Source organism: Bidens hawaiensis, unplaced genomic scaffold (genome assembly GCF_021521415.1).
Source record: "Bidens hawaiensis isolate Kalapana, Puna unplaced genomic scaffold, B.hawaiensis_p1.1 tig00004003_1, whole genome shotgun sequence".
Taxonomy (NCBI): domain Eukaryota; kingdom Viridiplantae; phylum Streptophyta; class Magnoliopsida; order Asterales; family Asteraceae; genus Bidens; species Bidens hawaiensis.
In genome coordinates this window covers 1,349,965-1,422,053 of record NW_027491234.1, presented here as the reverse complement: position 1 = coordinate 1,422,053, position 72,089 = coordinate 1,349,965, and the positions used below count along the sequence as shown (strand labels likewise).

Here is a 72,089-nt window from a genome sequence, read left to right as displayed (position 1 = left end):
GGTAAATGGAAGCCAATTTGCACTTTGAATTATAGTAAGTGTTGGGTTAAAATTTCCAATTACAATCCGTTACCACAACCCTCTTTTATTTTCTGATTGTGTTTCAAAATCATGTTCAAAGTGTGAACATAGTAGGAATGGGAAATTGATCCAGTGTTCTTGTGTAGGGTAGCGGAGGATCAAAAAGGAAACCCATCGTTCTTATGTTGAAAAAAAGAGGGTAGAGAATGTGGCAAGATTGTCTTTGGAGTCTAATTCAAAGAAAAATTGGAAGAAGAATTATGGCAATGATCAATTGGCTACTGATGATATGGGTAAGACCAAATTCTTTGATGATTATGATGTTGAACGTGATTGTCCAACAAGTGCAAATATGGAATCATCAAAAGCTTCAAAATATATGAAGATCAAATGTTACAAATGCCATATTCGTGGACATCGTGCAACGAATTGTCCAAGTAAATGCAAAAATTCCCTAAAGTTTTGTCATGAATATGGAAATTTCACAAACAAATTTGCACCCAAAGACTATATGGTTATGGATACAAATTATGGAAATTGGAATGATATTTGGGTTATTGATCTGGCATATGAAAAGCATATGACGAGTAATAAGAATTTGTTTCTTAACTATAAAGATGGAATTACCCTAAAACCCAAACAAGTGATATCAAAATTTGGTTTTCACGAGGTGTTGGTGAAATCAAATTATTTTTAATTAATCAATATAGAATTATAACAAGTGTGTTATATGTGCCTAACTTGGATAAAAATATATTGAGTTTGACTCAACTAATAGACCAAGGTTATGAAGTCACATTTGATGGTGACACTTGCTTTGTCAAAGGCATGTTTGACAAAGAAGACAACCCGAATTTAAAAGACGAAACGGGTTGTAACTTTGATAATGATTTTATTGAAAATCTTTACGTGAAAGATTTTCATGATGGTAGTTCACACCATCTTACTATTCTAATAAATAAGTACTATTATATGCCACTTGTAAATATCTCCTTAACTCTCATAATTTTTAACCTATTTTCATAAAATGGTATCTCTTTCGGGTTAACACGCCCCGATAATACTATCTAGATCCATTTTTGTTATTCTTTCATTATTTTCATTCAACACCAAAGATGCAAACCCTAATTCCTGGAACCGTTGTTCATTCTTTTCATTCAACACCAAAGACTACAACCCTAATTCCCGGAACCGCCGTTCATCTCTTCCATCGCCATCGATACATGTCGTTTCCAATTCGCCGCCGCCATCGCCACCTACGATACCGCGTCTCCTACCGTCATCGCCACCGCTGTCGCCTCCGTCATCGCCACCACCGGCACGTTTGTATTTGGTATTGGAGTCTCGATTGGAATGTTGATGGGATATTATTTCTTCATCTACTTCCAGCGTACTCCTGTTTAGGTAATCGCAATCGTTGTTGTTGTTATTATTATTATTATTATTATTCGAGTTTTTTTTCTGCTTGCATTTTAATTCAGATTTCAGACATATATAACCCGTGTAGCGGGATTATGTAAACATGTTGGAAGATTGAAACTGTTTGTTCACAACCTAAACATGATGCATTTATAAAACAGTTATTCTGTGTCATCCTTGGTCCCTTTTTTTTCCAAAATACTAATATAGAACAGAACTTATTTCGGCTTGTGCTGTGTGTAGTATTAGTGCCACCAAAGAGGCAAATACCACAGTGATTATAAATTAATTGCTCTATTTATTGGAAATATGGGACCATTATTTTAATTTATTATATTATTTTTTTTAAAGAAATATGCAATAATGTTTGGATTTTTAGTCTCGATTGGAATGGTGATGGTTACGTGCTCGATTATTCTTTTACAAGTAGTGTACTTCAATTGTGTTTTTAATCTCACTTGTATGGTTTTATGTGTGTAGTTTATGATGGCAGAGGGACTCTAGAAGAAGGAGAAACAGCCGTGGCTCGGTTTATTAAAATTCAAGCAGCTTATGAATTGTTGATCGATTGTGACGAAAGGAGGAAATACGATATGGAAAACCGAGTCAATCCAATTAAGGTATTATTTAATGATTTAATTGAAACTTTTTTTTTTAAGATGAATATTATTTTATGATTGTTGCTTGTCTGTATTGGCAGGCATCTCAAGCATGGATGGAGTGGTTAACTTCAAACTGGTAAGTTAATTTTCCTTACTCGTAAAATGTTACTTGTAATGCTATCAAGAATTTATAAATTCTAAAGTAATACACTTAACTTACAGTTTTTATTTTTATTATTTGTTACAGGTTCCTTCTCAAGATCAGCAGTTAATCATGAAAGTGGGGCGAAAACTGGTTTATCTGGAATAATCATGGGCGTTATAATGGCTTGTGCTCTACAATTTATGACCCATTATTTGAAGTTATACCTCAGGTATACTCCTTAACTATGACGTCATTGTCAAATTATTGTTATTATTATTATTATTATTATTTTAAGTATTTTCTTAATCTCTGTAGTGTGCTCTTGCAGCTATTGTCATTTCTGCTGTCATTTGATTGGTCAGTATTCTTATTATAATCTGATTTCTATTTTGCCTTCTCGTCTTCTTTTTTATTTGAATATGTATTCCAATTTGTTTACTCAAATAATCCTAATTTTTAATTACGTGTTTGTAAAGATGGATTATGATGAGGCCATATTTCTATGGAAAGTAGACAAGAAAGATTTCGTTCTTTGGGCAGTTACTGGTGCAACCACTTTGTTCCTCGGTATTGAAATCGATGTCCTTGTTGGGGTAAGCTACACCCAACCAATACGCACGCACACACACATATTCTAAAAGTTACCTAATCCAATTGACTGTCTGGTGTTTTAATATGCAGGTTGGTTTTTCTCTGGCTTTTGTGATCCATGAATCATCAAACCCGCATATTGGTATGGCTATCATTTACATATTTATTTCTAAGAAAATATGTTTCTGAATGATTAATGATTATAAATTTGTATTATTGCAGCTGTGTTGAGACGACTTCCGGGGACCACCGTTTACAGGAACATCCAACAATATCCGGAAGCATACACATACAATGGCATTGTGATTGTTAGAATTGATTCACCTATATATTTTGACAATACAAGTTATATTAAAGACAGGTGAGAATTATAAATTCAGCTTAAATGTGATTATTATTTTTTTGTGCTTAAAAGACTTTTAAATATTTTTTGTGAAATACTAGGCTTCGGGAGTATGAAATTGTGGTTGATCAGTCTAGCAAACATGGGCCAGAACTTGAGAGAATATATTTTGTAATCTTGGAGATGGCCCGTAAGTTTATTTTCCGGTTAATAGTTAGCAAAATGATTTATTAATTATATATTTATACGTTTATATTTATGTCTTTTTCAGCTGTAATTGTATTAACAATATATGATACTTGTGTTATTGATTGTTTTTTGTTTAACGTTTAAATATTGTAATTTTCATTAATTCCCCGTGTAATACACGGGTCTCAAACTATTTGGATTATAAAGAAGATGAAAACACTCGTTTGAGTGCATGGGTGACTTTTCTTGACACATTACACTTGCCAAAATATGTCATGCCAATCAAAGAATATTTATGGGGTCAATTTGTAAAATTTGTGAAATGGTTCTATGAAGATCATTTCCAACAGTTTAATAAAGAATACCCCCCGAAATTACCTTTTCTTGACACATTACACTTGCCAAAATATGTCATGTCAATCAAAGAATATCTAAGGGGTCAATTTGTAAAATTTGTGAAATGGTTCTATGAAGATCATTTCCAACAGTTTAATAAATAATACCCCCCGAAATTACCTAATGGTGTTGAGATTGATTTGTTCGATCTTTATATGCTTGTTGAAAATTTAGGTGGAAATAAGGAAGTCTCGAATGAAGGAAAGTGGCCCGAGATAGCAAGAAGGCTTGGTTTAAACGAAAACTATGGTGTAAATCTCAATATGATATACCATGGTTATTTGGAATTGATGGCATGGCGATACGGGATAGAGAAAGATAAGATAAGATGCGTGGTGACACAAGCATGATAATGAATGGAAACAAGACAATGGTTTCCCGACAATGCTGGAAAAGACGAAGAAGTTAAGGATGATGACGGTCCAAGTGCAATTCAAAAAGTTAAAGAAGAAGGAGATATTCCTATTAATGAAGATGATCAAATACTACAAGGTTTAATAGATGCAAGCTATAAAGACGAGTTCGATTTCGATTTACTCGAAGGAATTGAAGACTTAGAAGAAGATGCAGCACCGAAATCCAGAAAATGAAGAACATGTTGAACAAGGATTAAGGGGGAGTATTGGATAATAATCCTTGTTCAACATGGCTGCTATGTTGTTTATTTAAATTAAAGTTTGTATTTAAAATAGTTATTTGTATTAGTATTGGGCCATACAGACTTTAGGAAAAATAAGGCCCATGTATCAGTATGTAAACATTCAGATTAGGGCAGAAGTTTGGGAACTAAACAACAGCATTAGACGGTTGTTTAACAACCACTGAAACTGAGTAACGCAACGTTTGGAAGCGCCTCTTCATCCCCTATATAAACCATCGAATGTTTCAGTTTGTTCTTTGTAGAACAAGAAACGATTTGTAAGTGATATATCAAATCTGTGTTTATGTTATCTTGTTCATATCTCAATCTCTTTTCAGTTTATTAATTAATTGCATCTGTTGCAATTCAGTTTGTTTTGTGATTGTGTGTAAATCATGACTCCACCTTTCAAGAAAAAGTCGATTCCTGGAAATCAATTTACTAACACATATCCCGTCATCTTCATAGTGTGCAGATATTTTAACCAAATATCTACCATGCCATCTTCACCGGGCTTTTCGATCCAGTTTGCGTGTTCATCCTACTATCGTTAGAATTGAGGGGCAATATTAGTTTATATTATTAATGTCATTTATTGTAATTATGTTTGTATGATTAGCTCTAACCATATTTAGAGACCATCTCTCTCTGTATCGTGTTTACATTTAATATAGGGCCAGTTTTTGTTGCAGGTTTAACATCATAAATCTCAAGATTCATAATGTTCCTGTCTTAATACATAGATCTCAAAAGGCCCATGTTTATGATTTTTTTTATCAGATATATTTAGAGTTCTACATTTACTTGAAATATTGGTTCTTCAAACTTTGCTCAAAAGGTTCTAGATTTCGAGGGTTGCCAGTGAAATTTAGGTGCCGGAACCCGCTCTCTCGTGACCACCATTCATGTCGTGAATGGTGTGGGCCGTCCCTTACAATGTCTATTTCACTATTATTAATTCATCACACTTCAACTCTTGTATTAAATATTGTCATGAATATAACTATTTATAAAAGACAGCTATAACTTTATTTTCTTCATATGTACTGATTATATTGTTTTTCCTCTTTCACACACTTCTTGTATCTATAGAGTCTTCTTTTTCCTAGCTTTAAACATGAAATTATTAGCTAGAAGTATTCAACTAAAATGATGAATATCATTTACTAAGCACAATTCAACTCTTATTTTAAATATTGTTATGAATATGATCATTTATGAATATGTAATTAATATTATATATCAAACGCTATTTTCTTTTCATATCACAACTACAGATTATTACTTTTCTTAACGATATAGGTTTTTAAAGACTTTATCTTGTTACTTAAAACATAAAGTAAAAAGACAAAAAAAACATCATTTTCTTTCATATCATAGCTGCAAAAAAAAAAGGCTTTGTGTTTTTTCAAACTTTTTCGAAATTACAAAGAGTTTTATTTAAAAAAGATATTGTATTGTAGGGAGAGACATTGACATATCATATGAGCCTGCATTAATAACCAAAAGTATAAATAACTACTCTCGCACACACTATGCATGTATTACAAGTTACAACAGCTTACTACTTTTGTTCTTGATCTTCTCCCCACTGCCCTCTTCCTAAGAACCAAAATAATATATTCCCAAATGTAAAAACTTTAAATCAATTCAAAAAGATTCAATTTTACATCATGGGTACTTGTGGCAGTTACTTCTTCTTTCTAATAATAACATTTTCAGTAGCTCTGATCACATACAACATCATCACTTCCGTCAATGCTTCATTCACGCAAGAACTCTCGGGTTCATCACAAGGGGTTCTTGGTTTTGACCCGGTTATCAAGATGCCCGACGATAGGAAGTCAGCTTTGACTAACAAGAAGAGGTTGTTTCATACTGCAGTTACGGCAGCTGATTCGGTTTATAATACATGGCAGACAAGAGTTATATACTATTGGTTTAAGAAGATGAAGAAACAATGTGGGGCTGATTGTGAAATGGGTGGGTTCACGCGGATCCTGCATTTGGGTAAACCCGATAAGTTTATGGATGAGATTCCTACTTTTGTTGCTCAGCCGCTTCCAGAGGGTACAGATAAGGTATGATTCTTGGAATCTATCATATTGGTGCCCTTAGTAGTGGCCAAGAGAATGTTTTTCATGTGTGGGACATTTTTAGGGCTAATTATCTCTTAAGTATTAATTTTTTGGATTGGTCGGGTTGGGTTGGGTCACATAGCGAAAATATAAATTAAAATTATCGGTTCAATTATTCTTCTGAGAAATCATTCTATCACATTTATACTTCCTAAATTTACAAATTTAAACTCAAATCAACCAATAATTTTAATAAAACTAACGGGTACGTGTTAGGGTATAGAGTTTTGGCAAAATTGTTGGTTTGATATTACAAATTTAAATATGTATTTCCAAACGGAATTTATAAACCCAAAACCAAATTTTAGATTTTGGTTTTTTTTAGTCTAAGATCGACACATGCACACCCCAACAACCAGCCATCTTGACAGAGTCATCGATTGGAGTTGTAGTTTTAAAAGTCAACTTCTGGTGAGGTGGTTGATAAAAAATGTGCTTTAAGGTTATTTATTAGGTAATTATTTTCTTAAGTACTAATTATTTTCATGTATTTTTTAGGGTTACATAGTCCTAAATAGACCTTGGGCATTTGTGCAATGGCTTCAACAAGCAGATATTCATGTCCGAGCCCGATCACCTTATTGTAAAACCAATACCAAATTTGTCCCATGACGGCCTTGGAGCCGCATTCCCGTTCTTTTACATCGAACCTAAAGAAAACGAGCAACTTCTTAGAAAGTTTTTCCCGGAAAATAAGGGACCAATTACCAATATTGACCCTATTGGAAATTCACCCGTTATTATTGAAAAGGTGCATATAATTATATAATTATGTATTGACTACACAGATGGGCACATGGCCCCTGTGCTTTGGGCTAAATAGCATCTTTGGAGTCAAAACGTTTAAAATCAGTTGGATTTAAGGTTTCGATTTTGAAACAAGTTTGGGGTCTAAGGCTTATGAAGGTAACAAAAATGTTATAAGGTTATTTAGTCCATTTTCCCTAAACTTAATAAAAAGTTAACCGAAGTTAGCCTTAAACCTCAAACATGTTACAAATTGAAACCTCAAACTCCAAACTTGTTACTTTAAACGTTAGACTCCAGAGAATTGTTACTTTGCCCAAACCCAGAGACCATATTTGTAATTAACTCTACTTACGCTTATGAAAACAGTTTTATAAAGGTATGATTTTTTCATATATATTTTTTTATTTTTGGATTTAGGAATCTCTTAAAAAAATAGCTCCCACATGGATGAACGTATCGTTGTCAATGAAAACAGACCCGGAAGTTGATAAGGCTTTCGGTTGGGTCCTTGAAATGTTAGATTTTCGACTTTTGAAGAATAAAGGTTTAATTATTGTTGTTGTTCTTAAAGTAAGATATATTGGAGTCGTATATGTAGGTATGCTTATGCTGTTGCATCTGCTTTGCATGACGTTGGTAACATTTTATACAAGGATTTTATGCTTCAGGTTTGATAATATTTAATTTTGGTTTTACATGAGTAATAACTTTACTAAATAATAATATTTCTTGTTATATTTAATAGCCTCCATGGGACACAGAAATTGACGATAAATTCATACTTCACTACACGTATGGATGTGATTATGATATGCAGGTACCTATTAAGCAACTCTTCGTTTTGTAAAAATAATATATAAAACATAATATTAAAAAAATATGTTGAACTATTACAGGGAAATTTTATGCCTGGAAAAATTGGCGAGTGGAGATTTGACAAAAGATCGTATGGTGACGTCTACCCTCCAAGAAACCTTTCGCTTCCTCCACCTGGTGTTCCTGAAAGTGTGGTAGGCTTTAGTTTCATCACTTGCATCATTATTTGACTTTGACTTTCAAGGTCAAACTAATTTACAAAACTTGGCAGGTTACACTTGTGAAAATGGTGAATGAAGCCTCAGAGAACATCCCGAACTGGGGACCTTAAACCCTTTGGTCATACACAAGAAGTTTGCCAATGTTCAAAATATTTGCAGGGCGTCCCCAAAAAAATATTGTATTTCATATGTCTCGATACAACGTTGATTGGTTACAGAATACAGAATTCGATTGTTAAGTTATTTGAAATGTACGTGAGTTTAAGAGGCGGCTCCAAATGCAATCATTGCAATCTCTTGTCTCATAAACGTATTGATAATCAGAAACATACAACTAAGACGCAATACATGATAAACTTTTATATTATTATAATTAAGAAACTAACTCAAAACTCGGTTATAATAATCCATCATCCTATAACCTTAATCGTGGCTATGTGATGGTGATCCACTTGGCCAAAAGTAATAGCAAATGTAATAAAACCCAAAAACCAATACTGCCATGCTCCAAGTAAAAGGGCGCCAAAGTGGAAGGCAACGGGCTATATAATGTTGGAGGTGGGGCCCTTTTTCAAAAACTAATCTAGTGGACCATTTTTAAACCTATTTTATGCACTACGTATGACGCGACACTATTTTAACATGCACATACCACACCATTCTATCTCCATCTTCAAATTTCTAGCTTTCACCATGAACCCGAACATGAATGCGTTGAATTTGAGGCACCCATTGTGGGCTAACCGTCAACTGGTCTATCCAAGTAACCCCTATTTTTAGAGCACACAAACAAACGAGTGGTGTATCAACCAATAATGGCAACCCCATAAACCCCACAACCATCACCGACATCCAATTCTCATCCCAAATGTCACAAGTCATCCCCGAAACCCAAACATTACCCGAGATGTTTACTCAAACACAACCGACCACCACCAAATGAAAACACGAAAAAAAAAACAAAAAAAAAAACGAGTGGGTTTGTTTTTGAAATAAAAAAAAATCATGAATAAAATGTCGGATCAAAAGAACATCGAGAGGTACATTGACAAGTGAGGAGTTTGTGTTGGCACGTGCGTGGCTTAACGTGTTAGAACATGTCACACCCCGTTAAGCGATTTGCGGAAGCGTAAAACGGTAATGTAGCAGACACAACTGGAATCAAATACATTGTTTATAAAGAAACAATATTAACTAATTTACAATATATTACGTTGTTCTGACTTCTTCTACAACTAGATGATACAAATCCAAGCCAGTCCTCTAACTGCTTTACTCCTTACTAGTTCACTTGCATCAACTTACATAATCTCGACAACATTCCAAACACGTAACACATAAGCAATATACTTGAAGTAACTATACACCTGAAAAGCATGTTCTAAATAGGTCAGCTAAGAATAGTTAGTGAGTCTCATAAGTTTCAACGAAATCAGTTCTGTGTACCACACAATCATAGTTTGTATGTTCGTGCGTATGTAAATATGTATTTACGTTTGTATGTATGTACATATGTATGTTTGTATGTTTATGATATAAATATGAAAAAAACTATGATGTGATCGTGACAGTTCGTTCATGCTATGTGCATCCGTTTTCCACGTAAAATCAACCGTCGTTGCCCCCCTCCGCCCACAATAGGTTTCAAGTAACTAAATCAAGTACTACACAGTATGTGTGTGTGTGTGTCTATATATATATATAATATATATATATATTATTTCCCACGCACACCTACATAGTATGTATATAGATATGTGTGTATATATATACTAGATTTTATCCCCCGTATTACGGGGGTTGTTTTACATTATTCGTTTTAATATTTATATATGTATATTTGGATTTTAATTTAATTTATTGTAAGAAAGTTAATAATTAATATACTTGAGGTTTGATGATATAATGGTTTCACAAATAAATGATATGTTATAATTCGGTTTAAAAACTATCTGGGTTTGGTGATACTCATTACCCGTTTATTTTCTTTATTATAAAATTGTTTCTTAATTATAAATAATATATTCTTTTAAATAAATGGGATATTAACTTTTAGTATATCCTAATTTTATAAGATTTTCATATCAAATAATTGGTAAGATTAATTTTTAATTTAATGAGATGTTATAACCCGTTTAAGAGCTATCTGGGTTTGGTAAGACTCATACCCATGAATTTGGGTTAAATCAATGAGAGACCTCCATTTAAAAATTAAGCAATCTGGTGGCTTCCATAAAAGGGGGAGCGACCACATCGCGACACGTAGGATTTTAGGGTTTTCGTTTATATATATTATTGATATATATATATATATATAGTATTTCCCACGCACAATCAATCACTGTGGCCCCCCTTCCGTCCTCAGTATGTATAATCACAGTATTTTCCTGGCACTCATGCCATAATTAAGTTAGTTTGTTAAGTTGCAGCAGAATTTGGCTCATAGGACATACTCAACCTTGTTTATTAAATTGCAGGAGAACTTGGCACATAGGCCATACTCAACTTTGTTTATTAAGTTGCAGCAGAACTTGGCACATAAACCATACTCAACTTTAGTTTATTAAGTTGCAGCAGAACTTGGCATGCAGCAGAACTTGGCACATAGGTCATACTTAACTTTAGTTTGTTACTACTGTGGCCCCGCTTCCGCCCACAATAACCTCGTGGCCTCCACTGCCCACGTTATCCCCATGGCCATTATAGACCGCGCTATCCCTTTGGCCTTCACATATCACGTTATACCCATGGCCGTCACAGAAAAATTTATTCCTCAATTTGTTGTGCTCAACATTACATAGCGTGTTTGTATAAACATGTAGTCACGCGTAATTTCATAATGTTTTGGCATTCGTAATATCTCCATCTAGTTTATCAATCAACAATACTATTCACCTTTCATCAGCACGTAGTTAATCATTAAGTTTATGGGGACTTTTCGTATATAAACATTTAGATAATTCATATCTTGAACCGTTTCCAGATAGATAAACGTATATAAACATGTTTTTCACCCCAAAAGTTCGTAAACAGTTTGAAAAGAGAGGTAATGAATGTAACATCCTAGAAAATCCCATAATTATTTTGGACTAAAAATATCAACTTTGAAAGTTGAAGGATTAAAAATATTCACAAGAAAAGTAATGGAAAAAATGAGATAAGAAAAATAGAATATTAAGGAAGTAAGAAAATCCATTCCACATGGAAATATGGAAGAAAATGGAAGCATTCTACATGGGTATAAATAGGAAAGATAACATTCATCCCACATAGAAAGAAGAAAAGAAATTGAAGCTCTTTATAAGGAAGAGAGTTTCCATAGTAATGTTCTTATGTGGCTAATCACTATTCGTCCTAGCGGAGGGTGCGAAGCACCCGACGTGCACATGCAAGGACACGGACTCGGGCGATGGGAGTAATGGGGCGTTTTCATGGCGCACATTGCACTTCGCACGATGCGAAGGTTTAGGCTTCAAGTCTTCGCGCTACGCGAAAGACAAAATGCATTAACCGACATAGTACGGCTTCACGCTACGCGAAGTATTCCTTCGCGCGACGCGAAGTAACAGATCTGCATGCGTGACACGTGGCAACCCTACCGATGACTCAGCAAACCTAAGGGCGGTTCGCGCGACGCGAACGGACCTTCTCGCGACGCGAAGAAGTCCAAAATCAAGTATAAATAGGGAGGTCCACGACACTTTCATTCTCACACCAATCACCTCAGGTTCACACGTTTAGTATCGTTTTGCATACCGGTTCTCGTAGTACGTGCCAAGCCCCAAGGTTTCGACGGTTTCAGCCTTAATACGCGATAGGGAGTAGAAGTATTGCCCATACAAGCTTAGGCGTATAAATTCCGAATACCCGTGTAAGGTAGGGGTTCTGCCTAAGTATTATTTTATTATTATTAGAGCAAAATGCCAAAATCGTCCTTGAGGTTTGGTAAATTATGTGAATTTCGTCCAAAAAAATTAATTTTTGCAATCAGACCATTAAGGTTTCTCATTTATTACCAATTACGTCCAAATCGTTAACTCCGTTTAATTCCATCGTTAAGTTAGAGGCATATTTGTCTTTTTACATTATTAATTGTTTTATTTTATTTTTTAATCCTTAAAATCCCTTTACCTTCTCTCTTTGGGGAAGAAGCAGTCAAACAGAGATGAACCACCTGCAACCATCCGATCTAATATGAAAATTATATTAATATTATGAAATACTATTTACCCCATAGCTTTATGACTGAGTATTTGCAGGTATACAACACCATTACTCTTAATCGATTAACAATTCAACATCAATAAAAAATTTTGATTGATTCAGATTTCGAAAGGCAACGATCTAAGCGGGTGACGCTGATGTTGTTGTCGTTCCTTCGAGCCTTGTTACTAAGCTGTCGAACAAAGTTTAGGGAGAATCAGAGACGACACATCGTACGATCAATTGGGAGAGAAGCGTGCAGCGGCTGGGCGAGGTATGGCGCCTAAGGAATTGAGATTTGAGATCGGAAAGGAAGGGAAACCCTAGAATCGGAAGTGGAGATGGTCATTTTGGAGGAAAAGTATACAATTTTTCTGGATGCGGAGGGAGAGTTCTTGGAAGGAGATTGAGAATGATAAGGAGAGGAAACCATGGACGGATGGACTAGTGGATATGGGCGGCGGTGGTGGCGGACCAGGTTGATGGCTGCGTTCTCTGGTATTAGCAAGAAGAGCCAACCACGCAAACATATGGTGTCTGGTGGTGATGATTTGGTAAAGTGAAATTAGGGTTACAATATGAAGAAGATGAGGATGATAAAAGTCCAAAATACCCTTTCATACCTTAATAAAAAGTCAGTTTTATCCTTGACTTAACGATAAAATTAAACGGAGTTAACGATTTTGACGTAATTGGCAATAAATGAGAAACCTCAATGGTCTGATTGCAAAAATTAAATTTTTTGGACGAAATTCGCATAATTGACCAAACCTCAAGGACAATTTTGGCACTTTACTCTTATTATTTTATGGCTTAGACCAAAGTCAGGGGTATAGCCCAAACCTTGATCATAAATATGTTTACAAAAGATTTATGCATACAAAGGTTATAGCTAAAATAATGTTTCTTTATGATTAAGAAACATAAGCTTTTAAATACAATATGAGATAGACAAATATAGTTTCATCACAATTAAGAAATATTACATGCAAGGGATATAGTTTCTTCGTGATTAAGAAACATAAGATTTTACATACAAAGATTATAGTCATTTAATGTTTCTTCTTGAAGAAGAAATCTGTCAATAAATGTTTCTTCATGAACAAGAAACTCAGCACATGATTTGTAAATAAATGAAAACACTATAGGTCTAAATATTTTATTTAAACAAATGATCATCAAGGTTTAAAGCTATCAAAACCAGACTAAAGGTCTGTAGCTGGATCAAAAGACGATCCGGGTATTTATACAAACCTATTTTATTATTGGTCAATCATCATTCATTCACAAAGTTTCTCAAACGAAATCACCACATCATTCAAAAATGACAATCACATGTGAATACGTTAAACCTTTTACAGTAAATCATAAGATAAACTGGTTGTTTATCTTAACAAGTCAGTCAAATGTTTATATGAGATTTACCTGATCTCTAAATTTACGGGATTGCGTGATCATTAAGTCACAAGGCAGAAAATAAAAGCAACTCAGACCTAGTTCACATGTGTATGGATCCAAACATATCTATTTAGCCTATCAATCAAGGCTACGTGGCCGCAGGCTAGCAGTCATAATGAAAGTTCTCCAATGGGCATCAGTTCCCGGAGAACCATAATTGTGTGTGTATGGAAAGTGGCACAAGTTCCCAAAAATAAGAGACGTTTCTGCTGAGTTTGTTTAAGAAAACTATCTTGTCAGTCAAAGATTTATAAATGTTTTTCAAAGTCAACGATTCATCAGCATATTGCTGACGTATTTTCCCCATATTACAAGAAATCAAGTACAGCTCAGATTGCAAGGAATTAGAGTCATTCATGGAGTTAGATGCTCGCTTATGGAGATGGCCCAATTTTTAATTATTAAAATATTGCAAATAAGATCAAATAAGGTTTGTAGACCAATCACTTGGATATTACTATCCGAGAAGTTTTCAAAATAAATAAATATTCTATATACAAAGACTTCCGCTAATAACCCGCAACTTTGATACATTTTCAAAGCAGGTACCAACTACGGGTGTCACGCCTAGGCTACGTGGCCGCAGGCTAGCAGTCATAACGAAAGTTCTCCAATGGGAATCAGTTCCCAGAGAACCATAATTGTGTGTGTATGGAAAGTGGCACAAGTTCCCAGAAATTAAAGACGTTTCTCCTGAGTTTGTTAAAGAAAAGTATCTTGTCAGTCAAAGATTTATAAAAGTTTTTCAAAGTCAACGATTCACCAGCATATCGCTGACGTATTTTCCCCCACATTACAGGAAAGCAAGCATAGCTCAGATTGCAAGGAATTAGAGTCATTCATGGAGTTAGATGCTTGCTTATTGTCACACCCCAACCTAAGGCGAAAATGCTGGGGTATGATCCGGTTGCTCACAGCTTGAAACCACTATCATGAGTATAAATGACAATATATAATTAATTATTTTATCAAAGAATACACATAGTTTACAAATATGACAAAAACAATTCAATTAAGTGAATATAAACATAAGTAACGATTTTCTTCATTAAAACCTAAGGTCTTGTCTAAGTGTCCTTTTCATGTCAAACTTCAATTCAAAGCAACCTGCATATGCATAGAAAATAAAAGAGTTTGTCAACAACACATGTTGAGTGAGATGATCACCAGATTTTGACACAACAATAATATATATGATAAATTAATGATAAATGATAAATGTTAAATACGTAAAAAAACATATGTGGTAATAATCAATCAAACCATAATAAACCAATTACAAACCAAAGACTTGCTACTGTGCTACTGGATCGTTGCCAAGCGAATCGGGCATTGATTACAGTGACTGAGATTGTCGGTTTACCTTCGCAAAGCGAATCGGGCTCGGGTTACTAAAACGGTCGTATAATATTACTAATATGAGAATATGTAGGACCTCTCCAAATGCGATAAAGTAAACAATTAAATAAGTAACAATTAGCAATTAGCAAATAGCATTTAATTGATATTCACACAATGATTATGTTTACGAGTTTATATATAATATATGATAGAAAATATGAATAAATACGCATATGTCCCCAAAACATTTGAAAACATTAGTTAAAAAGGGGAATGATCAAACTCACCTTAGATTGAAGGCAAGTGATTAATATATATATGATAAACGAACTAAGATTTAAACGAATCGTCCACTACGTGTCAAACGAGATAAGCAATCAAAACTTGAAACTTTGAGATATGATAATATAAGTAAAAACAAACTCGTTGCTGCTGGAATCAATCCAAACGGACGTTTAGAACTCAAGTTATGTTAAATTAAACGTTTAAGCGAGTTGGTACTGACCAGAATCCGAGCAGCGAGTCGAAAGTCGAGTTTTGTTCAGTAGCCTTAAAATTTTGTTACAAGAATAAAAGTCTTCTGGACCGAACGTTAAGAGAAAACATAAAGTCAAACTTGTTGACTACTTTGCCCTTTAACGAGTTTTAAACGAATTGACCAATCAAAACCCTTCAACCACCGAAATTGATTGAAGGTTATTGACTAGGGAATATATATGAACGATTTCTTAGTTTACAACTTACCCAGAAAGTGAGAGGATTGATCAATAAGATTAGTCAAAGGTCTAATTATAAGCAAAGTCGAACGAACAAACTTGTATCTTCAACAAATAAGCAAAAAAACCAAAGAGTTTATAATGAGCAGAGGCAAGTGACGGCTAGGGATATTTATTTGGGGTTTAGAGAAGTTTGTAGCAGAAGAATATGATGTTGTTTATATAATATATGCAAAAACGAACTATATTAAGCTAGTTTACTCATTTAGGAAACCGAATGGAGTTTTAATGATCAACTTTGTAACATTTTGGATTTTTCAAACCCGTATTCATGTACATTTAATGTAAGGCCCCTCGGGGCGTCGCCGATCGATACGAGATCCGCACAAGGTCTAGGAGTGCGGAATCCTCCTAGACTCGTTTATGGTGTAGAATACGAAGAACACGATTACACACAAACACACGAACAAACACACGAATGGGATAAACACATCTGCAGATCTTTTATATAATAACCGAAACACATTACATACCAAACACGAAAACAAATAACGGCCGACCCGAGGTGAGCTCTACCTCGGGCCGTCCCACACGACTCTGCCTCTCTGTTTCTCTCTAGCTACTTGAACTGATCACAAAACACTCTAACTTTCTGGATCACCAAACCTAAACAAGACACACATATATATATATAAACAAAACAACTTCTCGGGCAGGGCTTGGGCCAGTAGGCGAAGTTGTTCTAACTTCGCCTATAGCAGAAGTTGTTACAACTTCGCCTATGGCGAAGTTGTTCTAACTTCGTACTTTGTTTCCGCTGAACAGAATTGCATAGCGACGGTCACAAAATGCACCAACATTTAACCCGACCAAAATTTTTTTAGATCTTTATCATAATTGAAAAATCAAATAATCATAAGTATTTAGTTTTCCTAATGTTCATTTAAAGTCTTTCATGTTTCACACTATGTTTATTTACGATTTATATAAGTAATAGTTGAATAAATGATCAAAAATCAAAACACAGGGACGAATAGTGACAAATTATGAAACCTGCCTATCCTCACCACTGGAGCGCCGCACGACGGCGTTGTGGCTGGCCGCGCAGCGCGGTGAACCACTTGCACATTTTGTTCGTGAAAATCTTGTTTCTAAACTCGTTTATGGTATAAAATTGGTTATTTTAGGCACTTTTGAGAGAAGTAAAGACCAATTAATCATAATATAACTAAAATACAACTCCCAAATCGTTTCTTAATGATCAAGGGATGATCTTTTTGATTATTTCAGTGATTCTTTCATTTAAAATCATATATTCTTACTTAATCAAGTAACAAGCCCATAATTAGTTCGTTTTTGCTTTTCCTATATAGACAACACCTAAACCTCTACCACAAACCTTAACATAAACCCTAAGAAGCATTCCATAGCCGTCGTACCCTCTGTCCATCATAATTCTCTCAGCTTTTGGCTATTTTGTTAAAGACATACTCTTAGATGTTTGACTTTGTATGCGTGTGGACCATTAACTCGTCATATCTCCTTGTTCTTTCACTTTCTAGCTTTTGGCTATTATGTTCGCGACCATAATTATTCTTGTAACAACTCGGTTTTTCACATACAACCTTATACTTATTACCCGACCCGTTTTATGTTCGAGGAATTTTAACACGGAAAAGTATCGCGCTTATCAAGAAATTATTCTATAATTTATATTTGTTTACTATATTTATTTAAAATATATTTAAACTTTGGAAAGTGTACATTTTTAACCCAAAATACAAAGTTTAATCCCTTATTGTATCCATATCAAATTCTCAGGGACTAAATTGAAATTTTTACATATTGTTTTATAACCCGTTAACCCTGAACCCGTAACCCGTAACCTATGACCCGTTTACCCAAACCATGACTTGTTTAGTTAACTTTTGCCACAATCTTCATTCAAACTAGGAATTGAATCAATTTCGGCCAAACCGACTCAATTAATTAAGAAACAAGATCCGTTATAATATGTATTGATATATTGTATAAACCGTCCTAACCTAAAATCAATTATATATTCTAGAAGTGATAATAGTTCAATTAATCTGGTCTGCACACCCCTAAGACCAATGCCAATCAAACCCCAATTGTTAATTGGATTAACGAAGGTTGCATATACATGTTCGTCGTCGTCCTTTGCCGGCCCTGTTAATTCAAACTGACCCGTGTATAATCAACGATTGAGGTAATAATTTATATGTATAGGTTCGTCTTGTTGTGCTTCACAATAACCCTAACGTCAATTCATTAAACGAATTGGACGATTGTTGATTTAGGGTTCTTAATCAAGTTTGGGTTTTAACTGATATTGTATAAATAATATAGTTATTGTTCCAATACCAACTGACACACCAGTGCAGCTGGCTGGTGTGTGTGTGTTCAATCTGGAGCCGGCCATAGGCGCGGGTTCGAGTCCCGGCCGGCCCAAAGTTTTGTTATTTTTATTTCTTTATTGATTTAATTTATTTTAATGGTTATAATATATTATAATTAATATTAAAAATTAAATGAGCAATATTTTATTTAAACCGACATCATAAAGTAAACGTTTCGTGTCAAATAGTCTCATTACAAGTTTCGTGTATATATATATTATTAATAAATCATCCTTATTTTATTAAAAACCGACACTAATATTGATGTTCCTCGTTGTAAAACGTCTTTATAAATTTGCTCATATTTATTTAATATTATATATATATATGTGTGTGTGTGTGTGTGTGTGCTATTTTTAAAACAAAACTATAATAAATGTACTAAACGTATTAAAAGTGTTAACTATATTTTTACCATTAAAATTCGTTAGGATTTCCAAAATATAAATTTTATGATAGTTATATAATTAAGCGTTTATCATTTATTCAAACTAATTATTTGTAAGTTCGATTATACGATAAACAATGATTTTTATAATCAAATGATAACAATAATCCGTAGAGATCAATCGCTCAATCCATAACGTACTAATCATAATTGTAACTCAAATCACATCGAAATCCTAAATCCATTATACGTATTATATCATTTATAATTCATTCATAATATTATATTATTTAATTAGGATCCTTGTTGGTAATTCGCGAGGAGCGTGATTTTCACTTTCTTGTCGTATTCATTCTCGTTGGCTTATTCGATCAGGTGAGTTTGATCATTCCCCTTTTTATATACTGTTTTCAAACTTTTTGGGGACATATGCGTACTTATTCATATTTTTTATCGTGTATATATCTCAAACAATCGTAAACGTGATCATTGTGTGTTGTATCAATTAAATGCTATTTGCTAATTGCTATTTGTTTAAGTGTGTTTGTATTCTACAAGTCTTGGATTCTCATTAGTTTGATCATACGAACGTCTTAGTAACCGAAGCTCGATTCACTTGGCGAAGGTAAACCGACAATTTTAGTCATTGTAATCAATGCCTGATTCGCTTAGCAACGATTCATTGGCACACTAGCACGATTTGGTTATATACATGTTTTGTTATGATTTGATTGATTACTATCACATGGTTGGTTTGCGCATTTATCACTTATCATTTATCAATTATCTATCATATATATATTATTTGTTATGTCAAAATTGATGATGACAAACTCCATTTTCTACGCATATGCAGGTTGCTTAAATTGAAGTATGGATATTTAGTCAAGACCATAGGTTATAATGAAGACGATCGTTATATCATGTTTATAATCATTTATTTGAATTGTTTTGTAATGTTTGTAAACGTGTGTGTATAATTGAATTAAAATAATTAATTAGATATTCTCACTTTTACATTATGATAGTATCTTCGAGCTGTGAGCAACCGGATCACGCTCCGACAATTTCACCTTAGGTTGGGGTGTGATAATTCTTATTGTCGGATGGTCCACATAATCCGTTTCATCATGTGGGTTAGAAAACGTTGAAAGCAAAATTTTTAAGAGAAAGCAAATGTTTTGATAATTTAAGTATAAATTCAGAAGATAATCAATAAATATTCGAGTTTGATTAGTAAAATAGTGTAAGTTCTAAAACATCTTTTGCTTATAAAAGAAAAGTTTTCGGGGATTGAAAGGGAACGGATTTCTTGAAACAGATGTTATTATGAATTGTGATAATCGAGAATAAGGAATTGAGATAGAGGTACAAGATTCTAGTAAGTCTACCTTGATGAAAGGAACTTTATTCAGGAGATGAAATGCGCAAAAGTTTAATTTATAACAAATCTCAAAATAGTTAATAACATGTGGAATCTTTAAAGATCGTATTCATTAGGAACGAAATTCTTAAGATCGAGAGTATAAGTTTAAACAAAGTTAATGAAAATTTTGATGAGTCAAGTTTGAGAAACTTATGAAATTAAAGAGAAATTGATATAAAGTTATAGCTTTTCAAATTGTGAATTTGAGATGAGATTAATTCGATTTACAAAATTAAAATATTATAATAATTAGTAATTAATAATTGATATATTAATGAAAATGCGAAAATGTATGTATTCGAATGAATCGTTAATAGATTAAATTGGGAATTCATGGATTTTTCTTTTCCACAAAATTGTTTTAAATATTAGGAAGTAAGTAAATTAAATTATCGATGGTTTATAATGGAATTTCAAGTAAATAACAAAAATTTAAATTAACCGTGATACCAAATATAAGATGTGAAATAATATAATAAAATAAGATAAGCGCGATGCTAGAAATGCATGAACCACCATGACTATTCTAACAACTACGAATTTATCATTATAACGTTCAAAATTTTCAAGGTGTATCAAAAATCAAAGTGGGGAGTAGAAATATTTATGAATCACCATTTAATTTCCACTAAATAACGAAACTTAATCAATAAATAAAGTGAGTGATCGAGTTATGGATTTCCATGGAGATTCAATCAAAAGTCAATTTAATGATAAAAATTAAATTTATTAATGGAAGATTTAATTTAATAATGGAAAATAAATTTGGAGAATGAAAATTTTGGTTAACAATAAAATTACAATATTGGAGTTTTAACAATAAAGACTTATAAGATGGAAGATAAGTTGTGAAAAGTAACATGGGATTGAAGAAAAACAAGAGGTAATATCAATAGGGTGGCTTATAATATACGTATATCACTAATAGATGCCCTCTCCCCCCGGGGATATCCTGGTCATAACCAAACCCGTTTGGTTATTCGTTCGTTTAATAAGAGGTTAATCGCTTATTCGATAATTAAATGCTATGACATACGTGGTTTTGTCACGAATGTCACAGAACACACCATTACCAGTTATTCTTATTCTTACAAATGTAAATTATTAAATTTGGGACTACTAATGTTACTTTTTTATTTATGTAAAAGGTGATAGTCAAGATAGGAATTTTTTTGGTATGTATTTGTGCTATTTTTTTCAAGTAATGGGTCGGGGTGAAATACCGCAAGCCTAACACCCTAATCGGCAAATGGGTGGCAATGCGATCGAAAATCACCAATTTTAACAACACTTACAACCGGCTTACAACACTTACAAACAATCATAATAGAGCAAGCGGTTCAACTGAATTCGACATGATGTTTAAGGCCTATAAACAATATAGTTCCGAAAGATCACACCCATTTGCGTTGGTAGATGCTTGGAATCTACTTCCGATTTCAACAAATTAGCATCATGCACCCAGTGACAGATTTAGACATAAATCTCAGGGGTAACGTTCAAAAAATTTTTTTTATCGTATTTCATACAATGTAAACGAAATAAAAGTAGAAACACGATAATAAATAAAATAAACACATGGGTGCGAATTTCTCCTCTTCGGTTTTTGAAAGCTTGAAATCGAGCCATTACATTTTCTTCTCTTTACTTTATCAAGCGTTTCTATTTCGACCCCATAAATTAAAGCATTGTTCAAATACTCATCACTAATTTGCTTGTGCAAACCCGTACAGATAAGCTTCATTTTCAAAAAATATATTACAATGGTTGCGGTTACAATCGGTAAAACCAACGCTAGCTTCAATATTCGACAAATCAAAGGAAAAGTGGTGTGTTTTCCGGTTTCCACCATTACACGAGCAAGGTCACGCATTTTACCCAATGTTGCAAATTTATTATATTAATTTAAAGTGTTATAAAAGATCGTATGATCACCTGAAATACACTCTTTTTTCATTACTAAAATCATTCGGATACATCTCCGAAAATGACACTATCTTAGATATGTCAAGCTTGAAAAACAAATCTCATAGATTTAAACCGGACTTATTTTTTAACAAATTAGTTGAGGCCTCACTGAATCTATTTTTAACTTCTTGAATTCACATATCCAAAACTGTATTAAGAACTTCAACCTCAAAATGATAATTCTGTTGAGCCTGGTTTTTTTTTTTTTTTGATGTTTCTCGTTCAAACAAATGAAAAAAAGGTTAATGCTTTTTATTTGCTTTGGGCTATAAACTTTGTTTGGGTTTTATTTAATTTGAAATTTTAAATTAGTTGGGCTTTAAACAAATAGGAGTAACGTAGTATTTTTCAGGGGTAATGAAATATGAAAACCGGCCTAAAAAGAAAAAAAATTACACTACCGACAAAAAGTTGAGGGATAACGGATTCTTCCCCTAGTTTGTGAGCTGCATCCGCCCCCTGCATGCACTGCCAATGCATGTCGCTCAAGCATCTAAACAATCCAAGACGAATCTAATAAGAAGAACCAAATTCGTCTCACTCAGCACCGAATGCTCATTCTCATATAAACTTAAACGAGTGTGGTGTCGACTAAGACTTTGATGAACCGGAGGACCTACCTCGTCCGCCCGTTTAATGATAAAAGCAAGGAGGCGGTGAGAAACCTCCTCGTCTAGAACAACATCTAGTCATCTACAATGAATCCCGAGATGAAGCTGCATTTTTAAAGCTTGGATGATAAATTTTATGAACTTATCTCGTTAAATAATCACAACTGAAAAAAATGCATGATAAAGACAACTACAAATGGAACGGCAATTGAAAAAATATTTTAAATTCCTTGAGAAAACCCTCTCACGTCTATCACGGTGATCTGTGCTATGTTCGAAGTACATAAAGAATCCGAGCCAGGTATCAAATATCGCCAAAATTAATTTTGGCTGCAGTATTTCTTTTTTCATTTTTTTTTGGAAATTTGGTTTGTATCTTTTTTATTTTAATTTTAATTTAAGCAATTTTTTTATTTTATTTTTATTTTTTTCTCATATTGAAAAAGTATGTACAATGGGAGGTGTGAAGTTTTTTTTATCATCCTGGCGATATATTTATTTTCATTTTTGTGTTGTTTAGTTTAAAATAAATAAATATAATACAATATTTAAAGGGTTAGCTAGTTAAATCAAAAGGTGCTAGTTAAAGGGTGAACTAGTTAGAGCCCACTGCTTATGTGACGCTTTAACTAGCACATGCTAGTTAGCCTACAACACATTGTCTAAATACAATCTCATAAACCCATTATATCATTAATGAATCTCACAAACAAAAATAGGTCTAACTTAGTCACTTATACATGATGAGCCTAATTAAACGGTAATTACCAACAATCACCCTCTAATTTCTGACTTGGGGCTAGGAGGTCTTCAACGCCGAGAAAACATTGCATTTCATCAAACTTAATTCTCACGACAGCTTTGGCAAAAATGTCGGTTGATTGTTCTTTGCCGCTAATGTGCTTCACAGCTAACTCGTTCCATTCCACATAGTCTCGTAAATAGAGAAACCACAACTTTATATGCTTGCTCCAACTATGAAATACCAGTTTTTTAGCCAAAGCAATAATCAACGTGTTATCAATCTTTAACACCACATGTAATTTCCCTCCGTTTATTTCCCTCCAACATTTCACATGACCATACAGCTTGGGCGCAGCTGAGCTCGTTGTCATAGACTCAGCCTCACATGATCATTTTTTTCATAGTTTTATGAGATTTGGTTATATTTTATATTTTATTTATCTGCTAATAATGTGAATTCTATGATAGCTAGATGTCTACATATTATAATTTTTTTTATAGAAAGTTTTTTTTATTATATGTTTATGCTTATTATCCTTCCAAAGATAATTTCCTCTAAAATATGTATATCATACACTATTTATTTTCTTTGCCGACATCGACCCATGAAAGGATTAATCAGTTGTGTAGTTGTGTGTTAAGTAGTACTCAACTTTTAATATCCCTTTTTACATATATGGTTACACATTCAATATAATTTTGTCTCGACTAGACACTTTGTAGACTTTTATCCCACTTTTAAAGTTGGAAACACGTCTCCTCGTTGGATTTTTATTTCTTTGTGTATGTTAGGTCGGAGATCTTATTCAAGACATGAAGTAGAACACTTTTGCTAATATCACGCTCATTTACCCATTAATCTATGCACCCAATAGCGTTTTCAATCAAAAGAGCGTTATAGCCCACACGAATTCTAAGGCCTAGCATTATCATTTTATTTTTTTTGTTTTTCTTTTAACGACCAACTAAGTAACACCGGGTACTCCGTACGCAGCCCCCAATGGCTAAAGGTAGCCCGAGCCGGCCACGAGTCCGGACAGACAGAGCCCCTAGCGGTCCACCTATTGAGGGATTCCCCGGATAAAACCCGACCCCCAATCCCGCCAAACGGCATGAAAGTGAGGAGCCGGTAAAACCGGGTGAGATTAGGACTCGAACCCTGACAAGCCAGGATCATCCCTCATATCTCCTATATAAATTGGTGATAGTAAGGTTTGAACCCCATTCCTTTCACTAGTAAAGTGAGTGCTCTACTATTGAGCCTAATCTAATTTATATTCTCATCATTTTCATATCTCCAAATCTAAAATGACACTAAAAATCATTATATTTTTTCTTTTCTATTCAATTAAATAATATTTTTTTATATCTTTATTATTACATTTTTTCTACTCACAACCACTTTCAACAAATATTAAAATATTATAGGAGGTAAATAGTAACTTTTCAAATGTATAGAAAAATCACTGAATTTTTTCTTTCCTTTACTTATAACACCCTAAACCATTCCATACATTATTAAAACCTACCTCACAAAAAATAAAGATATGATGTGAATGCTCTAAAAAGTTTAAAAAGAACTATTTGTGTAACATATCGAAGCGTGTGAGGTTAGTAACTATTCTCGCTCGCATATTTTTACGTGCTACAACTAAGCAACATATGTTTTTAAAATTTGTTTCAGATATGAAATACTAAAGAAGATCGGTCATCATTAGGCAAGTCATTTTACCAATCAAGATGGGAAATAATATTAATTCAAAATGCAAGACATTTTTCCTTTTTCCTTGAAAAAGAAAAAAAAAACACATTTTCTTTCCTAAGTGTTCGATTCTTAATTGATGAACACACTTTTTTGTTATGTTTCAGCATACTGTCAGAAATATAAAATCTCTTATTATTAAACTCAAACACAAATGTTTCATCCAAGAAACTTAAAAGATCAAAGAAACAAAATGAAACACAAAACAAAAAACGAAACTCAAACATTAACATAATGATCTTACAAAACACATGAATTCATTGTGAATCCCAGAACTAGACCAGCTTCATCAGAGTGATGAAACGCTAAATCAAACGAACAACGAAGACCAAAGGTGATTCAAAGACGTTATGAGATACTAAAGGCATCCCGATATGAGACGAAAGATGATAATGTTGGAAATGATTTTTTAGGGCTCTAATTACATCTCTCCCTCAATTTCATTTTTACAGATCACAACCGAGGACTAGATTGTCAAGCTAACAAGGAGTCCGGTCCAGCGCATAAGCACAAGACCAGCTTCCAAGCCAATTACTAACTTTAACTTAACTTATGTTTGACCAAAATTGATCTCAGCATAATCCAACATACAAAAAATATGCACACCTATATTAGGAAAAAAAACAAATTATTTTTCAATTGAATTAAAATATTCATATACTAGGATAATAGCCCGTGTTACACACGGGTGGAAAACATATCAACAAACAATATAAAATTTAAACTACGCATTCAGTCAACACTAATATTTGACATAAGTTTTTTACCCTCAGATGTTACAAAAAATGTTAAACTATATCTATAACATAAAAAGAAAATACTTTATAAATAAACAATGCAATAAATAAGAATTAATATAACATAAATGAACCATTACACATGAAAAAAATAAAAAACACATATTAGTAAAAGATTTTGTAATATTAATTGAAAACTAAGTTTACAAATACATACCAGTTTTAAAATGTATCACATTAAGTTTTCGAAAATCTCTTTTTAAACATGCGTATTTAAGTTTTTTAAATGTTTCTAATTGTTCTAAAGAAGTTTTTTTCTTTTTTTTAGCGTGTTTTCTATAAATAATTTTCAAAGATATTTATATTTTTATAACATTTTTCATGTCATTTCTTAATAAATAAATAAAGAAAACTTAAAAAACATTCGGTTTGATCACCATTCACCGGCTGCTCTTCTTCTTTCCTCAAGAGTAAATTAAATCATTGACAAAGTGGTTATTAATTGGAATAAATAGACTTAATCATAGAGTTAATTGCATTTATTTGAATAAATAGATTTAATTGTAGAATTAATTGAATTAAATTGGAATTCTTATTTTAATTTAGTAGATTAAAAATAATTGTGAATATGTGGAAATTATTGATATGGAAATGTGATTACATGGAATCCTATGTGGATAGGTTAGAATAAGGACATGTGGAGAGAATCATTTTGTTTTAATATATTAGTAAGATGTTCCTAATTGTTCTAAAGAACTTTTTTTTTTCTTTTAGAGTGTTTTTTATAAATGATTTTCAGATATATCTATATTTTTATAGCATTTTTCATGTCATTTCTTAATAAATAAATAAAAAAAACTTAAAGAACATTCGGTTTGATCACCATTCACCAGCTCTTCTTCTTTCCTCAAGAGTAAATTAAATCATTGACAAGGTGGTTATTAATTGAAATAAATATACTTAATCATAGAGTTAATTGCATTAATTTGAATAAATAGATTTAATTGTAGAATTAATTGAATTAAATTGGAATGCTTATTTTAATTTAGTGGATTAAAAATAATTGTGAATATGTGGAAATTATTGATATGGAAATGTGATCACATGAAATTCTATGTAGATAAGCTAGAATTTGGACATGTGGAGAGAATCATCTTGCTTTAATATATTAGTAAAATAAGATTTCAACATATCCAATTATCAAAAGTTGTACTCAATTATGAACATTCTCTTTATTTTACTTCATATATATAACTACTGTTTTCGTTCATGTATCGACCCGATCTTTTTTATTTCTCTGTTTAGGGCATATTACTGAAAATATTCAGTTATTGACTTATTGTTTTTAATATCGTTTACTAAACATCACATTTCAACTCTTGTATTAAGTATTGACATGAATATAATCATTTATGATGTAACTATATCTTTATTATACTTCATATGTAATAATTATATTCTTTATTATTTTTTTTTCATGTTTAAATATTCAATTACTAAAAGTATTTCCATTATTGCTGTAAATGTTATTTATTAAACATCACGATTCAACTCTTGTATTAAACTTTGTTATGAATATAATCATTAATGCAACTATAGATTCAATGTAGTTATTATTTTAAATATTTAAACTAATGAGACACATTAGTGAAAAGTTTAATAGTTATAGATTGTAGGTAAATACATAGAACTAAGACAACCAATTCTCGTGGATCTCTTCCATAGAATGTAAGATTGCTTTGAAATGGAATTACTTCAAAGGGCTTAAGACACAATTTCATAATTATACAAAGTCAATGTTTTTTAAGAACACATATTAGGGAAGTGTGTACACAACAACTTGTGAAATCAATATTATATAGTGTAATTTTGCATTTTGAAAATCGTTTTACACAATATACTTAGCATACCAATGCTCCACCATGCATGGTACGTAACATGTCAGGGGTTAGCGAAAACCATCATCTTGTGTGCGGCCACCACCATCATTTTCAGAGTGATCGGTTGAACATGGTTGCCCAGCACTGATTTATCCATAATTTGCACATGAACAGTTGGGTCGGTTGTAGGCGAGGAAGTCCCTCAATCTAGCCATAACAATTTCAATTAATTCGGAGGTGTTGATGGAAACGGGGTTGTGATGCGCCAAAGAGGGGAGAGAGTGAGAGAGAGAGAAAGTTGTTGGGTCACATGATTCAGAATGTTATGTGTCTCGGTGGTTGCTAGCCACTGGATTTTGGATGTGGTTGTTGTTCGCGAATTAGGGCATGGAGGGGAAGGGTTGGTGTGAGATTTTTGTGTTTTTTAAATTGTAAAGTTAAATATGAAAGTTTTACTTATTTAACTTACCTTTTTTTATTTTTATTTTTTATCAGACATCTGAGTCAAAACGAAATGATAATGACTTAGCAAACAGTAATGACTAAAGCGATAATTTTTTCTTAAGTGGAGGATTAAAGATTTAAAGCCATATTTTAATATACCACATAGACCATTGACATATTCTCCTTTACTAAAATATAAACTAGATACAACAACTCTTGTGTTTTTTTAAGGGAAAAGTGAATACGATGCTATAACCTATAACGCGTCTAAGCTTAGACGGAAACTCATCAAAACTACGTAGTTTTGATTAAACCAATCCAAAACTAATTTATTCCCTAGTTCCTACCATAGATCAAGCTAGGTATCACACTCACCGTCTCCCGAGGCATCAATCTGTGAAGAGTGTTTCAAAGATATTTATTCTCCTGTCGCAAAATTAGTTACAGCAATCAATCAATTATTTCAATAGATTTGTTTCCTTATGATCCAACCTGCTGATTGTCATCTCACACCGGCAACGTCTGTACACGTATCAAAAGAAACCGTGGTATCACTTGAAATAAATATTACCATGAAAAAATCAAAAGAAAAAAAAAAGAATTTTGTTTCTTGTTGATAAGAGGCTAAATTTATGTGCTCACCTATTCAAATAAGGAGTTCAAGCTTTTTTTGCCAGTAACTCAAAAATTGGGATGCTGGAATGGATTAAGGATGGAATCGGTTGTAGTTTATGAATGATCGTTTGAAATCGCAAATAGAAATGGCAAAAAAAATAACTGCAACATAGTAAATGTGATTTTAATCGATTGTTGTATATGGAAGAACTGCTTTACATCGATGTTTTTTGAGACATGAGTTGGCGACCTAGCTTGATCCATTGTAGGAATTAGAGAATAAATTAGTTTTGGATTATTTTTAATCAAAACTACGTAGTTTTGATGAGTTTTCCGTCTAATCTTACACGCCTTACAGCATCGTATATATTCACTTTTTACTTTTTTTCAATACCATAGGTATGAGGATCACTTTTCTTAACATATATTTTCTACCTGATAAGTCTACACTTAACACATTAATTTTTTAAAAATTACAAAATAATCCATAAAAAAAAAAAGTCTGAAGCTAAAAGATATATTACATTAGACGACATATCACACGACCCTAGATTTTATAACTCAAAAATAGCTAGTCAAAGCTTAAACAAGAATCTTACCTATAGTTTGGTCGGACAACCAGTTTTATATTCTTCAACTACTCTCGCACACCATGGATTACCAATATATATACATACATATACGACTTTTGTTGTTCTTCATCTTCAACTCCCCGATAACCCTAATCCCCAAATGTAAAAACCCTTCCATTTTGCAACATGGGTTGTGGCAATTTCTTCTTCACATTAATCATAACATTCTCAGTCGCTCTGATCACATACAATATTATCATCTCCGCCAATGCTCCACTCAAGCAAGAACTCCCGGGATCATCTGGGGTCCTATCTTTTGACCCCATTATTAAGATGCCTGGTGACAGGAAGTCAACCTTGACCAGCAAGAAGAGGCTGTTTCATACTGCGGTTACTGCGTCTGATTCGGTTTATAATACGTGGCAGACGAGGGTGATGTATTATTGGTTCAAGGAGATGAAGAAGAGAGGTGGGGTTGAGTGTGAGATGGGTGGGTTTACTAGGATCTTGCATTCGGGTAAACCCGATAAGTTTATGGATGAGATCCCGACTTTCGTGGCGCAGCCGTTGCCCGCGGGCACAGATCGGGTATGGTTTTTGGAATTGTTTTGGTTTTGTTTATAATTGTTGTTTGGGTTTAGTTTTGACTTTTGATGTTATTTAGGAAGATTTTGATATTTGAAATTGGTAAGAATGTTAGGATTAGGGGAAATTTGATGTGTGAGTTGAATACATGATGTTTGATATATTGCAAGAAAGAGTTTTTGGTTATTGTCATTTTGGATGATAAAGGTATTAGAGTCCAATTTTGACTTTTGATGTTATTTAGGCAAGTTTTGACCTTTAAAAATGACAAGAATGTTAGGTTAAGGGGAAAAATGATGTTTGATTTGAATAGGTGATGTAAGATATGTTGCAAGAGATAGTTTTTGGATGTAAAAACTAAATGTGTTAATGCCGTTTCCGATGATAAAGGTATTATAGAGTCTGATTTTGACTTTTAATGCCATTTTGGTGGAATTTGACCTTAAAATTGACAAGAGTGTTCGATTAAGGGGAAAAAATGATGTGTGATTGGAATAGATGATGTAAATGTATTTCTAGAAAGAGTTTTTGGATGTAAACACTAAGCGTGTTATTGTTATTTCAGATCATAAAGGTACTATAGAGTCTAATTTTGACTTTTAGCGTCATGTAGGCAAAACATGACTTTTTAAAATTGACAACAATGCTATGTTTAGGGGAAATATTGATTTGTGAGTTGAACAGAGGATGTAAAATATATTGCAAGAAAGTGTTTTTGGGTGTAAAAACTTTTGCTTTGTTACCACTTTGGATTATAAAGGTATCATAGTGCTGACTTTCAAAGTCAAAATATCGTTTAGAGGAATTGTGTGTATGATAGTGTTTAGATAGATGGAGATCCACAATTCTAATTTCAAAATGCAAATGTTTTGATTTTATTGGACTAACTGACTTATTTAATGAACCAAATTCGTTGAGTATAGAAATTTTGATGATTATTTTCATTAATATATTTAATTTTCAACTATTATTTTCTTGTATTTTTCAGGGTTACATAGTCCTAAATAGACCATGGGCATTTGTGCAATGGCTTCAAAAAGCAGACATTAAAGAAGAGTATGTACAAACATTAATAGATTCATTTTTTCATTCATATATATAGGATGAGTATCATTACAGAACTCTTAAATTATTTAAGAAATTGAAGGAACTCTTAATAACTAACGTTTTTTATAAAAATTTTTGAATGTTAATGTTATTTGATTTTAGTTTTATCACTTTTTATATCTATATTTACGATTACAATTATGAAAATTAGTTTTTACACATATCTAAATTTTTATTTACATATATGTAAATCTGTTTTTACATAAATTTTACACATATGTAAACTTGTGATTTATATATGTAATTAAATTTTTTTATATAAAATATGATAAAACTAGTCTCAAACAATGTTAATATATGAAAAGAATTAAAAAAATGTTTGGTTGTTATGGGTTCCTATAAGTTCTTAACTTTTTTGGAGTCATGAAATGATACTAACCCTATATATATATATATATTTATAATTTATAAATGCCTTGTTCTTATTTTGTATGCAGCTATATATTAATGTCCGAGCCTGATCATATTATTGTAAAACCGATACCAAATTTGTCCCGAGATGGCCTTGGAGCCGCATTCCCGTTCTTTTACATCGAACCTAAAAAATATGAGAAGGTTCTTAGAAAGTATTTCCGAGAAAGTAAGGGCCCGATTACCAATATTGACCCTATTGGAAATTCACCCGTTATTGTTGGGAAGGTAAATATAATTATGCACATAAAAATTCAGGGGTGCTAAGCGGGTCGTGTTTGCGGGTTCAACCTGAACACAACTCGAATCCAAAACTCATGTTAGACGCACGAACCCTAACACGAAATACATATTCGCCAGTTGACATGACTAGTTTGAACCAAAAGTTTCTTATTTTTACACATATTGATACTTTAAATTTACGTTTTTATAACAAAAAATACAAATTTATATAAAACAATTACATCTTTATTATAAAATCTATGCCAATTTAACTTTTAGTTTTAAATTTGACACAAGATAACTTTAAAACATATTTAAAAAATAAATAATAAATATAATGGTTAAACGGGTCACCCCGTGAACCTGCCGGGTTGACAGGAATAAGACCCGCTTAGCTAAGCGGTTCGACCTGAAACTGTCCAGTACCTTTTTGTAGCGAACCCAAGTTTGCAAATTTTGTATTAGGTTCGTGTTGTGTCGGAAATTCACTCCCTTACATGAAAACAATACTCACATTTTGGGTTCTTTTAAAATTTTATGATCTTTTATATTTCTGGATTTAGGAATCGCTTAAAAAAATAGCCCCCACATGGATGAACGTGTCATTGGCAATGAAAAAAGACCCTGAAACTGATAAGGCTTTCGGTTGGGTCCTTGAGATGTAAGAATTTAGACTTTTTTTAAATGGATGTTTAATTACTTAACTTTTTAAGAAAATACAAGTTATTGAGTTCATACTTCATATGCAGGTATGCTTATGCTGTTTCATCGGCATTGCATGATGTTGGTAACATTTTACGCAAGGATTTCATGCTTCAGGTTTTATTCTTTTTGGGTTTTTATTTCCGAACAAAATGTAATAATATTTACTAATATAATAACATTTTTTGTTATAATTAATAGCCTCCATGGGACACAGAAATTGGCAACAAGTACATAATTCACTACACATATGGATGTGACTATGATATGCAGGTACCATACTTCTGCAACCAACTTCTCTTCATATATTAAAAGTTAAAAAAAAGTTTATATCCCAACCGGAAAAGATTTAATATTACAGAAACTAGATTATTATAATAATGATTAATTTTTTTCCAATTAAATATAGCGTTAAAACGATTATTTGTATTTTAAATATTTTGGGTGATAGGCCTGTAAACGAACCCAATATTCAGGGAACTTTGCAGCAAGGAGTTTATTTACATTGGTTTATTTAATAAATGAACGAACATGAACAAAGACTTTTGTTCATTTAATTAAGTGAACGAATATGAACACATGTTTCGTTCGTTCATTTCCATTTGTGAATGCTCGTTAATATCCGCTCGTTTATGTTCATTTAAATATAAATAGATAATTTTTATTTATGTTAGGTTTTTTGTATCTTTAATTTGAACTTTGAATTACAAGTCGATATATGTCTGTTCATGTATGTTTGTCTGTTAACTTTTGTTTGTATTTTTGAACGAACATGAATTAACATGAAATGTTCATTTTCTTATCAAACGGACATGAACAACAAATTCGTTCGATTAGAGTTAAAAGAACGAACATGAACATGCCATGTTTGTGTTCAATCGGTTTGTATACATTCCTGATGGGAGATATTCGACCTGTTTAGGATAAAATATAACCAAAACGCCATTTCATAAAACAAATATTACAAAAAATCTGTTATTGCGTTGAACTATTTACAGGGAAAGTTAACGTATGGGACAATTGGCGAGTGGAGATTTGACAAAAGATCGTTTGATAACGTCTACCCGCCTAAAAACCTTCCACTTCCTCCACCTGGTGTCCCTGAAAGTGTGGTAAGCTTTTGTTCTATCACTTGCACCATTGTTTGACTTTTAAGGTCAAACTAATTTACAAAATTTGGCAGGTGACACTTGTGAAAATGGTGAATGAAGCCTCAGAGAACATCCCAAACTGGGGACCTTAAACCTTGTGATCATGCATAAGAAGTCTGCCAATTTTCAAAATATTTTGAAGGGAGTCCCCAAAAAAATATTTGTATTTCATATGTCTCGATACAGTTGCGATCGGTTAAAGAGTTTGACATTGTAACTATTTTCAGGTCTAGCATATGAACACTCTTATATGAAAAGCTTATTTTAAGTCATTACCTTGAAGGTATTACAGTTTAAGAGGGTGGTTGGATTAGAGATTCAAGCTATAATGAAAATTACATTTTCTTGGTTTTAATGTTCTGATAAATGATGTTATTCACGGTATTTGGTTGTACGCGCTAACATTTTGTGCACCACCGTAACTTGCTTCACCGCACCCCATCAGTGCCCTCTCTGCTACCGTTTTTGCCAGTCCAAAATCTAATCTTTGGCTTATCTTTGCGTCTGCTATGCAGATTAAAAGGGGTTCAAGTTGGCTCGGCTTTGCTAGCAACTTGAGATTTTAATTTCTTCGGTACTTGCATGCGTGGGGTGGTGTTCCTCCATCCTGACCCAAATCCAATCTTCATCCCGGTCATCCTTCCCGTTGGAAAATTTTCTTCTTTGTTCGGCATGACATCAGGCGTGTATTCCCCTTTATGGCTTCATTTTTCTTGGTACCACAGGAGGCGGGGCGGTGTTTCCGCCACCCTAAAGGTGATCGGGGTACATCTCACCTATCATTTTTATTTATACAGCTCTATTCTTCTTAACAAGGGTCACATTATGTTTTTCATCCCAACTCAACTCCATTGAAATGAATGTACCTTTTATCACATCCAACCCAAACTATTTTTCAATTATTCAATTCAAATAAATATTATTAATTACTTATAATAGTAATAATAAAATATGATAATAACGAAATATAATAATGATAACTATTATTTGTATGTAAAAGCATTATTATAAAACCAACTAAATATTTTAATTACTGTTATTATTATGAGATTATTATTATTAATATTATTATTATTATAAAATTCATACATAATAAATAATTGGTTGCGTCATGTGTCACAATTCTATGAGCCCAAGATTCTTTTTGCCGCTTCTATTATTTAATCAATGTAGCAGACTCTTCGATTTAATCAACTAAGACTATCTCTAATGACATGGACGAGAGAGAGATGAGGGAGAGTGGAAGATAAGAGCTTAAAAAAGGAAAAGAAAAGGGTGTTTTGTGAAGGGAAATGTGTAAAATTCAAATCATGCTTCTAGTTCAAGTTCTAAAAGTGATTACAAGCAAGTATTTATGGACAAACAAGACTTATGCGTTAATTATAACTAAACATATCTGCTACTTATGCGCTAACTAAGCATATCCGCTATGCTAAATATATAAGCTAGTACATACACGCTATCATATATCAGCAAGATGGGGGACTTATATGTTAGATGCTTGTTGCAAGAGAATGAGGAAAAGTGTTGGCAAATAAGGTGTCATATGACACCTCATTTGACCAACACTTTATATGGGTGGGAAGGGCTTAAAGGAAGGGCTCTATCAATGTGATGGTCTAATAAGTAATAACATTCAATGTTCAACTAATGGATGACATACAGCTTTGTGCATCTTCTTCATGTAATTGCCCAATTGCATCTTTGTTTTTCTACAACTTAAGTTGATTACGTAAAACACTGTGATTGCTTTATTGTATACAACATTGCGAATTACACATGTTATGAAACCCCGGCCCTCAACATTTACGTGGCTTTCATCTAGTATTTCCTTTGGTCTAAAAATAACATTCAGTTTTTTCACAATCACCCACTTACCCGTTAAATCTCATCTCTCTGTACATATATAATATATTGCATGCGTTTCTTACGTACTCACAAAAACCCCTTCAACCCAAGTACCACATATTACGCATCCTGTCCCTTGTTATTCTCCTTTCTCATTTCCGGCCAATACAATAATAATGTATCGGGTAGCCAGTGCCTCCGAGTACCTAGTCATCACCGGCTTCGGGATCGAAGACATCAAGATAGAGAAGAAAGCATGGGTACTTCCCGGCCAATCCTACTCGGTGTTCGACATCTCCCCAGTCAATTACACGTTCGAAGTCATGGCCATGAGTGCCGAGAAACTCCCCTTCATCCTCCCAGCGGTGTTCACCATCGGTCCACGCGCTGACGACAATGACAGCCTCCACAAATACGCCAAACTCATCTCCCCTCATGATAAGGAATCCAACCACATGAATGAGCTCGTCAAGGGGATCATCGAGGGCGAGACACGAGTACTCGCTGCCTCGATGACTATGGAGGAGATCTTTCGAGGAACCAAAGCGTTTAAGCAGGAGGTGTTCGGGAAAGTTCAGCTGGAACTCAAATCAGTTCGGGTTGTGGATCTATAATGCAAACGTTAAACAGTTGGTGGATGTTCCCGGACATGAGTATTTCTCGTATTTAGGCCAGAAAACACAAATGGAAGCGGCAAATCAGGCTAAAATTGATGTCTCTGAAGCCAAGATGAAGGTAAAAATTATATCTTTAAAATTTGATATAATATAAGGGTGTGCATGAAACCCAAAAAACGACCATGAAACTAAATAGACTGAATATATCGAACCAAAACAAGAACTGATGGTTTGGTTTTATGTCTTGTAAAAACTTACTGTTCGGTTTTAGTTTTGTATATAAAAAAACCGAACCGAACCAAATTTATAGATTTTCATTTTATACTTTTATGTATGTTAAGTAATTTATAGAACTTTAATAAGTATGTAATTTATATGTTTATGTATATATATAATCCACTAGTTATTAACTAATGAGATGATTTACGCCCAAATTCTTGATTTTGGGCAAAAAAAATTTTGAGGTCCAAAATTTTCATAACCGAACCGAATCCATCCAACAACTGAAAACGGAAAGTTTTCAAAAATTCAAAACCCGAAGTTTTGGTTTTTGGTTTAGTTAGCCTAAACAGACCCAAACCAAACCGTGCACACCCCATTATTATATACGCTTATACTTACATTGGCTAGATTTTTGAATTTTGTGATATAGGGTGAAATCGGAGCGGAGCTGCGAGATGGACAAACACTGCAGAACGCTGCTAAGATTGACGCAGAAACAAAGATCGTATCGACACGGAGGCAAGGAGAGGGGAAGAAGGAAGAGATAAAGGTGAGGACGGAGGTTAAGGTGTTTGAGAATGAGAGGGAGGCTGAGTTGGCTGAAGCAGATGCTGAGCTGGCGGTGAAGAAGGCCAAGTGGGCCAGGGATTCACAGGTGGCAGAGGTGGAGGCGACCAAGGCGGTGGCCCTCAGGGAGGCGGAGCTGCAAAAGGAGGTTGAAATCATGAACGCTTTCACTCAGACCGAGAAACTCAAGTCCGAGTTCTTGAGCAAAGCTAGCGTTGAGTATGAAACCAAGGTAACAACATTTTATTCACACATGACACATGTACTTTTTGAATGGTTCATGCTATAGCCGCATCACCCCTATTTGATTTCACTTCATGAAATGGCCGTCCATAAAACACTTAGAAACCGTTTTGACCAAAAAGAAAAAAACTTGAAAATTATTGTTGTCATAACCATAAGTGGTCACAATTTGATAATTGTTGGTGAGCTAGCTAACTTTGAACTTTTTTTTTTGTTAAAACGACCGTCCCAACAATACTACTGGGACGGCCGTTTCACGTTTGAAATGGTGTGTCTAAACCTGTTTAATTTATAATCATAAATTGGATATAATCAAAGGTACAAGAGGCGAATTGGTTGCTTTACAAGAACCAAAAGGCTGCAGAAGCAATTTTGTATGAGAAAGAAAAAGAAGCAGATGCTCAAAAGGCGATGGCAGATGCGACATTCTACTCTAGGCAACAAGTAGCAGATGGTGAACTATATGCAAAACAAAAGGAAGCTGAAGGTCTGGTTGCCCTTGCACAAGCCCAAGGGACCTACTTAAGGACACTTTTGGGTGCATTGGGAGGTAACTATGGGGCTTTAAGAGATTATCTAATGATCAATGGCGGAATGTATCAAGAAATCGCCAAGATTAATGGAGAGGCGGTAAAGGGGCTGCAGCCGAAGATTAGTATTTGGACCGGTGCAGGCAGTGGTGAGAATCAGAGCGGTGCTATGGAGGAAGTGGCCGGGGTGTACAAGATGTTACCGCCTTTGTTTAGCACGGTTCATGAACAAACCGGAATGTTGCCACCAAATTGGATGGGGAAGATCACTGAATCCTAAATGGTATATGGAATCATGATTTCAAGTCCTTAGTTAATTAGTAATCTAGTAATGGTGTTAATAAGATCCACAATCCGTAAGTTATAAGAATGTAACGCTAGTCATTATTAATGCTTTATATGAGTTTACCGTTTGGTGCGGTTGATTTTGATGAAATGCCTAGGTCAACCACTTGGTACGTTTCAGGAAAAAGAAAACCAAAACTGATGGTTAATCGGTTTTAGCGGTTTATAAACTCATTTAGTATTTTTCTTTTTTCATCAAGAATCGGATATTGTTCATATATATTTTTGTGACATATCCATGTGCTAGTATTTATATACAAATAGTTTTTATAACCGCTGTGTTGCAACAGCGACATTGATGTTTATTACCTAGAAGGATGAATTAACTTCTTTTTTACATGTGAATAGATCAGAAACATTAAGCAAAAGATGAACATAAAAATAAATTCATGGTCATTCTTGCGAGTTTAGTGATGGTGGAGTGGGGTGGGTATGATCATGGCGCCGGCTCAACTTAGTAGGAGGCCTAAAGCTATATAAAATTTTAAGACCTTTTTTTATACTTATAGCATTAGAGAGTATTAACACACATCATGAAGATAATATCAAATCAGATACACAAGATCAAGACAATATTAATTGTAAGGGAGTATTGGAAATTAAGGTAGATTTATGAAATGGTAGCTTATGACTCTTGTTTATGTGACAAGAGTTACAATGTTTATTCGAATGCGAAATACAAGGAACAAAGGAAGACAAAAGTTTTTGAATTTGAGTATTTGGGTGGCCGAGTCTATGGTGCCAAAACTTGGAGGTAGTCTTTTGGATGGTGAAAGTAGACGGAGGTTGATTGGAAATAGAACAAAGTTCGTAAATTCCATGACTAGCTTGTCCTTTAAGGAGGAGGGTATTCGAATTTGGATCCTTGATAAGAAAAGCACTTTGAAAAAATTGGATTAGAATATAATTATCATAACATAAACGAGATATGGAGATAATATTTCTGGACATGGTAGGTACACAAAGAACATTGTTAAGTATAAGAGTGGTGGTTTTTGTATGTACGACAAGTGAACCAATGTGAGTAATTTTAAGAGATGAACCATCACCAATTACGATTTCTTCGGTTCCATCATAGGGAGTATGATTAGCCAAGACGTTGAGGTCATTGGTTACATGGTGGGTGGCGCCACTATCCATTAGCCATTTGATATTGTTTTGCATAGGATTATTTTGCATGGTTAGCATGTTGGCTTGTGGTATGGTTTTGGTTGGGGGGTGGCGGATGAAAGAAGGAACAGTGACGTGTGGCATTAGTTTCTTGAACACCGAACAATTGGTATGGGTGTGGCCTTTAGTGTGACACCATTGGCATTTACCAAGAAAGGGACGACTACTATTGGGTGGTGGGTTTTTATGTTGTGGGGTGGTGAGAATGTCGTTAATGTTTGACATAGTGAATGAAATTAATTGATAGTAGGTAAAAGAAGGTGATTTGAGAAAACAAAATGTAGGTGCTTGATAAAGGGATGGAGTAGCAAAAGCTTTTGAAGTGGGGAAACGATGGTTTAGATCGTAGGCTGAGATACCATTATAGAAAAGGATAAATGGAAAAGATGATTTTATTACTTTGAAAGAGACAATATATAATATGTACAATGACTAAAATCAAGCAACAAGTTACAATCACATTAAATATAAATGAATGCTAATAATATGCAATTGATATTAGGCATAATATAAGCATAGATATTAATTCAAAATATTTGAATTAATATTGTCTTGATCTTGTGTATCTGATTTGATATTATCTTCATGATGTGTGTTAATAGAGAGTATCCAAGAAGTATGAAAGATGGATGATATATAGGGATAATGGATATGAGGCATTCCTCCTTAGCTTATCGCCCATCACTTACTAATTCTAAAATAAATCTACTTTCAAAATCCCAAAATACATATCCGCTCTTTCAAATGGAGGCCTATAAAACTGGAGGCCTAAAGCCGTTGCCTTATTTAGCTTACCCAAGAGACGGCTCTTGTGATTGATCATAGAAGATGATGAGTAAAATCATAATTTTCATTCACGGATAACCTTTACAAATATAGTGATGTACATTATACAATAACAAAAAAAAAAAGAATTTTATTATTTAATTATGCGTTATTATTTATTTACGTTAAATAATAATAAGTTGGTTAGTAGGCTTGGACATAAAACATGGACTTAAGGGTGGTAATAGGCTTGAGATCCATGAGCATAGCATATATAAGCTCCTTAAACCTAGATCTCATGCATTCCATATTTGTCAAACACACTAAAACACACACACACACACACGCACGCTCATCCATAACCTCGAGTTCAAGATCTACAATACGAATCCGACTCGTTTGTATCTTATAACATCCAAGAAGCAAGAAACGTTCAAGATCTAGTCTAGTTCCAGGTCATATTTCAAGATACGTTTTAGATAAAAAGCTTGTGTTCATGTTCGGTTCATTAGGGGTTTTAAGGTCTAGCCAAATCGGGTTTGATAAACCATTAAAAGATACGGACTATAATCTACCCAAGTTATATTTTTTGTAAGGCCAATATTTATGACTTGCGATGTCAAATTACAAAACCCATTATTTATTCTTGGTTAAGATAATAATTAATGTCGGCGAGAAGTTCGGACATGAAACGAGGGCTTCGGGCACGCGTTTAGCTTCAACGGGAAGAAAACTTCTAGAACGAATATGTTTTCGCTATAAATAGGGACTTATATTGTTAGTTTTATGTGCGTGTTTGTAAGGTGTAAATCACCCATCCAAGGGGAACTCACCTTGGGTGGGGTCGATTCATTTAATATTATAATCTTTTGCAACCGATAACGAGATCGTTCATTATTATATTTTCTTTATATTATTTGTTCGGTCGTTTGATTTACCGCATCCGTCTCAAAAGTTTATCAAGAACAAATTCGTTCGTTTGCCGGATCCGGTTTCGGGACCTACAATTGGTATCAGAGCGGGTTTGAATTAACTGATTCAACTTTGTTCTTGATATTCGGGCTCTATTTCTGCTATTACCCGAACCGAGACGTTAATTTCTTGAAGACCCGAAGTTTTGAAAATAAAGTTTGAAGATGTTGGAAATAAAGTGGGAAATAAGCGTGTTTGAAGCTTCTCCTTGTAGATCTGGGTGTTCGGGATCTACACGTGCCAGATCCAGGCGTTTCAGGAACCGTTCCGCCATACGCTGAAAATCCGGCGATCCTACGGTCCTTCCGGCAACGATTCTAGAGGTTGAAGATGTACATCAAACTCCGACATGAGTGCCGGTTATCTCTGATTGTTGTAGGAGGTCTGTTTTCTGGTAGGTCGAAGATCCGGCTCATTTTTCCTGTGGGTTACATGATGGCGGTTGTTGTGACTGGAAACAACCGTATGAAGTCGGTGCTTGTTGGGTTACAAGGTGTCGTCAAGAAGGCTCTTGGTCTTGAAGAATGGATGTGGCCGGCGACGGTGATGAGGCCGTCCACCGTAATAGGTGACGGAAGTGGTTATTCTGGTGGTTTGTTAGGAAGACGGCATCTGAGGTGGTGATCGTAATGGAGGATGGATAGTAAAAACAAGTTATTCCGGCAGAAGGTAGCCAGACTTCGTCGGTCTGAAAGTGGCTTCAAAAGATGATGATGGCATTTGAAGAGTGATAGCCGGAATACAATTTTTTCCGCGGCGATTGTTGCAGCTTTCTGGTTTGAAAAAATGGCTGGAATCCATGGGGTTTTGAATGGAGACTGGCCGCCGGCAAATGTTAAACAAAAATGATGAATAAGAGGGATAGGACTTGGTGAAGTTGGATCTGGGGCGGCAATGATGATGGCCGGAGTAGTTTTCCGGTGGGGTGTGACTCGAAACCTCGGTGGGCAGTGACAGTGTGCATGGCGGCTAGGCCATTATGTGACTTTTCCACATGGGCTGGTTAATGGACTGGTGCTCTAATTGGGCTACACCAGGTCCAGCTTATTTATTATTTGAGTTTGCAAATTGAAGTTAGGCTGTAATATCATGTGAACAAGGCTTTTGTTTTGGGCTGTTGAAAACTTTATGGGCTAGAAAGATTAAATTTTTATTTGGGCCTGCTCAACAAAGATAAATCAATTACAAGAAATATTGAACCAAGCCACATGTTTGCATGATGTCTTTAGGCTGAGAAACAATTATGTGTTCGGATTGACCAAACTGAAGAAAGTCAAAAGTGATCGAGTTTTCGTCATTGTGCAACCGTGTTCAAAGCTTGTTAATTTGAAGCCGTTCAAGAAGTTGGGTCCGAAAGGTGAATTTCGAACGAATTAATAAGCTTTGTTATTTGACCGCGGAATTCGGTAATTCGAAATCAATTTGTAGATATTCGAGATCTTCTCAACCTATATTGCTTAAGATCCGAGAGAATGGATAAAGAAGCGGGAATTTCTTCATGAATGCATTAGGTGGGTCATACATTGAGAGGGTGAATTGAAATGAATAGGCTTCGGTTTATCGGGTGGTTTGTGAAAAATGCGAGACACAGTTTGACAAAGTTGATATCACAAGTCAAGGGGGTGATTGTAAGGCCAAAAATATGACTTATGATATCAAAAGGATGAAACCCATTAAATATATTATGATCAAGAAAATAAAGTGGCGAGAAATCCGGATATGAGACGAGAGTTTCGGTGCACGCGCTTAGCTTCAATGGGGAAAAAGGCTTCTAGAATACTTATGTTTTGCTATAAATTGCCATATGCTTTTATGTCTATGTGTGTTTTTCATGGTGTAAGTCATCCACCCAAAGGGGAGCTCACCTTGGGTGGGTCAGTTTGTTTATTAATATATCAAATCTTTAACCGACAACGAGAGAGTTCCTTTATTTTATCTTTATATTATTTATGTTTGGTCGTTTGATTTACCGCACCCGTCTGGCACGCTTATCAAAACAAAGCCGTTCGTTGTCGGATCTGGTTTCGGGACCTACAATTGGTATCGGAGGGGGTTTGAATCAACTGATTCAACTTTGTTCTTGATATTCGGGTTCTATTTCCGCTATTACCCGAACCGACACGTTAATTTCTTGAAGACCCGTTGAGGTTTTGAAAATAAAGTTTGAAGATGTTGGAAATAAAGTGCTTGAAGTTTGTCTCGAGTTCATAGATCCGGATTCACCGCCTCATTTAAAGGTTCATTTTATGGATTTTGATAAGTTTTTTTTGGGCTTTTATAAAGGTTTTTGAGGTTTTGTGTGGTATACACAAAGAATAGTGGATGAATCTAGATCGATTCACAGCATTTGCTTGAATAGTTGATCGGATGATAGATTATGGATCCTAAGACAATTTCAAGCATCACTGAACCAATTTAAGCAGATTCCATCAAATTTTTAGAGGCTAATCATAGATCTGGTGATTGTGCTTGTGCTCTTCATAGTTCAATAAGGTTTTCATGTGTGTTAAGGCTGCCAATAGTCAGATATGTTTAGTATCATCTGTTAGTGCACAGATTTGGTGTCAGCAGCTATTCGAATAAGCTAGGGGTAGTTTAGTCTTTACATTTAATGTATAAAGGCTCATTCTCTAAGCATGTTTAGCGAATGAGGTTCATTTTCTAAAGAATAGACTCATACGTTAATGTAAGAGCCCATTCATTACTACAGTGTAACGAACGTTGGCTCATTTGTTGAGGTATATCCATTCGCTAAGGGTGTTTAGCAAATGGGCTATGGAAAGACCTCATTCATTAGTACAGTTAACGAATGAGCGGCCTCATTCGTTACTACAGTTCTAACGAATGGGACATACCTATAAATAGGCCCTCCATAGTAATTAGCATAGAGATCCATGCCATATTTATCCTTATAACGTTATGCTGCCGGATTCTCTCTAGACCACCATAATGTATCTTCATGTAATGTATTGATCAATAAAGTATTCCTTTAACGTATTCAACACGAACTCTGTATCGATATTGCGACTTAGATTCCTTGCTCGTAAACGTTCCTAAAACGTTTTCACAACTGGTATCAGAGCCGGCGGTTGCTCGTGATTCATGTTCGTTGTTCTTCATGTTCACAAACCGTTTGTTCGGATTTAGGAATGATTTCATGGATAATTGATGAAATTGAAGCTTGAATAGTGTGCATTATGGAAATATGAAGCTTCCTATACAGTTTAGATGGTTAATTATGGTTAATTGTTGGATCCACCATTGCTGACCATGGATGAAGCTCTAACGTTGCAGATTAAAATTGACATGGTTTATGTGAATTTGTGATGAAGTTGATGATTTCATCAAGTTTGTAATGTATTTTCGAGTTTTCGTTGAAGATCTGGGATGATGATTTGAAGATGTGATGAAGATTTGAATTTTCCGATGATGATAACCGTTTTTCTGGCGACTGTAACTGAATTTTCCAGTGAAACACATTTTTTCGGGGGCTACAGTAACGGACTAACAGATCATTCGTTAATTTAAACTCATTTGTTAACGGATTTTTAACAAATTAGCTCATTCGTTAAAGGGTTTAATGAATGTGAGATTCATTCGTTATGTGCTTATTCGTTACGGAGATGGACTCATTCGTTATCAATACTCATTCGTTATTTTTTTCTAACATCCATCAGTTTCATAACGAATGTGCGTTAACGAATGTATTCCTATTCGTTCAAGATTTAACGAATGTGGAAGGTTGGTTACTTATAATGAATGTGACTCATTCGTTCAAGGGTAACGAATAAGGACAAGGGGCCATTTGTTATATATTGTTATAGCGAATGTGAACAATGTAACGTATGAGGAGTAAAAAAAAAGAGGATTTTCGGAAAATTTTTTTAAACAAAATTTTTCGAGGGATATTTCAAATATGCGGGACACTATTCTTGAAAAGTTTGTTGATATATTTTTCGGCCGACTTTTCACGCATATCGAGGGGCCGAGGGGGAGTAACCGATTAAGTTGAAGGCGTGCTTATTGAAGATTTTAGTAGATTTGTTCAAAACCTTGCCGAATTTGTCAAGAAAAGGGGGAGATAAAACTTTCAAGGAGTTTATTCGACTGGTATCTTCCTACGTTTGCAAGGATTTCTTGAAAAATTACTGCAATTCGGGTGGTAATACGTGATTGCAAAGCTACGTTTGACTGAGTTCGAGACTGCTATTATTCTTCGTTTGTGGACTGATTTGTTCAAGATTGAAACCTGACTATGTGGGATACAAGTGTCTGTCCGTTTACTTTTTTCTGAGGGATTTTATCCTGACAATGTTGGCTACGAGTATTCGACGGATTGCTTCTGTTGAATGGGACAATTCTTGAATGGGTTGATGTTGGTGCATAAATGTCAGTAGTTCATATGTCTAGTGTCTGTAATCGAGTCTGTAATATTGTTTATGTATCTGTTTGTATAAAGCGAAGTTGTTGACAAGTTTGCTTAGGCGAACTTGTTAACCAAGCGAAGTTGTTAACAAGTTCGCCTAGGCGAACTTGTTGAACAAGCGAAGTTATGGACAACTTCGCCTGAGGCGAAGTTGTCGTGTATTTATATAGGTTACGGATTACTGTTTAAGTAGTTGGAGTTCGTGTAATTCAGTGAGTCAAGTGACGTGAGGTCGAGAGTCTGTAAGTATCACGTGTTGAGTTATTAATATAACGTGAGTTTGTTTGTATCGTATTCGTGTGTTCGTGTGTTTGTGTTCTACGTCCGTAACGATCTACACAGGGATTCCGCACCTGTGTATATCGGGATATCTCGTGTGATCCGTCCAGGGAACCTACAATTGGTATCAGAGCATTTGCTCGATTGTGTGGTTCGGGATATTCACGCGGGTGTAGAATTCGTCCCATTTCGACTATTCACGAGATGAGTTTTTGGTGTTTTTGCTCATTCTAGCCTCCTACCAGTGTGTTCAAGCCTTTAAACCGTCAAAAACCTCGTTAAAATCCGATTTTCAGATCTGCAGAAAGTTTGAGTTCGTCAGGCGAAGTTGCTGTTCATCAGGCGAAGTTGCCGTCATGATACGTAGGGTTTCGACGAAGATATAAGGAGAAGCGAAGTTATTTACAACTTCGCCTACCTCCTCAACTTCGCCTAACTCAGCGAAGTTCTCATCAAGTTCGCCTAGCTCAGCGAATTTTTCTTCAAGTTCGCCTACTTTCTAAGTTCGCTTACCCTAAGCGAAGTTATTCTCAACTTCGCCCAGTCACGCGAATTTAAGAATGATCCAGCGAAGTTATTACTTAAGCGAAGTTATCCTTAACTTCGCCTACAGTACTGTTCAGAGGAAATTTTTTAACTTCGCCTACTCAGAATTTTTCGGGTTTCTTAGTCTTCAAGAAGAATGTCGTCGATCAACATTTCGGAGCTTGTAAAGATGGAAGTTGAAGCGGGGTCAGCTACAAAGGCCCCAAGGTTGCTGAAGGGAACCGATTTTGTCGCGTGGAAGGATCGGTTCATACAATACGTTAAGTACCAGGATGCGAAAATGTGGGTATGCATCCAAGATGGATATATTCCACCAGTCATGGAGTATGAGGGTCGAGACCAAATTAAGAAATACAGTAAAATGGAAGAGGAGGAGAAAAAGATGTATGAAGCCGAAAGCAAGGCTCATGCTGCAATCACAATGGCTCTTCCACAGGAGATCCTCCATACGTTCAGAAAGTATACATCAGCTAGAGAGCTTTGGGAAGCTCTTGAGAACAGATTTGAAGGGAATGTAGGTATTCGGGCGTCAAAGATAAAGTTGCTCAAAACTCAATTTTCAGTCTTTAAGTACTTGAAGAACGAATCTCTTGATGATATTATCACTCGATATTATCATCTAATGACTGAATTGAGTAACTACTCCATTTCCTACCGAGAAGAAGAGATTGTGGAAAAGTTTCTCGATGCCCTCCCACCAAAATGGGAGATGTATACTGTGCTGATGAGGGAAGACAAGGACTTTCCTACTTATGATCTTGAAACCACTGTTAACAAGCTCAGAACTTTTGAGCTTAATATGGTAAGAAAAGAAACATCTATGGATCAGGTTCAAGATCCAGGCATGTACGGTGCTAAAGTAAACTCCAATTCAAGTTCAAAGACTGATTCTGCCGCCTACTACTCGAAGGGCGAGTCGGGTGCCAAGTCTTCACAGGAGGGGCATGTGTCAGTAAACTCAAATGGGGATGTTTGCTTTGTTGCGGGTGGATCAAGTGGTACTCAACAGACAGCAAGCAAGAGTAGTGGATCTTCAAGTTCCTCAAGCAATAATTACTCTAAGATGCCAATGAGCGTCAAATCTGCTGAAGAGCAGTTTGGCCTCTATGCTTCGTTTATTGCTTCATATGAAAACTATATTCAAGGAAAGGTTGTTGATCCAGCGATGCTGGATGAAGATTATGACCAGATCGATGCTGATGATCTGGAGGAAATGGATTTACAATGGCAGATGGCCATGATAGTGAGGAGAGTGAAGAAGTTTATGAGAAAGACGGGGAGAAAGTTTGTTGGTGGCAGGCCAGGGTTCGACAAGTCTAAGGTGAGGTGCTATAACTGTCAACAAAACGGGCACTTTGCCAAAGAGTGCAGAAACGAGCGAGTTGAACGTGGTCTAGACCGGTCTGCACAGCACACTGGGAGTAGTAAAGAAGTCAATGCCATGATGTCCAGAGAAGCAGGTGAATACAACTGGAACCTGCATTCGAATGAAACTAGTGAGCAGGCAAATATGGCTAAGGTTGAGAATGAAGAACGTGAGAAGATTACCGGAGAAGAGAAAGCTACTGGTAAGGAAAAAGCTTTCATGGCAGATAACAAGGACCAACTCTCCGAGGTAACTTCTAAACTTATTTGTACTAAATGTGATAATTTGTCTGAGCAACTTACTACCATAACTGATCAGTATGTTCGTTTAGATGCTGAATTTAAAACTCTTAAAGAAGATCATCACTTTATGAAAGCAAGAGAAAACAGTTTCAAAGTTAAAATAAAAGCGTGTGAAAAAGATGTTAAAAGCTTAAAAACAAAACTTGCTGAAAAAATTGAAGTAATTGATCTAAGTTATGAGGTTTTAGAAGAAAAGACTAAACTGATTGCTGAACGAGAAAAGCAGATTGCTGACCACCAGGTGAAAGTGGTGGAACTGAACCGAAAACTTGAGCAGTTCAGAAATTCCTCAGCTATTCTTGATCACCTTGTTAGTGGTCAAGATTCCTCTGCGAAGAGGGGAGGAATTGGTTATCACGAGGTTCCACCACATTATAACCACAATTACACTTTTAACCCTAGTGTTCAGAAATCTGTTGATTTTGAAGTTCCTCAGACAGTTCCAATCAAGGTTACGAGTAAAGAACCAAGTGTTAGTAGTGGCGAAACGAGTTCGCCTGTTTCAAGTGTGAAAATTTCTGTTACGAGTCCAGTCTCATCAGATTCGGATAAGTTGTCCGAATCGGGTAAGACAAAAGAGAAGGTAGTGTTACCCACTGGTGGAGAAAAAGATAAAACTTATAAAAAGAGTACTCCACTCAACCCGTACGTCCCACCTTATGTGAGACGAACGGCCGGTAACACAGCCTCGACATCCAAAACAACCTTTGAAAAGAAAATGGAGCATAGGTGTTGTTTTAGGTGTAATAAGTTAGGACATCTTGTTGCAGATTGCCCTCTGACGCCGAAATTCAGAGGTGTGAGGCCTATTAAAACTGAGCATAAGCCTAATGGGAATTTTAATACTGCTAAAAATGAAAACCCTTCAAAGTTCCGAAATGTAACTAATTCAGGTTTTCACAGAAACAAACCTCAGTTTAACAATACTAATAACCAAACCACAAGATATAATACTTTCAATATACATAGGTTTGGAAGGCCTCACACTCAATTTCCAAGGAGATTTCCTAATAGGACTGACAGGAATTATCCAGATGCTAACTTTGGAAAGCAGAAGTACGGGATGTATAGATCCAAGACCAATTGGTCTTGGGTCCCTAGATTCTAATCCTTTGCTTTATTGTGCAGGAACAGTTGAACAGGGCTGCCCACAGTCTTTGGATTGTAGATAGCGGCTGTTCCCGGCACATGACGGGTAACAAATACTTGTTGCACGACTTAAAACCTGTTCAAGGAGCGAGAGTTAGCTTTGCCGGTGAAAGTGGAGGAAGAATTACTGGAAGAGGAACGGTGTCAAATGGAAAAATGACTCTTGAGAATGTGAACTTTGTAGAAGAGTTGAAGCACAATCTGCTGAGTGTGTCGCAGATTTGTGATAAGGAGTACACTGTTCATTTCACGAAGAATGAGGCGATCGTGTTGAAGCCTGGTTTTCAGATACCAGACGAGTGGATAGTGATGAAAGCTCCTCGTGATACAAATACTTATGTAATGGATATGAGGTCTACTGAAATGGCCACGGAAGAATCATGTTTAATGACGAAAGCAAGCGAATCGGAATCCGAACTGTGGCACAGGAGGATGGGGCACATTCATCTTCTGAAGATGAACCACATTGTCAGGAATGGACTTGTGATGGGCGTTCCCTTGAAAAGTTTTAACTTTGAAGACAAATGTATTGCATGCAAGAAGGGAAAGCAACACAAGAAATCCCATCTCACCAAGAAGGTCAACTCTATTGCCAGTACTCTAGAACTGCTTCACATGGATCTCTTCGGTCCCGTGAATGTAAAAAGTCTAGGAGGTACTTCTTACTGCTTGGTGATCACTGATGACTACTCGCGATATTCGTGGGTATATTTTCTGAAATCGAAAGATGAGACGGCTCAAATGGTGAAGAATTTGATTACCAAAGTCGAGAACGTCATGGGTAAAACAGTGAAGTTCATCAGGAGTGACAATGAAACGGAGTTCAAGAATTTTGAAATGGAGATCTTCTGTCTTCAGAAAGGAATTGAACACCAATACAGCGCTCCGTATACTCCGCAACAGAATGGAGTGGCTGAAAGGAAGAACCGAACTTTAATTGAAGGAGCCAGAACTATGCTGGCAGATTCGAACCTCCTGTGATGTTCTGGGCTGAAGCAGTTGCTACAGCCTGCTATGTTCTGAATAGAGTGTTAACCGTTAAGAGACTTGGTAAAACGTGTTACGAGCTTATGCATGGAAGGAAGCCCAACTTGAGTGGTCTTGAACCATTCGGGTCCCCTTGTTCGATCTTGAAGACAAATTCTAAATTTGGCGAAGTAGCCGATGAAGGAATATTAGTCGGTTATGTTGTTGGTACTCCCAACAGACGTGTCTTCAATACTTCGACTTGCAAGGTGGAGGTGGTGTGTAACACCGACATCACAAGTTTCCAACCGCCAAAACCAAGCAATGGACCTGCTGAGCTTTTCGACTATGTTAAGCTTTTTAAGTCGTTTAACATACCGGATTTGGAAATTTCTGAAGAAGAAGAAAGAGTTGCGACGAAGATGATACTCGATGAGGAAGAAAATCTATTGCAAAGACAGCTGATTGATAAATGTCAACCTTCCTCATCAAACACTATCGGTACCCCTGCTGCCTCAGCTGAAGAAGAATTTATCAATTCTTTTCACTCTCAGCATGAAACAACCATTGACGAGATCTCTTCTAATTTGGAAGATAATTTGCATGTCGGTTCTGTTCCGACCACGAGAATTCATAAAGATCACCCTTTGGATAATGTGATTGGTGATGTGTCCTCAGGTGTACAAACGAGAAGTAGCTTGAATGAACAAACCTGTGTTTATACAAGCATTAAGGAGACAGGAATAATCAATGAATGCTTGTACACCTGCTTTATAAGCCAGATTGAACCGAAGAATTATCAAATGGCTTTAAAGGACAGCTCGTGGGTCGAAGCCATGCAAGAAGAGTTGGCTCAATTCGAGAAGATGGAAGTTTGGACTTTGGTTGAGAAACCAAAGAATGTGCATGCGATAGGCACAAAATGGGTGTTTGTGCAAGAGAGATGATAAGGGGATTATTATAAGAAACAAGGCGAGGCTAGTCGTTAAAGGTTTTAATCAACAAGAGGGGATTGATTATAACGAAGTGTTCGCTCCTGTCGCCAGGTTGGAAGCTATAAGATTGTTTTTAGCGTTTGCTGCTTATGAAAAGATGAATGTGTTTCAGCTAGATGTGAAGAGTGTGTTTTTGAATGGAAAAGTTGATGAGGTTGTGTATGTTGAGCAACCTCCGGGTTTTCCTGACCCAGACTTTCCAGATCACGTGTACAGGTTGAGCAAGGCGTTGTATGGATTACATCAGGCACCTCGTGCCTGGTATTCAACTTTATCGGATTACTTGCTCGAGAATGGTTTTGAAAGAGGGAAAATTGATAGCACGTTGTTCTTCAAAAGAGATGGAAGCGACTTCCTGCTGGTACAAGTCTACGTGGATGACATTATATTTGCTGCGTCAAAAGTCTCCATGTGTCAGGAGTTTGAAGCCGTCATGAAGAAAATGTTTGAAATGAGCGCTATGGGTGAACTAACTTTCTTTCTAGGATTGCAGGTTGATCAGAAGAAGGACGGGATGTTCATTCATCAGACGAAGTATGTTCATGATGTGCTCAAGCGCTTCAAGATGGAGGACAGTTCTCCATATGATACTCCAATCTGCGTCAATCACAAATTGGGTGCTGAAGTAGACGGTGATGCAGATGTGGACCCAACTCAATATCAAGCAATAATAGGTTCTTTAATGTACTTAACTGCATCTAGGCCTGATATAATGTTTGCTGTTTGTCTTTGTGCATGTTTTCAGGCAAATCCAAAAGAATCTCATTTGAAAGGTGCAAAGAGGATACTGCGGTATCTCAAGGGCAACCCGAAGCTGGGGTTGTGGTACCCGAGAGGAGGAGACTTGGAGCTAGTCGCTTACACAGATTCTGATTATGGAGGGTGCAATCAGAGTCGGACGTCAACAACTGGAGGATGTCAGTTTCTTGGTGGCAGATTGGTGTCGTGGCAATGCAAGAAGCAGACTTCAGTCGCAATTTCAACCTGTGAGGCAGAATACATGGCAGCATCCAACTGCTGCTCTCAGGTTCTTTGGATTCAACAACAGTTGCGCGACTATGGTCTGAATTTCTTACTTACTCCTATTTGCATTGATAACACAGCTGCTATCTCAGTAACTAACAATCCCGTGAAACATAGTAAAACTAAACATATTGACATACGTCATCATTTTATACGGGATTGTGCTGAGAAGAAATTGATTGTGCTTGAAAAGGTGGATACGCTTGATAATTTCGCTGATTTATATACTAAAGCGTTTGACAAATCCAGATTTCAAAACCTTATTGAACTGAATGGGATGATCAATCCCGAGTAACCATGCTTTTCTTGTGATATTTAAAAAAAAAAAAAAAAACGTCACTAATCGCTTAAAAATATGTTGGTTACATTAGTTTGAAGGACTTGTCTTCGGATATGTTTTGGTCCTCATTTTCTACTTGTAGATTTTGAGGATAGCCATTAACCAGATTACTGATAGTGACCGGGGCGGTTTATGATGCGTTTTTCATTCTTTCGCTTAAAATTAGTAAATCATACTTATTTAGAAGGACACATACTGTTATGTGGTCGGTCCTGCTGATCCATTGTATCTTCGGGATAGCCGTTTACCTGAAGACTTTGTTTTGGTCGGGGCGATTAATGTTAAAATTTTGAAAGAATTGGGAAATGAAATTATTTTTCAAGTCTGTTACTTCGTAAGAAGTTCGTTAGCTATGTTTAACAGAAAATTGATCCAACCTTGGAAAATGATAGATACACTAATTATGTGTGCTAAACTAGTGAAGTTATTAGACTTAAAAGGCTTTAGGACAGTCATTGTATGTCAAGGTAACTTTTTATGGTGCGTAAAAGTAGACGTGATACAAACTAAATTTACTTGATTTTACGTGGAAACTCCTTAAGAGTTTTGCATGTCTTCATATATATCTTTCCGAATGATAGGCAGAAAAGCGATTACCCAGTCATACACGAGCCCATGTGTGTTCTGATTCCCGTGAAGATAGCGTCTCAAGATACTGCAGTGATCCAGATTCGGGACTTGCAGTTAATTTCTATTTTGAAGTCTATGTTAGTTCGTAAAATATATATATATATATATATATATATATATATATATATATATATTTGGAGTTATTGAAACATATTAGAGATGACAATATCAAGACTTCACAATCATTGAGTAAGAGAGAAGAACGGGAAGCAGATCAAGAATACTTACAATTTAATCAGACACTATGGGTCGAGGTCAATTCGGGGTGACTTGGGGAAAGCCAAATACGCTTTGAGGATAGATAGGAGGCATCAAAATCTCTGAGTTGTTGCCCACTTAAATTTTGAGTCTTAATCGAACCTAACTTGTATCACAGAAACGATAAAAACCACTTTAAGTTATACCTGCTTACAACCTGTCTCTATATGTCATAATACAGCTAAACACGGATCTATGTGACAGTCACGTAATTAGTATGATTCCTGTTTGGATCTTTTCTAAAAACGTGGTAATCCCTAACTAGACTGAAATTTGATCCCTTATACTTTAAATTTTTTAAGTTTTTGTACTTAGATAGTTTTATGATTTTTTAACTGGTTACTTGGAATTGATCATGTCATTTATTTCTTAAAGGAAAGTTTTATAACTTAATTGGAAAATTGTTAAACTTATAAGGTTAAATTTTGTAAATATATAGGCGATGTTGTTGAACAGGCGAAGTTGTGGATAACTTCGCCTAGGCGAAGTTATCCGTAACTTCGCCTGTATAACAGATCCCCTATATAAAGAATACTTAGAGTCAAACTGTTCATTATTCAGCGAACTTATATCCACCGATTTTACACAGCGAACTTATTATTACAAATCCATACTTGTTCACTTGTTCTTCGATTTCAAACCGATCTAAAGGTTGTTTGGGTTCTTTTATCTGATGTTATATGTTCTTTGTTTAATCTAAGGTTGTTTCGACAACCGGGTAATAACCTCGGACGACCGACCATTAAACCCGATTTCAAAACTCGTTTTCACGTGGGCATGTACAAACTGATCGTCAACCTATTGTTAAAAGCTTGAGTTTAAAAGTCCTAAATAGTCAAAATACCCATAAAACCTCAGATCTTCAAGCTTGAATCATTCGAACAGTCGCCGTTTCAGATTCAGGCGAAGTTATGGTTTAGGCGAAGTTATCCGTAACTTCGCCAGAAGCTTAAGTTCGCCTGAGGCGAAGTTATCCGTAACTTCGCCTGAAGCTTAAGTTCGCCTGAAACTTAAATTCGCCTGAGGCGATGTTGTGATGAGGCGAAGTTAACATTAACTTCGCCTAGGTCATTTTTACTTAATATTAATTAGACGAACTTAAAGCTGAAGCGAAGTTGTTCCCAACTTCGCCTCATCTTTAACTTCGCCTATACAGAGTTTATCACAACTTCGCTCATGGTAACCAGCGAACTTGTGTTATTCATTAACGTTTATCTAACTTGGTTCGTTTGTTGCAGATATGGCTGCAGTAGCTGGTGCTGGAGGTGCAGGAGGAGACGATGGTGATAACCAACGTCAATTTTTCCCGGGTCACAATATGTACATCACCCTTGACCCGGAAGCGAGCGGCGTTGAGGATTACCGCGAGATTATTTCTTTCCTCATACGCTCGAGGATTTTTCATGCTATCACGAACACTCTGCCGATATCCTTACCAAATATCGAAGACTTTTGGCAGACGGTAGAATACGATTGTCGTGTTGAGCCCCCGGTCATGCGAGCGACTGTGAACAATCAACAGGTTCAGTTCAATTCTGAACAGATTCGGGTGGCGTTACGGTTTGGAAAAGAGACGAGGGACGACCCAACTGAGTTTGTGGCTCCGTTTCGTGATGGAGCGTTTCTCCGAATGGGCTATTCTGGTCCATTAGGCGATTCACAGAGACGGAAGGGTTTTCTACTTGGTCAGTGGCGCTTCCTTATGCACGTCATGATAGTTTGCATGTCAGGAAGGAAGGCGGGCACTGACGGTATGGGTGCGACCATGCAGTCCGCAATGACTGCACTGACTTACAATAAACGCTATAGTTTTAGTCAGATGGTCTTTTACGAGATTGACAGACAGAGAAGGGCGATGGCTCGGGAGCGGTTCATTATGTATCCACGTTTCATCCAGATGATATTGAACCATGTGGCTCCGAATCTACCTCAGAGACGCCCGATCAGATACGTGGAATCTGTGAGCAAACGTATCTTTGCTCAATGCCGCACTTCGAGTGCGAGGAGCAACCCTGAATTTCGTCCAAGGCATACTCCACTGTTTGGGTTTTTAATCAACCCAGAGTATGTTCCTGCTGGTGGGGACAAGTTCAGAGATCCTCAACCGCAACAGGCAAGAGCAACTCAAGCTGCATCTGCTGTGCCTGTTGTGTCGGCTGCAGAGGATATAGATCTTGATGCTGTCTTTGGAGGTCAAGGTTATTTCGATATGGATCAAGTTGATACACATGAAGAGGTGCAGGTCTCTGCTGCACAGGGTTCGGGTGTGAGTGTTACTAGAGCAGCTACGTCGATGGCTGACTCAGATTTAGATGAGATCATGAATGAGGGGAGACGGTTGATGGTGTCTCGAGAGAGAACGTTTGGGAAGAGAAAGAGAACGGAGGATGATGATGAGTCAGAAGAGGAAGAAGATATACATAAGCTGATACGACGTTCAAGACGGGAAAGGACAGGTGCAGGTATGGGAGCTGGAGAGACTTCAAGGATGGTACGTTTTGCTCCGGCCTCACTGTCTGGTATGTCTATTGTTCCTACTTCTGTACAGGTTACAAGTACAAGCGCTGCGGATGTTCCCGTGGTGGCTACATCATCGGCTGGCATTCCATCCACCACTACCATCCAGACGTCGATTCCGGAGATTGTGTCTCTACCACCTCCAACGCTTACTCAGTCGGTGGTAGCTGCACGATTTGTAGAGTCAACGGTCGTCACTACTGCAGGGTTATCAGGTATGGTACCACCTGCGGTTACGCCTGCTTCTGATGTCTCGCCTACGCCTATGTGAGACTCAGAGAGAATAGCTTCACTAGAGCGGATCGTGGTAGAGCAATCGAAGACTATTCAACGCCTAGTAGAAGCAAATCAACTACAGTCATCCCTCCTGGTTGAGCATGGGAAAATTATCGATGCCTTGAAGGAGTTCTTGGCATCTCAGGGGGAGATGAGCTGTAAGGGCGACGAGCTAAGGACGAAAAGAAGAAATGACCGAGACGATGATCCCAATGCATCGAAAGATGCAGGTGGTGAGCTGCCAAGAACTTCTCAAGCTCTTGGTACTTCCACAGCTGAGGGGGAGTCTGCCGACGCGGCTGGTGGTTCTGGTTGTGATGATGTGGTGTTGGTTGATGATGACGTGATTGATGCGTTGAAAGAACTTGACGATGATATGTTCAGTGACGATGTGTTGTTTGATGAAGATGTGCTGCCGAGTGATGTGATTGAGAAGATCGGTGAGCAGATTGAGATTGAGAATGAGATTGAGGAAGGAGAGATAGTAGAGGAAAACGTCGAACATGACATTCCAGAGGTTGAGAAGGCCGATATGGGTGATCAGACGGAAGTTGAAGATACTGAATGGGAAGAGCAGCCGAGGTGGAAGGAAGGATATGCTCAATGGTTCGTCAAAACAAAGAAACCGGCAGTCCCTACCATGTTCAAAAAGAGTTACAACATTAAGGGCTATGCTGAAGCAAAGAAAGGGATTATATGCTGGATTTATGATGAGCAGTTGCGGCTCTTCGTGATTAAACGATATGTTGGAGTTCAATACCTCAGAAGAATGTTGAGATCGTTAAACACACTGCCTGAGTGCGAGGTTAAAGACTTAGCCAGATTGGGATTGATCAATCGAAGTGACGATAATATGGCTAGAGTCATAGGGAAAATCGTATGGAAAGAGAGCATAAAGGAAAAGAAGTTTGAGCTGCTCAAACCACAGAAAGGGAAACTTGTTGAAGACAAGGATAGAGGTTTGAGAGCTGATGGAAAGCCTTGGATGGTTATGAAGTATAAACCAATCCGGTGCCTTAAAGAAGTACCGATGAAGCTTATGCCCAAGGATGTGCTCAAAGACCTAAAGTGGTGGTTCGTTGATTGTGAGACAGCGGAGGCAGTGATGGAAGATGAGGATGAACAAGAGATCCTTAGAGTTTACGATCCGATGCATCTTGTTAACTTATCGCAAGCTGATCTGAAAGTGCTTAACGAGAAGAAAATCTTTTATATTCCAGCTTGGAAGGACGAAGCAAGAAAGTATCAACGAGTTGTGTCGGTGTGTGTTAGAGAAGGAGTGCACGCTTGAAGTTACAGGATTACGAGACAAGAGCTGAAAGATCAAGATATGAAGCTACTGCCAAGGGGGAGTCTGTTGGTGCATAAATGTTAGTAGTTCATATGTCTAGTGTCTGTAATCGAGTCTGTAATATTGTTTATGTATTTGTTTGTATAAAGCGAAGTTGTTGACAAGTTCGCTTAGGCGAACTTGTTAACCAAGCGAAGTTGTTAACAAGTTCGCCTAGGCGAACTTGTTGAACAAGCGAAGTTATGGACAACTTCGCCTGAGGCGAAGTTGTCGTGTATTTATATAGGTTACGGATTACTGTTTAAGTAGTTGGAGTTCGTGTAATTCAGTGAGTCAAGTGGCGTGAGGTCGAGAGTCTGTAAGTATCACGTGTTGAGTTATTAATATAACGTGAGTTTGTTCGTATCGTATTCGTGTGTTCGTGTGTTTGTGTTCTACGTCCGTAACGATCTACACAGGGATTCCGCACCTGTGTATATCGGGATATCTCGTGTGATCCGTCTAGGGAACCTACAGTTGATTTGGTTGAGGAATATACGAGTCTTGTTATTGGATTGAAGATTTTGATTGTTCGGTATTGATTAACGAAGGTTGGATCTCTGTATCATATGCCCAAAGTAGTAGCGCATCCTAACCAATGGGATGCCGAAAGGCTTCAAAGAGTGATGATTTGGGATAGACGTTATCGAGAGAGTGAAGACCGATGTGAAAGATATGGAATGATCTGGTTGTTCATGAAGATGTGTGACGAGGTTAAACTTAAAGACATTTTTACTTTACTAGTGCGACATAGAGCCGATGACTTGCTGCTGATTAACTTGTTTGATTGAACCATATCATATGCTAGTTGGATAATCGGAATGATCACCTGGAGATGCTTATTTGAGGGGGAGATCTGATATGAGTAGCTACAAGTTGTTGGTTTTCTTACAAAGAGTTATATGTTTCCTGTTTTCACAAGCCCAAGAATCATCAGCCAAGGGGGAGTTAACGTATTATGGCTGATGATATGCAGTTAAAGTATTCACGGTTAAAGTATTCAACTTTAACGTATTCGACGTTAATGTACTCGTCACTAACGTATTCGAAGTTAACGTATTGGAGGCTAAATTATTGGATGCTAAAGTATTGGAAAACATTCGACAGCTACGGAAAGGGGGGAGGCTGTTAGTGAACAGGTTTGGTGTCCGCAGGTATTCGAATAGGCTAGGGGTAGTTTAGTTTTTACATTTAATGTATAAAGGCTCATTCGCTATGCATGTTTAGCTAATGAGGTTCATTTGCTAAAGACTAGACTCATTCGTTAATGTAAGAGCCCATTCATTACTACAGTCTAACGAACGGTGGCTCATTCGTTAAGGTATACGCATTAGCTAAGGGTGTTTAGCGAATGAGCTATGGAAAGACCTCATTCGTTAGTACAGTTAACGAATGAGCGGCCTCATTCGTTACTACAGTTCTAACGAATGGGACATGCCTATAAATAGGCCTTCCATAGAATTAGAATAGAGATCCGTGCCATATTTATCCGTATGTAACGTTATGCTGCCGGATTCTCTCTAGACCACCATAATGTATCTTCATGTAATGTATTGATCAATACAATATTCCTTTAACGTATTCAACACGAACTCCGTATCGGTATTGCGACTTAGATTCCTGGCTCGTAAACATCCTAAAATGTTTTCATAGTTGGCGTTCGATCCCATGATGCTCGTTTGGATTAAATTCCATCAAGATGGTTAGTGGTGCTTAGTGATGATGGAGAGGGATGGCGCGTTTGTAGGGTGGCTGGTCGGAGGACGGTTTTCGGCAATGGGTGGCCGGTAAATGTTAGATCAGGGTTGCGGCGATTGGAACGTATGTTTAAGGTGGCTTTGATGGTGTGGAAGGAGGCGGTGGTGGCGGCGGCTCTGTGGTGGCTAGAAATGGCTGTCGAAAAACATCTTTCCGGCAAGTGTGGCACTGGTGACTGATTTTCTGGCAGAGGGCAGCTGATCTGAATAGTGAGGAGAAAACTTTATCAGAGCTTGCATTCGATGCCGTTGATTCAATTTCTTCACCACCGGTAGCAATCAATTCTAAAAAGAAGCTTCCGGAAAGATATTCTAGTAAATAGAAAACTCGCCATTCATTCATGAACTGTCTTGCCCGTGCCATCAAGAGCTCCAGCTGCAAGAGGATAGGATCTTTTTAGGCTGGGCACGAAAGCTGCATTGATTTGACTTCTTTGCTTCTGCTATTGAAGCGAAAAACCCCAAGAAAACTTTATCAATTGTGTTGGGCCTGGTTAAATGGGTTGCAACGTTGGTTCCAGATTTGGGCTTAGGTGTTCTAATTTGGGCTGAAGACATGGTTCAACTTGATTTTTTTGGGGTTTGCTAATTAAAGATGGGCTGTCATTTTCTATTAGGCCTGTTTTAAATATGTTGGGCTGCTGGAAGTTTATTTGGGCTAGGGGTGCAAATGAGCCAGGCTACTCGCGAGTTACTCGAGATCGGCTCGTTAAAAAGCTCGATCGAGCCGAGCTTAATCGAGCCCGAGCCCGAGCTTAAGCCTAAAAAGTAAGCTCGTTTAATAAACGAGCCCGAGCCCTAGCTTTACTTATCGAGCTGAGCCGGCTCGCGAGCCTAAACGAGCCTGTCATTTATGTAATTTTTTAAAATATGTATTCATAATTATTAATTAATATATATAATCTTATGAAAAAATAAATATAAATAACTTAGTAATATATATTATTTTATACATAAAATTATAATAGAAAAAAACATATAAAACTAGTTATAATTATATAAAAAATAATTGATAAATAGTAAATGAGCTGAGCCTGAGTCGAGCCGAGCTCAAGCTTGAAAATCTACTCACGAGCCGAGCTCGAGCTTTGAAAATATAGCTCGAAACGAGCCGAGCTCGAGCTCTATGTAAGTTAAACGAGCCGAGCCCGAGCTCGAGCCCATTCGAGCTCGAGCTCGGGCTCCGCTCGGCTCGTTTGCACCCCTAATTTGCAGAGATTGTGTTGAATTGGGTTGGATCTTGAAAGTGATTATTTTTGGGTTGACTAAAGGAATAATTATTGATCAGGTTGACCAAAGTGAAGAAAATCAAACTTGTTCGGGTTTTTTTTGTCATTATTGGACCGTGTTCAAAGCATATTATTAATATATTATTTTCAAGGCGTTCGAGAATTGGATCTTGAAAACGTGGGCTACGAGCATCCGAGATGTTTATTTATTAAGGTGATAATTCTTAAAAAAGTTGGATTTAATAGGGAATTAAATTGTTTAAGCTCTCAACCTGAAAATGTGGGATACGATTATCCAGATACTTATTTATTAGGGGTGAGTTACTTAAATAATTTCATTCGCGAAAATAATAAGCTTTGTCAATTGATCGTTGTCCCCGGTATTTCGTCAAGCTCTTCTGAATCTGTATTGCTTAAGATCCGAGATGGATAAAGAAGCGAGAACGTCTTCATAAATGAATTAGGTGGATCATACCTTGAGGTGGTGATTGAAAAAGCTTCAGTTATCTGGATGATTTGCAAAAATGCAAGACACGGTTCGACGATGTTTTGAGATCACAAGTCAAGGGGGTGATTGTAAGGCCAATATTTATGACATGCGATATCAAATTACGAAATCCATTATTTATTCACGGTCAGGATACTAATTAATGTCGGTGAGAAGTCTGGACACGAAGCGAGGGCTTCGGGCACTCGTTTAGCTTCAACAGGAAGAAAACTTCTAGAACAAATATGTTTTCTTTATAAATAGGGACTTGTATTGTTAGTTTTGGGTGTGTGTTTGTAAGGTGTAAATCACCCACCCAAGGGGAGCTCACCTTGGGTGGGGTCCGTTCGTTTAATATTATAATATTTTGCAACAGATAACTAGATCTTTCATTATTATATTTTCTTTATATTATTTGTTCGGTCGTTTGATTTACCGCATCCGTCTAGAACGTTTATCAAGAACAAGTCCGTTCATTTGTCGGATCCGGTTTCGGGACCTTTATTTTTGGTTAATAATAATAATCATAGTAATAATAAAAAGAATAATAATCATATTGATGATGATGATGATGATGACGACAGCGATGATAATAATAACAATAGAGAAGGGAGCAACGAAATGTTGTATAAGTAGCAATTGGATGAATCTAATAACAGCTGGATGCTAGCAGTGGAGTGGTTAAAGAATGGGGTTGAAATAAGGAGGCGCAGGTTCAAAACCCTTCCCCTATGAATTGGGCTTAGAATGCAAGATGCGAGATGATCTTAGAATGTGAGATGCGAGATGGGCTTAGAATGCGAATTGCGAATGAGGCCTAAATGCGAATTTCGAGTTAGGCTTGACTTGCAAATTGGGCTTAGCATGCAAATAAGAAAAAAAACCTAATTGAACCCGTTAGCTTAGTTAGCGAGAAATCAGTTAAGTGGGTTAAAGTAACAACGTAAACTCTGTTATTTCTAATTAACCAAGTTAGTACAAATAACCCTATTAGATTTGTTAGACTTAACTAACAAGTTTAGTTTTCAAGTTAACTTTATTAACTCCGTTAACCAAGTTAGTCTAGTTCACTAACTTGGTTAGTTCTGTTAGTCAATTATATGGTTACTTTAGAGTATATGCAAGAATAATTTGAGCGGCAGACTCTATAATATCTGTGCAATAATTTGGGCGGCAGAACCCTTATAATATCTGTGTAAAAATGTAAGAGTATATGTAAGAATAATTAGAGGTAAGAATGTGAGTACATGTTGTATGTAAGAATTGCAATCTTCGGATATGAACGTGTATGCATGTGCGTATATATATGTAATAATAATCTGTAACTTGTTTAAACTAGAACTCACTCAGCGTAGCTGACTTTTAGTATGTATGCTGGCAAATAGGTTGAAACAATTGGCTTGAGGAACACATATGACAGAAGAAATAAAAAGCCGGCATCTGAAGAAAGAAGTTGTGATGTTCTGTGATGTTTGAACTTAAAAGACATGTTTGAATGTTGTTTAAATCGAGAATATGTAATGAATGGTTGAATTTTTTTATTATTCACAAAAAAAATTATTTAACTTTGATATTTAGAACTATGTTTATAAGCAAATCCAATGCCAAGTAGGGTTGTCGGGTCCGGGGCCTTACAATAATGCAAATATGAAAATATGTTTATATATTTGAACAACTAGGTTGCATAACCGTATGCAATACGAGTTGGAATAAAAAAATTTATTCAAACGTTGATATTATATGAAATACAAAAACATTTGAAATTGTTTATATAAATGTGTATTATATGACATATTAAATTACATATTAAACAATATGATATATATATATATGTATGTATATATATATGTCTTTGTGTGTGCGCGCGCGCGTGTCTCTAAATATATTTTTATATACAACATTTATAGTTTTATTTGTAAGTTTATCGTATATATAGCTACATATTTTATGTTTTTATTTTTATTTTTGTGTTCTTAACAACGGATGTATAATACTGAACTTTACAAAATACACATATATACCCATTTGGCTTTGCTTTCTGTTTGATTTCTCGCTAGGGTAATGTGGTATAGTTTTCTTTTGAACGTTAAGGTGCCAACTAACACAAAGATAGTCAAATTAGACGTCAAGTGCCACAACAATCTTTATTTGTTATACAAAACATAAAGTCAGTATAGCCACTTGTTAATTCAAAAACATATTGTCAGTAAAAAATAGAACTATATAAAACATACAATCAGTATAGTCAGCTGACAACTCAAAATGATTCATTATATATTAAGGCAATTTAGACCAATTTACTTTTTAATGGATTGATTCGTTACGTTTAATTAAGTTATTAGAGAAATAAATTATATTTGATACTTATGCTTTTTGAAATGAAACTTTAGACAAATTTTTAATGAAAGTAATTTAAAAATTAAATTTTGGAGAACAACCCGGGCCCAAGGTATGTAAAAATTTTCACAATCTGCAAAGTGGTTTAATCAATGAGAAAAAAATATTTAAGATCGGTTTTATATAATCACTTTTAGTATGCTACATCTAGATTAACTACATGATTACTCTACTTGTATATATAATTACTCTGCTTGATTCTCACAATTAACACGCTAATTTTATTTGTACGTTAATTTTCCCATATATATATATATATGATTGATCTTGCGAGAAGTGATATTACAGCGAGAAGTGCGAGAAGTAAATCTCATCCATTGATTTTGTTTGATCAATGGTCATTACTCAAATTGGCACTCTTATAATTTATTTTCATCATTTTAATGAACTTTAATACCAAAAAGGGTGTGTTAGTAATTTTTATATACCATCATTAAAAATAAATGTGTAACTCATAATTACTTAACTAGTCAATTAAATCTTCCCATTGAAGTCACAACTAAATCTCTCTTTTGAAAATCATTTAATATTTTTGGTGTACTATCATTTTGAAGGCTTACAAATGGTTCATCTAATTTTATGGATGATGAATATCTTGTTATTTGCATATGTACAGTGAAGAAACTGGTAAAAACCTCTTGTATCCATATGAAGTGTAGGTATGTACGTACACACATACATACGTAGGTACGTATGTACCTACTTCCCTACGTGTGTACGCCCCTATGTACGCACACACACACACATACGTAGGTGCGTACCTACCTACCTACATCCCTATGTGCGGATATACCTACATGCCTATGTACGTACGTCCCTATGTGCGTAGGTACCTACGTGCCTACATATGTACATGCCTATGTAATTATGTAAATACATACATTCATAAAGTTTATGGCGTACGTATGAGTTTCATATAATTGGAATATACACGATAATTTCGATAATTTTATAATAGTTATTAAAAATTCATGTAAGATATATGTGTCATCTAACAAACAAAATAAAGTAAATACAGGTTAATCTTGAAATAAAATTTAAGTTTCAATATTCTGTTTTGTAACTTACTAATAGTAATTAATAGTTACCATAAAAAGAAAATTGTTCACTTGACTAACATGCCCTTATAATTAATAATTAAATAAATAAGAAGGAAAATTATGATTGGTTCTGATCACTTTTCGCACTTCTCACCCTAAAAATACTTCTGAAAAGAACCAAAATCCTATATATATATATATATATATATATATATATATTGTTAGGGCTCGGATTTTCAGTATCCTAAGCAAAGGATATGTTCAGGATAACTTCAGGATACTGTATCCTCCCAAGCAATAGGTATCTTTAATATATCGTTATACTAACAGTTCAACCGCCTTTCTTTGGTGTTTACCAGGTCATACAACTTCACATGATCTCCTAAAGATTCGGACCACTAAGCAACTGTTATACATGGGACTTTTTGGTATCCTGGCATGCGGTATATTCAGGATAACTTCTGGATGCAGTATCCTCCAAACAACAAGAAACGGTCAACAATTAATAAAGCATTAAAGATTGCAGACGTTGGAGGGAGTTACAACTCGTTTATAACAATGATATAGAAGCCATAACCGCTCCAAGATCATAATCAGGACAATTAATGCTCTTTATTGCTAGTTATTATCTAGTGATTCTTCTTGTAACTATAAATAGGAGCCGTTTAGATCATATAGGACACACAACTTACACTCTAGCTATAGCATTACTTTGTAAACACGATCTAGAGAAAAAAGCTCCAAACATTTGTAACCTTTTTCGATTATTAATAAACTGGTGGTCATAGTTTTCACCGCCCGGGGTTTTTTTCTTGTTATCCTCAGGATAACGGGTTTTTTCCTCGCAAAAAATCCTTGTGTCATTGCATTTACGTTCATTTCTATCAAGCACCTAAACCTCACTTACTAATTTGGTTACGAAATTACACTTGTTGATTTTTACCAAAACAATTTGGCACCCACCGTGGGGCCATCGGTGCTTCAATCTTTAAAAACCGTTTATTTCATTCTCCATCACCTTCATCCTTTCCTCATGTCTTCACAACCAAAAACCAGCTCCATTTTTGCTCCGGTGGTCACCACTACTTCAAGTGTTAACCCTGGTCCTCCATCAGTCCCGAAGAAGAACCCTCAACCCAGAGGAGAACTTCCACCGTACCCGGGAACCTCTACACGGGTAGATCCGGTTATATCTAACAATGACATTTTTTCTTTGATGAAATAGGTTAAAACTCACATGGAGCAACAAGAAAAGACCAACTCAAGGTTATTCAAGGAAATTGAAGGTGTCTCAGCAGGGTTCTTGATTATGATTCTCCAGGATCATCTATCCTTTAGAATCCCGGATCCTTGGGGACACAACCAACAAGGATCCTGTCTCAGCAGCAATCAGGATATTGGGGAATCTGTCCTCCGGTATCCTCAGAGTTACCCAGACCGACGAGGCCGGACTACATCAACATGCAGCCTCGTTCAACCACGCAAGCCGGCATATTCACGTCAGGATCTCCAATGGTGTCCTCTGAAGTAAATGTTGGAGATGACATCCCTTTGCAGACGTCACCTTATCCTGAGGATACCCTCAATGGAGGAACTAGCCGTCAAGGCTTAGGATACTAGAGACCTAACCACGATCTCGGTAACAGTTTACTTAATGCTAATTTATACATTAACCGTGGATCTGTGCAAGATAAGGGGATATCTCCCAAGATAGCCAGGGAATTGCAGAAAATGAAGGATATGATTTCCAATATCCCGGGGATAATCCGTCCCATAGCTGAAGTTCCGGTAGGCAGTCACAGATTATCCAGGTTCACTTGGCCTATATGCGACGTGGAGATCCCCAAGGAATTCCAGACACCCAGCATGAAACTATACGATGGCATACGGATCCTGAGGAACACGTAGCTCAATACAGAGAGAGGATGGAGGTTAACCCAATTCCCGTTGAAATCAAAGAAGCTTGTTTATGTAAGGGATTTGTTTCAACTTTAACGGGGCCGGCCCTCAAATGGTTATTAAGTATTCCTTCTAATACTATTACTTCTTTTGCTCATTTGATTAACTTATTCAATAATCAATTTTTTTATAGTAGATCTTTTAAGAAAATGACAGGTGACTTATATAGAATTGTTCAACTTAATAATGAATCCCTAAGGGATTACATAACTAGATTTAGTAGGAAAGCTTTGAATATCCCCAACCTTGACATGGCGACTGTTGTTGAAACTCTCAAGATGGGGTTAAAGATGGGTTCATCCTTCTATGACGATCTTGTCATGACTCCATGCAGGAATCTTGATGAAGTCAGAAACAGGGCATTAAGATACATACGGCTAGATGATGATAAAAAGGCTCATGGAAGTTTGTGTTATCTCGAAGTATGAGTCTACCAACAGGAAGTCAGACCCTCCACAGAAGTTCTCTAGACCCAAGCCTTATTCCAAATAAGATACCTCCAAGATAAACGCCGTGGATGAAAACGAAGATGATGAGAAGTATCCTAAAATCTTCGAATATTGTTTTAATATTGATATTGGTGGTGTAATATGTGCCATGCAGGATTTAGGTGACAAGGTCAGATGGCCTAAGAAAAATGAGAAGCCCGGATCCAGCAAAGACAAGTCTAAATGGTGTGCATTCCATGAAGACTTTGGCCATTGCACTGATGATTGTATAGCACTTCGGAAGGAGATAGGATACCTTCTTAGCAACAGACACCTGAAGGAACATTTGGAAGAAACAAGAACAAAAGTCAGGATCCTGTCAAGATACCTGAAAGGGCACCTTCTCCACCACCGGGAGCCAAGGTTGTATCCTTTATCTCAGGAGGATCGAACATTTTTGGAACCACGTATTCAGCAGCTAAGAAGCATTCCAAAGAAACGAAGATGGACAATGGAGAAAGACCTCTCCGTACTTCCACGTTGACAACTCAAAGAATCATCTCCTTCGATGAGGAAGATCGATGTGATCTTGTTGATCCCAACCATGACGGTTTTGTAATTACCTTATGTATAGCTAACTGTTTTGTGCGCAGGATACTCGTTGATGGAGGAAGCTCTGTGAACATTATCCAGATGGATGCATTGAAGAAAATGGATATCCCGGAAACGGAGATTATCCCAAAGTCCTCAGTTCTTATGGGATTCAGTGGCAAAACCAAAAACACATTGGGAGAAATTAAACTTCCAATATATATTGAGGGAACTAACTCCCTACAAAAGTTTTGTGCTATTGACTCTTTATCTTGTTGTAATGTGATATTAGGTAGGCCATGGATCCACAGCATGAAGGCAGTACCATCAACCTATCATCAATGCGTGAAACTACCAAGTCCGTGGGGAGTTATCAAGATTGAAAGCGATCAGCAAGACGCAAAAGAATGTTATGCATCATCAATGAAGTGGACTACAAAGCCCACTTAGGCATAGCAATTACAGAAACAACCACGGAAGGTCCTGCAGGCTAGAGACCAAGAAGTGAAGGAAGTATCCTTGGATTCTCAGGATGCCGAGATCAAAGTACTGTTAGGATCAGGTGTGCCTGAGGATATCGAACAAGGATTGATATCCTTCTTAAAGGAAAGAGCCTCTACCTTTGTCTGGAAACATGAAAATATGACAGGTATATCTAATTCCATAATTACTCATAAACTTGGTATAGATAAATCTTTCAGGCCGGTACATCAAAAGCGAAGGAAGTTTGCTCCTAAGAGAAACGTTATCATACAAGAAGAAGTGCAGAAGCTGCTCAAGACCAAAATGATAAGAGAAGTCCACTACCCTAGATGGTTAGCCAAACTAGAAGAATGGAAAGTGGAGAGTATGTGTGGACTTCACAGACCTGAATAAGGCCTGTCCAAAAGACCCATTTCCACTCCCACACATTGATTCAATGGTGGATGCAACTGCTGGTCATGAACTGCTAACCTTCATGGATGCATCCTTAGGATTTCAACAAATTCAAATGTAGCCTTCAGATCAAGAAGACCCCCACAGGTATATACTATTATACTGCAATGCCTTTTGGATTAAAAAATGCAGGTGCAACATACCAAAGGCTGGTCAACATGATTGTTGGGACCAGGATCTTTGATCCTCGAAATTCAAGTATCGTTGACAACTGTTAGCAGGACTAAGGATCCTCAGTGGTTCTAGGATCCTCAACAGTCAATTTCAGTTATATTCTAATCTTTTTTTTGCAGGTATTACATGTGCTTACAAGAATTCCTATTATTACGGACGAAGTATTTTACCTAGTCTTCCCTTCTCGTCCACGCTCCTATAACGTTCGAGTTGAAGAAGTAAACAAACGTGGCCGAGATTATAGCATAATTAGTTACTAGCCTTTATACTTACTTGTATATAAATATCGAATACTAGCTGATTAACACACACAACACTTTAGCACTGAGAGTTTATAGCAAGCACTTGTATTCACGATCAGCTATTATTCCATCATTTGTAATCTTTTCAAGTTTAATATAATTGGTAGTAACAGTTTTCACTACCCGAGGTTTTTGTGCCGGTGGGATACTAGTTACCAAGGACTTTTCCTAGTATAAATCTCTGTGTTCATCGTTTGTAATTGTTACTTTGATCACATTAATCCATACTAGCACCAATCCTCACCTACGAATTTGGTTCATTGATCCTTAGACTGATTTTTAACCAAAACAATTTGGCGCCCACCGTGGGGCATTTGGTGCTTTAATCACAAAAACCCTAACCTCTATTCGATCCTTACTTTCACTCACTCAATGGCCTCCCAAGGAAAAGCTATTACCACAACTGCTGCTTCGAGTGTCCCGGCTCAAGTGACTTTGCCACCGCTACCCGGTTCTACGAAGCGACAAAAGCCTATAACTATTGCTCAGAAAAAGGAGATTGCTGTTTTCTCCGGACCAAAATCCACTACCATCTCCCAATCGGTAACTGCTAACAATGATGTTTTTGTTTTGTGTTCACAGGTGAAGAGCTATATGGAGCAGCAGAACAAGACCAACCAGAGGATCCTCCATGAGATCGAGGAAATTAGAACTAAAAAGAGTGCTGAAGACGCAAGCCCCATTATGCCGAAAATGCTTGACTTTGGCACTCCGGATTTCCCAAGCCAGAGGTATCCAACATCCTCTTACCCTCAACAAGGATCCTCGGACCTCTTCTCGAAGAAATACTCTGACCAATGCTCTCAAGGATCATCTATCCTTCAACATGGATCATTAGGTCAACCCTTGAGATCCTCCAATCACCATTCGCAAGGATCCTCAACCTTCCAATCCGGGCCCTCTGAATTTCACCAAGGATCCTCAACCTTCCAATCCGGACCCTCTGAATTTCACCAAGGATCCTCCACCCACCAGCTCCAAGGATCCTCAATCTTTCAACCATGATCCTTGGGTTTTCAAATAGAATCCATCATCCATCAGCATCCAGAATCCTACTATCCTTATGGGAAGGAACCCTTAAGGAACCCCGATCCAGGCCATTGGAGGTCCATGAAGGTGATTTCATACCCATGCAAACTACTGCTCCTGCTGGACCAACTGCTGATGCCGAAACAATATATTCCGGACACAGCTATGGATCTAGATCTTTTGATCACGTAAAAGGTAACATTTATGATAATCCGTCTTTTGGCACTAACCATGCTAGTATGCAGGATACTGGGATCAACCAAACCATAGCCCGTGAGCTACAAAAGCTCAAGAATATGATATCGAGTGTGCCTGGAGTCATCAAACCTATTCCCGAAGTACCTGCAGGAAGCCACAACATATCCAGGTTTGCTCCACCGATTTGCGATGCCGAGATACCAAAGCGCTTCACTACTCCTAGTATGAAACTATACGATGGATCCACGGATCCTGAGGAGCATGTGGCCTTATATCGTGAGAGAATGGAAATCAACCCGATTCCAGAAAGAGTGAAGGAGGCTTGCTTGTGTAAGGGCTTTGGCTCAACCCTCATTGGATCCGCCATTAAATGGCTGCTAAGTCTTCCTTCTTATTCTATTACCTCATTTTCTCATTTAATCAATCTATTTAATAGTCAATTTTCATGCAGTAGATCTTTCAAAAATTTAACTAGTTATTTATATAGAGTTGTCCAACCTCATGGGGAACCCCTTAGGTAGTTCCTTACAGCTGTTGAGGCATTCAAAATGAGGTTACAAAAGGACTCTCCATTTTATCAAAATATTGTGATGACCCCTTGCAGGAACTTAGATGAAGTCCGAAACAGAGCTTTAAGATGCATCAGGTTGGAGGAGGATCAAAGAATACAAGATCAACTGAGCACTTCGGTGAAAAATGAATCTCAAGACAAGAAACAAGGATCCTACTTCAGGAAGAGCAACTCTAAGCCATACAATAAACCAAATGGCCAGAAGATCAATGCTATAGAAGAGGAGGAGGACGATGAAGATTGTCCAAGAATATCTGATTATTGCTTCTCCGTAGATATGGGAGGAGTGATGCTTGCTGTTAGGAACTTGGGCGACAAAGCAAGATGGCCAAGAAAAAATGTGAAGGCACCGCTCCCCAAAGACAAATCGAAATGGTGTGCCTTTCATGAAGACTTCGACCATATGACAGAAGATTGCATAGCCTTGAGAAAGGAGATAAGCTACCTCCTCAGCAAGGGTCACCTTAAGGAGCTGTTTGGAAGAAAAAAGCCCAGGAACCAGGATCTTGAACCAGTTCCGGAAAAGGCTGCTCCACCTCCCCCAGACGCTCAAGTTATCAACATGATCTTTGGAGGATCCGATATATGCAGAACCTCTTACTCGGCTGCAAAGAAGTACGCCAAAGAATGCAAACTGGAGAATGGTGAAAGACCAATCAAGACTTTTACAACAGCCGAGCAAAGAATTATCTCCTTTGATGAGGATGATCGAGTCGATGTTCAGGATCCTCATCATGACGGTTTAGTCATTACTTTATTTATTTCTAACCATTATGTACGCCGAATACTCATTGATGGAGGAAGTTCAGTTAACATTATCCAACTAGAAGTACTTCGAAAGATGAATATCCCGGAGTCGGAAATTGTCCCACGATCCTTAGTTCTTGTAGGGTTCAGTGGGGAAACGAAGAATACATTGGGGGACATCAAACTACCTATATATATAGAGGGAGTAAATTCTATTCAAAAATTTTGTGTTATCGATTCCTTGTCTTGTTGCAATGTTATTCTTGGCAGGCCATGGATACACGAGATGAAGGTGGTCCCCTCCACTTACCGCCAATGCGTGAAGCTACCTACCCCATGGGGGATAGCGAAGATCGAAAGTGATCAGCAAGATGCTAAGGATTGCTACACTTCCTCAATGAAGTCTACAAAAAAGTTGAGGGAAGCATAGCAATTACAGAAAACACGGAGAAATGTCATGGAGACTAGGGAACAAGACTCTAAGGAAGTGGTCTTGCACCCTGAGGATCCAGACGGAAAAGTCCTAATAGGTGTTGAAATACAAGAGTCCACTGAGAAGGATATAATATCCTTCTTACAATGAAGAAAGTCAACCTTTGCATGGAAGCACGAAGATATGACAAGTATTTCTATACATGTTATAACACATAAACTTGGAATTGATCCTTCTTTCAGGCCCACTCATCAAAAAAGAAGGAAATTTGCCCCAGAAAGAAATGCGATCATCCAAGAAGATGTACAGAAACTACTAAAGGCAGGTATGATTAGAGAAGTAAAATATCCAAAATGGTTAGCCAATGTGGTTGTAGTTCAAAAGAAAAATGAAAA

At 36.3% G+C, this 72,089-nt stretch overlaps 1 protein-coding gene, 1 long non-coding RNA gene and 2 pseudogenes across 3 annotated transcripts; all 4 read left to right on the top strand.

Annotated features, from left to right (window-relative positions):
- Window positions 1–2,867: 2,867 nt before the first annotated feature.
- On the top strand, window positions 2,868–3,309 carry LOC143624963 (uncharacterized). The gene is made up of 3 exons (XR_013152198.1): window positions 2,868–2,920; window positions 3,001–3,139; window positions 3,223–3,309. It is a non-coding gene; the product is annotated as an uncharacterized LOC143624963 (long non-coding RNA).
- A 2,675-nt stretch (window positions 3,310–5,984) lies between these two features.
- LOC143624980 (hydroxyproline O-arabinosyltransferase 1-like) lies at window positions 5,985–8,453 on the top strand (annotated as a pseudogene). The gene is made up of 7 exons (XR_013152200.1): window positions 5,985–6,427; window positions 6,983–7,235; window positions 7,652–7,749; window positions 7,833–7,902; window positions 7,980–8,051; window positions 8,131–8,244; window positions 8,322–8,453. The product of XR_013152200.1 is annotated as a hydroxyproline O-arabinosyltransferase 1-like (transcript).
- A 21,216-nt stretch (window positions 8,454–29,669) lies between these two features.
- Window positions 29,670–33,871, top strand: LOC143624978 (hydroxyproline O-arabinosyltransferase 1-like). Its single transcript, XM_077095461.1, has 8 exons — window positions 29,670–30,144; window positions 31,130–31,197; window positions 31,686–31,887; window positions 32,445–32,542; window positions 32,631–32,700; window positions 32,785–32,856; window positions 33,582–33,695; window positions 33,767–33,871. The coding sequence occupies exons 1-8, from the start codon at window positions 29,743–29,745 to the stop codon at window positions 33,824–33,826; spliced, it is 1,086 nt and encodes a 361-aa protein (XP_076951576.1). The 5' UTR covers window positions 29,670–29,742; the 3' UTR covers window positions 33,827–33,871.
- Window positions 33,872–35,758: 1,887 nt separating this feature from the next.
- LOC143624962 (flotillin-like protein 4) lies at window positions 35,759–38,041 on the top strand (annotated as a pseudogene).
- Window positions 38,042–72,089: the final 34,048 nt, after the last annotated feature.

What these genes read in the sequence shown, in the direction of transcription:
- LOC143624978 (XM_077095461.1), top strand. Translation starts at nt 29,743, where the DNA reads ATGGGTTGTGGCAATTTCTTCTTCACATTAATCATAACATTCTCAGTC. An exon ending in GCAAGGATTTCATGCTTCAG is followed by an intron (nt 32,701 to 32,784) that starts GTTTTATTCTTT and finishes TATAATTAATAG; the next exon opens with CCTCCATGGGACACAGAAAT. An exon ending in GATGTGACTATGATATGCAG is followed by an intron (nt 32,857 to 33,581) that starts GTACCATACTTC and finishes AACTATTTACAG; the next exon opens with GGAAAGTTAACGTATGGGAC.